This window comes from Uranotaenia lowii, chromosome 3, assembly GCF_029784155.1.
Source record: "Uranotaenia lowii strain MFRU-FL chromosome 3, ASM2978415v1, whole genome shotgun sequence".
Classification (NCBI taxonomy): domain Eukaryota; kingdom Metazoa; phylum Arthropoda; class Insecta; order Diptera; family Culicidae; genus Uranotaenia; species Uranotaenia lowii.
In genome coordinates this window covers 240,643,579-240,715,667 of record NC_073693.1, presented here as the reverse complement: position 1 = coordinate 240,715,667, position 72,089 = coordinate 240,643,579, and the positions used below count along the sequence as shown (strand labels likewise).

General features: G+C 35.9%; 2 protein-coding genes across 3 annotated transcripts; both read left to right on the top strand.

The window, feature by feature from the left end:
* Positions 1–30,238: 30,238 nt before the first annotated feature.
* Positions 30,239–31,454, top strand: LOC129755680 (homeobox protein Hox-B5-like). The gene has a single exon (XM_055752297.1). It carries the CDS (start codon positions 30,374–30,376, stop codon positions 31,292–31,294), a length of 921 nt encoding a protein of 306 aa, XP_055608272.1. The 5' UTR covers positions 30,239–30,373; the 3' UTR covers positions 31,295–31,454.
* An 11,586-nt stretch (positions 31,455–43,040) lies between these two features.
* LOC129757636 (prostaglandin E2 receptor EP4 subtype-like) lies at positions 43,041–70,378 on the top strand. 2 transcript variants are annotated; one of them, XM_055754911.1, is made up of 6 exons: positions 43,041–43,643; positions 55,523–55,739; positions 61,703–61,886; positions 69,256–69,530; positions 69,592–69,755; positions 70,014–70,378. In XM_055754911.1, exons 1-6 carry the CDS (start codon positions 43,396–43,398, stop codon positions 70,090–70,092), a joined length of 1,167 nt encoding a protein of 388 aa, XP_055610886.1. In that variant the 5' UTR covers positions 43,041–43,395; the 3' UTR covers positions 70,093–70,378. The 2 variants fall into 2 exon arrangements, with proteins under 2 accessions (XP_055610886.1, XP_055610885.1); XM_055754910.1 differs by having other exon boundaries at positions 69,592–70,378.
* The last annotated feature ends 1,711 nt before the right edge of the window (positions 70,379–72,089 follow it).

Genomic DNA, 72,089 nt, shown 5'->3' with positions numbered 1-72,089 from the left:
ATGGTCGGTCGAAATGAAGGGAAATTTGGTATCCGAGGGTTTTTTGGGTCAGAGATGGTTTGTATAATAGTTTCAAGAATCTCACTTTTTATGAAAGGGGGGTCCCCATATAAAATTATCTCTTCACATCTTCTTATGTATAAAAATGGAGGCGTTTTCTTTGTAAAAACATCACGTATGAATGGTCGGTCGAAATGAAGTTTGTATAATAGTTTCAAGAATCTCACTTTTTATGAAAGGGGCCCATACAAAATTATCTCTTCACATCTTATATACAGTGTATCAAAAAATTGTCCGTACAGCACGTTCCTTGAAGTCCAAACAATCAAAAAGTGCACTTTTTTAGTCAATAAAAATACTACAAAAACATCATTCGCTGCAGAAATTAGTCCTTTTTGTAGATCAGTATTAAAAACGTTTATAAATTAAACCTTAAAAATAATCTAATTCATTTTGTATAGAAAGTCCCAAAAACGACGTCAAAAAATTGTCCGTACACTGAGGCCTTTGTCAAATATTAGTCAAGTAAACAGTTTTGTGTCAGTCTGTCAAACGAAGAAACGTGAATTGAATCTCAGCAAAGACAATTTCCAGTGGTCTGAGTGATAAATACGGTAAAATGAACTTTATCTAGCATAAATCAGTAGATTTTCGTGTATCCGGATGTCAACGGGTATTTTTTTGTGAAAAGCAGACATTTTCCTGTTAATTAAATCCACAAAAATTAACATGAAAATGTCTGCTCCTCACAAAAAAATACTCGTTGACATCCGGAAACTGATTGCTGACCTGAAGGATGACGGTAAAAGCTTGTCCGAAATTGCAGGTATAGTAAAACGGCCACGATCGTCGGTTCAGTATGTCCTTCAGAACTTTAAAAAGACTAACTCCCTGGAGACCACTCCAGGAAGAGGCCGCAAACTGAAGCTTACGGATCGTCACCATCGCATCATTAGCAGGGAAATCAGTCAGATTCCTAAAATCAGAGCCCCGAAACTAGCAGACAGCCTGAAGAATTTTGAAAATATACAGGTTAATCCTCAAACGGTACGGAACATACTTCATGTGAAAAAAAAAACCAAGGTCGTGTTGCTCTGAAGAAGCCGTTTATATCTGCTAAAAAAGAGAAAAGGCGGCTGGAATACGCTCGAAAGTATGTCCTGGAACCGGAGGAGTTCTGGCAGAACGTCATATTCACTGACGAAAGCTAATTTAAAATTTTTGGGTCTGACGGACATGTAAGAGTATGGCGTAATCCAAATACTGAATTGGATCCGAAAAATTTGTGACCGACAGTTAAGCACGGTGGTGGCCATGTAATGGTGTGGTATGCTTTCAGCGCAAATTGCACCGGAAACTTGACATTCATTTACGGAGAAAAATAAAAAGATTTATCAGTCATATTACGCGTCTACAGGAATATAAATATGATTGTTTGGTTCTGACCCGAAAATACGATCAAACCAACCATCAGCTTATGCGATTAGTCCCCAGTGAGTTAGTCTTCTTAAAATTCTGAAGGACATACTGAACCGACGATCATGGCCGTTTTACTATTTTATGCGTAATTCGAAGACAAGTAAATAAATGAATTTCGGACAAGCTTTCACCGTCATTCTTCAGGTCAACAATCAGTTTCCCGATGTCAACGGTTTTTTTTTGTGAAGAGCAGACATTTTCCTGTTAATTTAATCCACAAATTGTTTAAATCTACTGATTTAAGCTAAATAAAGTTCATTTTACCGTATTTATCGCTCAGACCACTGGAAATTGTCTTTGCTGAGATTCAATTCACGTTTCTTCGTTTGACAGACTGACACAAAACTGTTTACTTGACTAGTATTTGACAAAGGCCTCAGTGTACGGACAATTTTTTGACGTCGTTTTTGGGACCTTCTATACAAAATGAATTAGATTATTTTTAAGGTTTAATTTATAAACATTTTTAATACTGATCTACAAAAAGGACTAATTTCTGCAGCAAATGATGTTATTGTAGTATTTTTATTGACTGAAAAAGTGCACTTTTTTATTGTTTGGACTTCAAGGTACGTGCTGTACGGACAATTTTTTGATACAGTGTATGTATATAAAAATGGAGGCGTTTTCTTTGTAACAACATCACGTATGAATGGTCGGTCGAAATGAAGGGAAATTTGGTATCCGAGGGTTTTTTGGGTCAGAGATGGTTTGTATAATAGTTTCAAGAATCTCACTTTTTATGAAAGGGGGGTCTCCATACAAAATTATTTCTTCACATCTTATATATAAAAATGGAGGCGTTTTCTTTGTAACAACATCACGTTTGAATGGTCGGTCGAATTGAAGCGAAATTTGGTATCCGAGGGTTTTTTGGGTCAGAGATGGTTTGTACACTCAGGAAAATTCTTATTATAATTTTCATAAGATGCATCTTATGAACCGCTTTTTAGAGTGTAAAATAATGTTTCATAAGAGTCTTATGAAATACTTTCAATTTTCATACAATGTTCTTATGAAAAATTGAAGAAACGGCATTGTGAAAAAATGATGAACACATTCATTCATAGCATCAGTTTTTTTTTCATCATCTAACAGTACGAAGCAATCGCCAGCTCATAGTTATTAGTTTTCATAGTTATTTATAGTTTTCCTTCAATGTTAAATGTTATTGTTATCTCCGGAATGGTAAGTTCGATTTGATGTTTTTGGTGTGAACGTTTAATATATTAGTAAACTAAAATACATTATTTGTTACTTTTCAGCAAGCTGATCGGCAAAAAATGAAAGGTCGAAGATTAAGATGCGGCGAAAAAAAACTTTGATGGAGCCGTCTGTCGATGCGCTGCTGATGGTGACCATGAAGGATTTAATTTTAAACAAATTTGGCAAACAATAAAGTGAATGTTTTCAGCATGAAATATCTAGAATTTTTCTTATTAGAAAGTGATTTACTGTTTCCATAAGAATCTCTTATGAAAAGCAACAACCTCTCATTGAAGTAGGCGTTCATCTTCAGAATTCATTCGCGTCATAAGACAATCTTATGAATTTCATTAATTTTTCTTATGGCGCCACTTCATAAGAGAATCTTATGGCATACATAATAGTATTTTTCTGAGTGTATAATAGTTCCAAGAATCTCACTTTTTATGGAAGGTGGTCCCAATACAAATTCAACTTTATTTGTTACGATTTCCATAAGAATCGATTCGCGAGCACGATGAATTTAAGAGCGTGTAGATGAAATCAAACATTTATTACGATTTATACATAAGAAGGTAAAACGAAGTTTACCGGGTCAGCTAGTAGGGGAGGAGCGGGCTATATGCGCCTATTAAGCAGAACACTGATTTTATCAAATATCCCATCAAATATGTGTACAAAAACTATATACACGTGTGCAGGCATCTGTTTTCTATACATTGGAGTATTTTTTTATGTAAAAATTTTCTTCTGATTCCAAGAAAACGATTTTATTATAAGTCTTGTCTAAAATGCCGCACCTCAAACCTTGCGGGCTAAATGCGCCTATTTATTTTTTGAACAAAATTTCTGTTTTTTGGGAAATATTTCCGTATAATTTCATCGTAACTGCTAGAAAGTAATAATTTCCGTACGACAAAGCTGAAGTTTTATTAAAATCTATGTATATTATAATTTTATGGAATAAAACAAAAGTTAGGGTTGCCATACTATGGAGGCAGTTCATCCATGAGAAAAACTTTATCAAATCTGTTTTTAAATTTTTCATTCTCTCTTAAGATGTGATTCAGAGCTTAGATTTGAAGGTTCAATGATAAAAATCATTTATTTATTCTATTTAACCTGTTATTTTAGGATGGAGGCATTTTACAAACATGATGGGGGCATACAAAAACACGCTATTATTCCACTATATAATCATTATTAAACCTCCACAAAAACTGAAATATGTTTTATTTCTTAAGTTCATTTGAGTAAGAAATAAAAACCATCCTAGTTTTTGTTTTAAGCTTCTTTACGTATGATTTTTAAAAGTCGAAATATTACATCAAAACGTATCAAAACCTTGTATGATTTTTTAAATTTTTTTGAGTTTGTAAATTCATAAAATTCTTTTTTGTCTTATGTTCTAAGCGTATCACCCTCAAAATGCATTGGTCAGATGAGTTGTCTAGTCAGACATTTCATCAAACAGCCGTAGGGTCATTTAACCCGATAGGCCCATTTAGGAAACCTTTCCCCTAACTGATAAACAGTCTTTTTTCTGAGGCATGTTTTTTCCATTTTTTTTTCTTTGAATAACTTTGAATAACGTTGATATAAATTATTGTAGCTCAATTGTATGAGAATCATAATTCATAATTCACGTTACAAGCTTTCCAAAACTATCAATTATGTAGAAATCGGATGAAAAACAAGAGCGTTACAGCAGAAAAGATGTTTGCCGTCATTTGACCGCTCGCGGTACAAATAGGTATACCACATGCGTTATTCGAAAACAACAAGCCTTAGAAAAATTATTAATATGGAACATATTTGCATTTGAAAATAAAAATAGTTCTGTAGTTAAATTGGCCAAAAAACTTGTTTTAGACGTAATCATCATTTGAAGTTCAAAAACCGTCATTTGACTGACAATAAAATCTTATCCGAAATTCTAATTCGCCAAACTTGGCCGAAAGCCTCGCTTTGGTGAATTATACAAATCCTGAAACTTTGAGAGTGACCCGGCCGGTCATTTTTTAACGATTTTTCAAAAGCCACCAAAAATTCACCAATACAGAACTTAGAAATTATAGAAAAATAACAAAGTAGTCGTTGTAAAGATTTTATCAAAATCCATTGATGGATATTGTTGATGTTTTAAAAAAAATGTCAATGCTTGAAACGTCAAAATATAGATCTAAATTAAAACCCCTACTTTTCTAAAGGAAAGTATAATTTTATTTACAATGTTATATTTTAATCGGGTTTTGATAAAATTTCCCCTCATGGACCAATCAAAATCTCAAAATAAGATTTCTCTAGTTCCCTAGATGTTAAAGCTTGAATATTTTTTCGCTGTTTTGGTCAATACTTAGGTCCTTCGAAGTAATTTTACTACTGTCCGTCTGAGCGAATTTGAAAATAAAATATCACGTACACCAGAACCAAAAACTTTGAATCAAGAATTGCTCCTTGACCTTACCAAAGTCCAAGTTCGTATGATATTTTGGCACCGTTTATTTTAGCAATGAATAATCAACAAACCACTATTTAGTCTCATGTGTGTATACGTGAATTATATTAAAATAATGGTATAATTATATAAAATTATAATAAAACATTAATAACATACATAAATATAATTGTAATATTCTAATAAAAATATAATTGACTCAACCAAGACATTCTTTGAAACATGTCCTTGAAAACCGCAAGATGATTCGAGACAAAAATGTACTTAAGCTTGAAAGAAAGGTAATTCCAGAGAAAATATCCAATAGTCTCGTAGAAATGCGTTCATTTTCGGTCTCTCAAGACTAATTTTCCAGTCAGACCTTCAGTCGAATAAAATATTTGTTTTCTTTGTAATTACAAACTAACTGTTCATTTTTTAAGCTTGAAATGCACTGAATTTTATTTTGAAAAAAAAAGTCTATTATTACAATTGATAAATTGCATTTGAGAGACTTGCAAAGGATTCAAATGTAATTACGTTTATAACTTAAGCGTTATTTATGTAGTTCAATGCAACAGAAACTTAATAAATCAAAGGTACCTAATAGGTAGTAATAGGTTTTCAAAAAACAGTTAAACATTTGCTAGAATTAGCTAACGAGTTCCGGGTTTTTTTTTTCAATCGCCCTTCATCCGGCTGATAAATTGACGCAATTTGTCAAATTAACGTTTAATTTCTGCTACCAACAAAAAAAACTTCAACAGCAAAACCACTCGCGTTAGTTACAAAAACGAATCGTCCTGTGCTCAAAGAAGATAATTTATTTATTATTCTGTAACAATACACTGTTTCCCTTCAGAATTCGTACCCTTCGTACAAATTCAAGTGACAGTACCTTCCGAAAGATCGTTAGAACTACAAACCTAGCAGTTTATGGATTCGGATTTTTCTATACGCTTGTTTGCCAACTTTAGCGAGAGGCTCGTTGCTCGACGCAGGGAATTTACCGAAGAGTCCCGGTGTGGATGAGCGAATTCGTTCCTCAGTGATTTTCGCCGCAGATAATGCTTACGGGATACTTTTCAAATTAAAATAATTGTCCGATGATATGCAATGCTAGCAGAATCGAGCAGGGGGAGGTATTTTTCCTTCTCTAAAAGGTGTCCCCGGAATGATTCGAAGGGGAAGTTGGAAAACTTTAGCAGCCGCTAATCGGCGCATATGTTCTCATATATATATTGTGGATGTGTACTAGGGTGTGTCTAATAGCCAAATTTATCGAATTCCAAAAACGCCAAACGTCCAAATGAATGGTTGATTCCTTTTTTTCAGTTCTATAAAATGAGATTAAGTTTGGTATGGAAACATAAAGAATTTTTTCGATGTAATTCGTTTTTTATGTTTTTCATAAACACATAACGGGTGTTAAATAAAAAATGAGAATTTTTTCAATCTCATATAAAAAAAAATGTTATTTTTTTTCATCGATTTCAGTATTTTTTATAAATATCATAATGTATTTTCTTCAAAAAAATTGTCAGTGAATGTTTGAGTAAGGGCCGTGGTCTGATGCTCGACGCAACTTTGTCGCGATGCTCTCACAAGAACGTTGTACGGCACTTACGTTCATTTTCCGGATACAATTCTGGATTCTTGTAGTCAGTTGCCTCGTGTCTTTGGCCCTCCAATTGTTTTTATACACTAGGGCACTGAGTGAGCCAAAGAAATCCTCTATTGGGCGGCACTGGGGCAAGTTTGTTGGGTTACGATCTTTCGGCACGAACGGTATTTTTTTCTCCTCAAGGTATGCCAGCCAGCGAACGAATGACAGCCAGCCAGAACGAATGACGTCCCGCGGTATTTTTTGGTCATCCCCCGACACTGTGATGTAATCGTCTCAATCTGCTCCTCCGTGTACTCCGGCGACCTCGTCTTCTTCCTGCAGACGATTCCTTCCATCTTGAGGGTACGATGGATCAATACGTGGGAGCAGCCATATTTCAAACCGGCGTCACGGAGACCGGTTGCGTCCTTGTTGTCAAACAGCTTCTTTAACGATGTCTTCCTCTGCTTCGTCATTATCATCGTCACCGGACGACCACTTCCGACCTTCCGCTCTACGTTCAGGGAACCCAGGATACGATATACCGTACTGACAGGTACATTTTCTTCCTTAAAATATGCCACCGTGAACTTTTTTCCTGGGTGGAAATGCGTTTCGTAGAGCACGTGCTGTTTCGACGCCATCTTTGCTTTGACTAAATTCAAACTAGCAAAACCAAACACGCCTACTGTTTTTAGGGAGCTGCAAACTGTTAAGTTTTTCATTGACGATTTGCAGTTAAAAATGACTCGCAGTGGGCACTGCGATTGAAATGATGATATTATGGATTCAAATGTCATAACGCACAGTATTTTTTCAAAACACAAGAGAAATTTGGAGAATTTCGTTATTTAAAGAAATATTAGCTGAGAATGGATTAGTGAACAAGGTAAGAAAAAGTGATTTACGTAATCGATCAATATTTTTAAGGCCAGTTTATTCTTCTATCTTTGATAATTTTGAGATTTTCGGAAATAAACTGCGCTGTGCCAATTTAAATAATCCGAAGTTCCCGTGCGATCAAGTTTCCAGTACCACCGGAATCAAGATTTGTTATGAATGGAGAATGTTTTTTGAAGGTCTAGAAACCGTTTATAACGAACTATTTCTAAGTATTTGAAAGATGGCAATTTTATTGCAAGTAAATTTTTCCATCATTTTCTACATTGATCGGCTCTCGGAAAATTTATCAATTTCTAGAACATAATATTTCAGATACTCAAAAGAAGAACAAATCAATTCGGTCAAGAAAAAAAACTGCCATCGCTAAAATTTCGGAACAGATTGTATAGAGAATGCTTGTTCGGAGAAAATTATTATTCTGAAAATCAAACACAAATGAGAGAATTGAAAGCAAGCTTGCAAAGTTGACATCGTCGATCTACCAGCTTCTTCAGGGTTTGTAGAAACCTATTTGGCGTACGTTATTTCAATAAACTTGAAATTTTCTCATTATTCTGTGTTTTACATCATGCTTGAGCAGCAACCGTCCCAGTCAAAATCTCTTCTGTGAAACCTTAAAAACAACTTTGTTTAGAAAACCATTCATTGATGGGCTCTAAGATCATCAAATCAAAACAAAATATTCAAAAATTGTGCTTAATGTTCCGAATTATTGAGATCCAGAATTCGATTAATAGCTGAGTACCTCCATCTTTATCGTTTTTCTATGGTAACCGGTACGGCAACATATTTTGCATCCGAGACTGAACTATTCTCGAATCTTCCAGATAGAATCACCAATGAAGCCTTGCACATTCATCAAACTTTATTCTAACGGAATGGCCTGTTCTTGATCGCAAAAAATCAAAAAAGAATTTGTTCAGATAAACGTTCAAAAATCGAATTTCCTCATACAAAAAGCATGTAAGCTACTAAATTGAAGATTTTCTAACTTGATTTAGCCATTTTTATTGCTTGTTATAAGACAGGTTCTGTAAAAAGCTTAATGTTCAAAACTATTTGTATACTCTCCCATGTTAGAAAACAGCTATCATCACCCTTTTGTTAGTACCGTAAGTGAAAATCAGTTGGCGCTGCATGTCAAAAAGTTTTGCTGCAAATCGCCAATAACGATTGACACCATGAATGGCTAAAAATACAAAGAAAACGACCTCCAAACGCGACCGTTTTTTTCTGCCAATAGCTTCAATAGGTCCCACAAAAGTTATAGCACAGAGAACAGACGTACAAGCTCGAACAAAAAATCTTCAAAAAAGTGTGTAAAATTTCAAATGCTGGCATCCAAAAAATACGTTGAAAATGACTTGAAACAGTGGGCCGTTCAAAAGTTCTTTGTTTTTGCTCTACTGAGGCAGTCAAAATAACTAACAGTTTTGGAATAAATTTTTGCACTTCTTGGACGTTTATCGTCAGAGGACGAGTCGGCTATATCCAGTCAATTAGGTACATTCTTTACGATCTGTCTTACCCATTAGAACCAATTCTAGACATCTCGAAGCGGGTTACTTTCGAGAATCACTTTTGCATCCCATTGTTCAAAATTTAGTACTTTCTAGTTTGAAGGAAAGAGGGATTAAGTTTTAAGATATTTTTCTATTATGCAACGTGACGAAAATTTTACGAAACATCAAAAACGATTTTCTTGAAACATGCCAAACAGTTGATACGACCTGTTCAAAACTGACAAAAATTTCTCAGTTTAGTTTTGACAGTTCCCTTTGGTGTGTTTGGAGACATCTGATGGTCCAGTCAAAAAACAAAAATTGGATCAAAACGGTCGTTGGATATTTTACACAAGTTTCGTGGGCTAGCTTGCACGTCGGTTTTTTGTGGCTATAGTCTGTTGAAGTTGGATCTAAAAATCGTGTTCGTAAAAACGGTGGTAAATATTTTGTATTTGTGCTGAAGGAGAACAATCGGCTGAGTTTGTTATAACTTCGACCACATTCAAAATTTTGAGTTATTTTGAAGCTCAAGCTTCAGGAAACAGAATACGTTATCAAAAATATCCTTGATTTGAAAAAAAGGGTGGTTCATAGTATGCATAATAGATGGCGTACGTGTTGCCCAAAAATTGAAGCCGAAATTTTTTTTGATTGGACGCTATCTCAAAAACGATTTGACATAACATCGTAAAAATTTGCATATATGAATATTACATTACTGGGTAACTTCGCTGAAAATTTCCATGCATTCAAAAGTTATTCACAATGCAATACACTCCTTAACACATTCGTTGCCACGCTCATTGTAACAGAGTAAGAGAGCGTCACACGTTTTTTGATGTGACGGTGCCTCCCTGGAAATACACCCGTCACCTGAATCTGGCTCCCATTGCGACGACCGTGTTAAAAAAGTCCTCTAGTTGTTATAAAATTCGTAGAGTTGGCTCTTCCATGCCACTGATTTTTTTTTGAACCTATTATTTTGCATTTTCATCATTGATATGTACGAACAAATAAGCGTTTATGTGAAGTGGATTTGAAAACAAGAAAGCAACGAAGACGTCCCGAAATCAGTAATATTACGTAAGTTACTTGACATTCTTTGAACATTCGAAGATTTTTAACAAATATTTTTATTCCTTGCAGAGCCATGGTGGCTGTTATACTTTCATCAGGAAGAGTTGGAATTTTATTCAACTTTTTTAGCAGCGCTAAATGGGTCCTCGAAAACTTCGCAGAGGAAACAGTAAAGTCTGTTTCACATAGAATCTGGTCGCATCTTTTCATTTACTGCAGCGCCCCTAGTTGTCACATTGCGAATCTATTGACAGTGTTTTGATCCAGATGGTTTGTTTACTTAGTGGTGAAAATTTCATCGAGATTTAAGCAGTCAGTCAAAAGTTATCGACGATGGAATGCGAAAGGCGAGAGAAAATTCTGCACACTCACGTAGAGAAACCGACTTGGTCCTGAAATATCCAAAATCGACTGTAAATTCCGTGCTGTAACGTTACCGGGAGACCCTTAAGGTGGATCGAGCAAAACAAACCATGCGTAAAAGTGGAACATATGACCGGATGCTGCGAGCAAAGGTAATTCGATCAGTTCACAATAATCCTGAAATCTCCTTACGTGATTTGGCGAAAAAGTTCAAGACGAACCACAGAACAGCTCGACGAATTTGTTTGCGAGAAGGCTTGCGGTCGTATCATGCAAGAAAATGCCCCAACAGGACGCTGAAACAAAACCTGGTTGCCGAAACCAGGGCATGGAAGTTGTACGAGAAAGTGTTGACCAAGTACAACGGATGCATTTGGATGGACGACGAAACTTACGTCAAAATGGATTTTGGACAAATACCCGATAACAAATTTTACCGTGCGAAGCGTAAAGGGAATGTTGCGGGTAGATTCAAGTTTGTTTTCGTAGATTAATTTGCTCGTAAGTTGATGATTGGGCAAGGGATCTGTAGTTGTGGGAAGAAGACTAAGATTTTCATCACTGGAAACACAAGAATGGAAATGTTTACAAAGAAGAATGTCTCCAGAAGAGGGTTTTGTCATTCATTCGGTCCCACAAAGGTCCGGTGAAGTTCTGACCGGACCTGGCAAGCTGCCACTACAGCCGGGATGTCGTTTAGTGGTATAAGGGAAACAAGATCGATTTTTTGAAAAAAGTATCAATCCATCATTCTGTCCAGATTTTAGTCCTATCGAGAAATATTGGGCAATAGTTAAAGGGGGGGGTAGGTTCTAACGGGTATCAAAAAACACCATTTTCACGATTTTTTTCTAGAGCTATCGTTCAAACAAATGTATTCAAATTTTTTGCATTATACAAAGCATTGTTAAAAGAACATTTAGTAATTTTTTCGTAGAAAAATATTAAAAAATGAGCCAGTGACGGAGCACTTTCGAGGATGCCTTTTAAAAAACAGGATTTGCGGTGGACACTGTATCTCAGCACAGAATCATCTGAAGTCAAAAAATCAGAGCAAAATATTTTTAATAGATGTTTTTCTGGACCCCAACGTTTTTATTTAACTTAAAAAAAATTTTATGAAATTTTTGTGGCTGTTTGAAGTAAAAACAACGATTTTTCACGAAAAATTCCGCCATTTTTCACCTGTAAAATCTCCCCAAAGTAAAAAAAACAAAAAAGAAAAACGTTGGGGCCTGGTATTTTATATGTAGAAAATATGTTCCAAATTTGAAAAGAATCGGATAAGTAGTTTTCAAATGACGATGTCCACGGACTTTAAAAATGTGCTTTCGAGAAAAACGCGTTTGAAGTTTCTGCTTTTGCTTTCTTGCAGTATTAGATAGGAGGAGATAAAGGCCTATAATTTCTACAGTTTTGCTTCAATTGACTTTAAAATTTGACACAACATTCTTGAAATGTTTTTCAATAAGAAAATAAAAAAATAAAAAAATCGATTTTTTGAAAGTGTTAGACCCTACCCCCCCCAAAGGGCAATCTGAAGAAATGTGGCAGAACCATGAAAAACCCGCTCAAATGGAAAAGTGGTGGAACAAGATGGCGAATGAGGTTACCAGCAGTACTGTGCAGAAAATTATGGGTGGTATCACAAAAAAAGTTCGAAAATTCATCCGAAAAGCTGACGAATGATTTTTATGTATTTTTTTCCTTAAAGTGCAATAAAAACCCTACAAAATGACATTTATACTTTTGTTGTACGTTATTTCTTTGTGGAGAAATGATTTATTTTATCAGACCAGATTCTATGTGAAACAGACTTTAGCAGCAATGCAATGTGTAACAAAAATAGTGCTAGTATCTATTGACAATAAATAAATGCATTTTTTAAATAAAAATAGAAATGTGTAAGAATGGTGTAGATTTTTATGCGGGCATTCACAAAATTGACAAAATAAACAAAATCTAAAGTAAAATATCACTTGTTTGATAACATTTTTACTAAATTAAACAACATGGCAAATCAAAAACGGGACAATTTCTCAGATTGATTTGTTCTAACTTTAAAAGAACATTTGGAACGTTATAACTTTTCTTCATTATTCCAATCGCTTTGCACTTTTCAACAAAGTTTGAGCCTAGGAATGAGGCAAACAAAACACTTTATTGGAATATAATTTGGATCACATTGGAAATTTTTTTTTCATGAAAACCAAAAAAAAAGTATCTTTTTCGAACAATACATAAATTTTCCTAACAAATTGGGACCTCAGTCGTTCCGAAATTTGAATAAAGTTGTAATTTGACACACCCTAAACTACTATATAAAAGTATCTATCGTTGAGACTATCCGCTGGGTCGCATTTGCACCGAGGGACTACAGACAGACAGAACATGGAAGATCGGAAGCGTCATCATAACAGAGTTTCAAAATGGGGTTGTCTGATCAAGCGGAACGTAACATCCTCCTGTTTCGACAAAACCGCCATGTTCATCCGAATTCATGTGCAGGAACATTCTTCTGCTCCTGCGTTTTTTTGTCTCTTCATTTCATCATTCGAACCCAACGCGAGGGGATGGATGATGATGAGTCTATAAATTTATTCAGTGGAAAACGAGTCGTCTCTTCCACCCCTTGCCTCGCAGCCAGCATCATCAACACCCATCAATGTCCTCTCGCCATTACATCGCCATCGGCAGGAAGGGCCATTAAAAAGGTACTTGAAAGTCGGTAGAGAGGCACTTGGAAATTAAATTTATTTTGCGTGATAGCCGCGCGGCTACGTTCGTCGATTCGAAACAGGATCTTACCAACCCCTGTCCCCGTTTTTCCGCTTTCCGCTCTTTGTGGAAATTCAAGCGCGTGAAATGGAAACGATGATAGTTCTGCTGTGTGTATTCTTCGTTAATTTTTTTTTTCCTACCCTCAACGATCTTTACCTTGCTGCTAGCTGCCTGCCTGTGGTTTATATTCAAATTTGGTTGTAATGTCGTAACAAGCTTGTTATATGCTTGTGACTACCGCAGGTCGTCCGTTTTATTTTACTTTTCTGGTGCTGTTGTTTGCCCTCTACAACACACTCACATTTCTATTTGACGTTTACATTAGCCATATTCTTGAGTTTTTGAAATGCTAATCTTGTTCCGATTTGAAGTCCCGGGGAGAGGAAACGGGATACGAAGATGGTCGTGAACCGAATTAGTCAAATTAAACTATTGGAAACGGGAAAGGAGATGCACAAACACGCGCTGCTGTGTCATGGTGAGGTACAGATAGACCGACAGGCACAGGAGCATCATCGAATATGGCGGTTAGGGAGTTAATTTAAAGTTGCATAGCAGTTCATTAATTTTGGTGAGGAATCCGTGGGAAATGAAAAAATGCATAAATTGATGATAGCACTTAATATGTAGGTACCGAGTTTTTTTACGTTGGCCGACCATGGCCGTTTTATAAAAATATCTGCGAACATGATAGCTAGAGATAACGATCTTCTGAGAATATTTGTTCAGTGGTTTTTTATAGCAATACATTAATTCCAACGTACTTATGACGGGACAAATCGTTAAAATAAAAAACCTATCATCTAAGTGTAGATCAACTTTTTATTTTCGTCTAAATTTCTAATCAAATATTTCAAATTTGTAAATGATTAACAGCATGATATTCTACAAAGAAAAACGAAGGTTTTGGGGTATATGCTTTTTCCTCAAGTATAGGTTGTCGTAATTAAATTACAAACATTATTCTTTTTTATTAATTCGTTTTATCTATCTATCTATACTTATAAAAGGCTTGTTATGACAGTATGTCCTCAATGGACGCGAAATATACTGAAAAGAATGACGTAAAAGTTGGCAAGAAAAAGTTTTTGGAACCGGGAATTGTTCCTACGAAGTTAAATGCCCCTCTTCGCATAGAAAGGGGGCACCATAGAAACTAAGAGAAAAATTGATAAGAACTCCGGTCATTAGTGGAAAAGTTTTAACCAATTTCGTTACATGTTCGTTTTAAAGAGCGAAATAATTTTGATTAACTAAGATGGTGCTGCCGACCGTGGCCTAGAGGTCGTGAGATCGAGTATCGGTCACAGCATACACAGTACTCTTTCTGTGGGCTGGTGCTGTCAGCATTAGTAAGATGCTAGCCATTGTATCCTTGAAAGATGTACGCTTTAGTCTTAAGTGGCATTTAGATTTCTTCAAAAAAACATGAATTTTCACCTGTGGTTTAACTGAGATCAAGTGTTCGTAAGATATTCATTTTAATTCATTTCACAAGATTTAACTGATGAAAAACCATTAAAATCAAACTAATTAACATAAATCTAGAGTTTGTTTTGATTAAGTCGTAAGAGCCACCTGACTTATTTAGAGAAAATCGCTGCTGAAGTTTTGTAACACATTTTTAATTCTGGTATTTCATTTTTGACTCAGAATTGTCTAAAAAATTCATATACGATACAGAAAAGGATGAGAAATGTGGCAGTGTACTTGATACATTTTGCAAATTTACATATTTTATCTTAGAACATGATTTGTTTTGTTCTAATCTTCGCTAATGTTTGCTAACATGCTTTTACTACAAAAATGATGACTAACATGATGTTCTTTGTCTGCCCCCTTGGGTGATATGCGCACTACAAAATTGGTGAGAGGGCCTAGTCCCAGTCTGTAACATTGGAGTGAAGTAATCTCCTCACCATACCATTGCAGCAGTTGGAACCTGTGCTGCGAGGGACTGTGTACCAGGTTTCTATACTACTGGACATGGCCGAAAAGGTACTTCCTGTGATTTTGGTAACCGCTCAAGTAGTCCGAAGCTTCTATGTTGACTGCTACTTGCTGCTACTTTATGGACAAAAAATAAGAGGCTGAGTATGAGTTAAGACATAGAAGTAACGTTTATTGAACTTACCCAGTTGAGACATTTGTTTCCCTACGATGCAGAACTACTCTTTTGAACGAATTTTTTTTTAAATAGCGTTTTCATCATCTGGCAATGAATTTTCTGCCAGAATACATTAGGTCGCAAAAACCATCACCATGAACTCTAGAGTTTGTTTTGATTAGGTCGCATGAACCAACATAAACAAAATTGAGTTATTCACTGCAAACGATTGAAAAACATGTATTTTACGTTAGGTTAAAACATGGTTTCATTTGATCAATAAAGAAATTTTAGAACATGATTAAAATTTAAGACGTATAATGACTTTTCATTTTCGAGTGTAGCTTGGTTTTAACTAAATTGCCGTGCAAGCAACAAGACGCAAAACAACAGTTCGTCGTAGTGGTTTTAGCGACCTTTTGCTTTTTTTCCAGGAAGTGCTTCGGGCAGTGTACAAAAGTTGATAAATTCAGTCGGAGCTCGTGATTAATAATGTTTTAGCTATTTTGGTTCAATAAGAATGTTAAGGTAAGTTCATTGAATGTTGATTTATGCTGGGAAAATTATGAGCCATATATTTTTTCAGAGGCAGCCAAAATAACTAGCGACTTTTAGGATAAATCTCCTTGAACGAGCATCAAAATTACTTCAACAAGCAGCAATGTTTAGTTGAATCGAACATTCCCGATGGACAGTCTCGAGCAGCACTGATTCCGATAATCACTTGGGTATCAATTCCGGTCATCATCTTTGTACTTCCAGATAACATTTCTTTTTTCTTTTAAGATAAATTTCAGTTTTCCATGTAATTTCGATGGAAATAACAAAAATTGAGAAAAATCTAATCAAGTTAAGAAAGAACAAATGAACGTTTTTTGCATAATGACGTATGCGCCAAGTAGCTAAAGCAAAATGTCGTAAGAACATGTTCACTGGATATAACTAAACTAATGGTCACAACGAATACACTAGCATGTTCTTCATAGATTTCCACATTGCATACCAAATTTACAGACAACTCTTAGAGTTATTTGAAATACTAGAATTAAAAACGTGTTTCAAAATTTCAACAGCGATTTTCTCGAAACACGCAATGTGGTTCATAAGACCTAATCAAAACAAACTCTAGAACTGTTGTTTATGCGTCGTTTTGCATCACGGCAATCCAGTGCTGCGCAAAACGTCGTTGAAACTAAATTGCACTCGAAAATGAGAAAATCATTATACGTCTTAAATTCCAATCATGTTTTACAATTTATTTATTGATAAAATGCAACCAAATTTTTACCTAAGGTAAAACACATGTTTTTCAACCGTTTGCAGTAAATATCTCAATTTTGTTTATGTTGATTCATACGACCTAATCAAAACAAACTCTAGAAATTATCGGTGTTGCGCGCGCACGCCTCTGACGTGACAACGCACCTTACTCAACTGCAGTATAGGTTTAGTTAGACTTCCCTCTGAGAATTAACCTTGTGTTAATCATTCTACATGTTTGCCAGTGGAAGACACAGATTCGGATATCTTTTCTAAAAGTCCTTTTTTTTATTCTAACTGTCTAATTTCAGTGCTCCTAGGAGTTCAAGCAGGCGTTGCCTTGTAAGGGCGTCAAAATTTTCGCTCCGTTAAAAATGTTTTCCTAGAAGTAAGAAAATAATATAGGGGAGAGTGGGGATACTTGATCCCATTTTCTTATTTTCACCATATCTTTTTGGAAAAATTTTGCAACTCGCACTCTTTTACATTTTCTGACAGCGTGTAACTTCAAGTTTCTATGCTCCTAAAATTAGAACGATACTTGAACCCGTAGATGAACTAGAAGCATTTTCGTGGGAGTAAAAAAAATGCGATATTTTTGAAGTTAGGGGATACTTGATCGTTTATTCAGGAAGCCCTAATCCATGGAAAAAATCAAACAAAACCCCAAGATAGAATGTAAATTGACTATTTTGGTCATATTTGTTCTCATTTCACAATCTATAATTGTCAGAAAAAAAATCTATAGCTTATTCTCAACCCTTATGACATTGCATACTTACGGGCGCAATTTTTTATAAACAAGAGAAAATCAATTATTTTAGCTCTTTTCTTCAGATAATTGATGGATGAATATTAGCTATTGGATAAATATTAGTAATCTCGTAATCAGCAATGACTACGATCCATTGAGAAGAAGAATATACCGGGATCATTTGTACCCATATATTAGGGATCAATTGTACTCATAATCAACATTTTAGAAAACTTTTTCTGAAAAAAGTTGGGAGTTTTCCATTGCTTTGAAAATATTGTATTTTGAAGTTCATTTTACACTCGAAAGATTGATGTATTGGAATAAATATTTTTGTTATAATATTTCCATGTTAGGAACATTTTAAAATGATGAAAAAAGATCTTCAAGTCACATTTTGTGAAATTTTTCAAATAAAGTTATATAACCCAAAAACTTATTATGTTAAAATTTTTTGAGCTTCAACCATTGCTGTTTTGTTCCATTTAGCACATTTTTCTAGAACATTTGATCTTTGTACGACATTCCAGTTTGGAGATATAGCTAAGGAATCAAGTATCCCCAGGGATCAAGTATCCTCATTCTCCCCTACGGACAAAAATTATAAAAACATCGAATCCAGGTGAATAAAACTACGAAGATAAACATAATTGTGAAGTGCGTTGTAGCTTATGGACAAATCTCGTGAATATTTCATACGCCGGAAAGGTGTGAGAAGAGGCCTCTTCGGGAAGTTCCGATGCCAAAGTTCTCAGTACTAAAAATGCAACAGCCCTGCTCCTACAAACGAGAACGCATGGATATGAATAATTGTCTCGATAAAAACATATTTGATGAGATCCAACCTTTTTACAGATTTATACTTTTACATTGCACTATTTTTATGAAAACCTATATAAAGCGATTGGCAGGGAACTCAACGTTTTATTCCTTTCTTTGTTCCGGTACCTTTTTGCGGTATTTACTACACGATTGGCCTGGCCGTAGTAATTTCTGCAATGCCTGTTAACAAAAACTGCATTAAACATAGCTATGTATCAGTGTGAATATGTTTCAAAATTTAGAAGAAATTAGTTGAAGTGTATAAAAACTAGTATCGAAAAAGTGCTGAGTCAAGTTCCTTAGCCCCTGTGCTTATGCAATTATTAAAAAAATGTCAAAAACAATTTCTTATCTATGCATTTTTAGAAGAAAAAAAAATGGTTTGTAATCATATAACTAAACTTCTGTGAACCGTCAGGGAAAAACAAATTCTCTAGGATTGAAATGTGATTTTAAATCTGTTGATGTGCTAAAAAAAATGTTTCAAGCGTATTCTTGTAGATTTATTATGAATGATTTCGTGGTTCGGACCAAATTTGCCGAATACTGACCGGATTTTGGATGGACTTTGGATTTGTTCTGGTTTTTAGCTAACAACGCCCGGATTTACCCGGTCAGGATACGTCCGGGAAAAATTACCTTATTCTAGATGTAGCATAATCGCGGCGAAGAATGTGTTAACATACAGAGTGACAAAAAAGTTACCGTATTTAACATGACTGATTACTGGGTAGCACTTTTAGCCTCTCGGAGAAAAATTTACTGGACATTTCAGCGATCTACACTCAGTTTTTCGCTTATTCATAATTAAAAATGCTGGTATGGGAGTAGGCTGTGACTAGAAAATGCAATGCACGCGTTTTTCAGCACTCTTAAAATTTTATAAATTTATTGTTTTTCAAGTGAAAATATAGACGGAATTTGAGGAAAACATTACCATAGGATAGCCGGGAGTGATCATCACAAGATGATGTTAAAGGATGCGGTCAAAAACGAGGATATTTCGTTTTATAGTGCTTTTGATTTTGCATAGATTCGGTCACGGCGGTTCAGTTTTGTGATTATTCATTAGACTGGCCCATAACAGAAAAAATCCTTATATTCCACGCGGCACCCCCTAGTTTGGTGCCTTTAGGTGAAAAAATGACTTTCTGAAAATTTCAGGTCATTCGGTAGAAGCACGAGCTGGCGCAAAGGACTTGAAATTTGTATGGAGATTTTCGGTAAAATGTATGAAAAATCGACATACTTTCACTCTTTGTGCTCTAAAATATGTTTCCAGTATGCTAGAAAGCTCAGAATTTCAGAAATTGTAGTTCAAACAATGACAAACAAGTTTGTAGAAGATTGTGACGCGATACGAGTTGACTGTAATGAGTTATTTGCAATTGAATGTGTGATTTTTTTTCCGCATTTCTTTGATACCGTCAACTGGGGCAACATGCAACAATTTTCAACTTCAATAGCTTCTAAAATCTTAATGCTTACAGATTATCATTCCTCTTGTACATCAAAAGTTTTAAGGTTCAGGGGACACCAAACTGACGTAGTCAGAAAAATTATTGCTTTTACCATTTTCTTCTAAATTTTCAAAAACATGCGATTTCCACCCTACTAAGAAAAAGGGGTAAGTTGCAACAAACTCTGTAATTAATGAAAAACCGAATGAAAACGTTTAAAAATTTATAGTCTTTGATACAGTTGTGATGTCATAACGCATAATGCACCATTTGCAGTAATGTTTGGTGTTGTTCAAATTAAATTTTCCATTTTTTTCTGTGAAAATTTTTTTAAGACAAAAGTGTTAATCTGCTGCATACATTTAGGGGTAAAAAATTCTACAAAATATTCTTTTAGCTTAAATCATGAAAATAATTCTTAAGATGGATGAAATTTTAATGTTAACACACGCATAATGCAAAACAATCACATCCCAGCATATGGAAACACGATTTATGAGATTTAGTTCTGATTTGCATTTTGTTGCATTTTGCCCCAGACAGCTAACTGAGTAATAAAAATATTTGTTTAAAAAAATTTAGTGATTATTCGAAAAATATTTATATACCAACAGTGTTGGTATAGGATAATGAAAGCAATATAAAGTTTGTAGGTGATATCATTAAGGGTAAAATGCTTTAAATATTTAGGAATCTACCTAGATGAAACTCTTTGTTGGAGTCGTCACACAGAATATCTAGAGAAAAAAGTTTCTCCTCTTTGTGGTATCCTATGGAAATTGAGAAATTTTGTGCCTCAACATGTTTTATTGAAATTTTACTTTGCGTTTATTCACTCTCATATTAACTATCTTATTATGATATGGGGAAGAGCTTCCTTGTCAAATTTACAAAAACTTCAAACTCTCCAGAATAGATGCTTAAAAAATATTTATAGACTACCGTTGCTCTTTCCTACCCAACAGCTCTACACCTTAAGAGCCCATAACATTCTTCCATTAAAAGATCTTTGCGATTTACAAACTGTAATATATGTCTACGACAATTTACACACAAGTTTCAGTAATCAAAACATCCATTTTACAACGGGATTGCGTACTCATAACACTCGCCAGTCAGATTTTTTACAACGAAGCCGATCCGTGACATCCTTAGGTCAAAAAAGAATATCATTTATTGGTCCAACTAAGTACAATGCCTTGCCTAATGAAATAAAAACCATCAACAACCGTTCCACGTTCAAAATCAAAGTAATACAGCTATTTAAAGAAAAATTGAGTCGTTAAAAACCGATCGATCAGTGACCAGTTTTCTTCTTTTATAATTAATTTTTGTAGCAATTTAGTTTCTTTGTGTGTTCTTTTTTTTTTTTTATTAATTATTTAAATTATAATGTCTTATTTGATTAAATGTTTGCTTAGTAGTATTAATATCAAATAGTGGATCTCTTTAAAGGAAATCTGTTTTCCATTGAGATCCATGTAGTATTTAATTTAGTATTATCATTACATTTCCTCGCACTAAATTTAAACATTTCAGTTCTCAGCATGAGTAAAATTTTGCCCGCGTTTTTTATTAATTTTTGTTGCTGCCAGACATGCTGAGAACAGTAGCGTCCATTACCAGGGGGCTCTAATGAGCTTTTTGGTGTGGGGGAGTGTGGTGGGCCGCTACAAAAAAAAAAAAAAAATCTGCCATTCTAGGCAAAGTTTATTACGACACCGAAAAATGTAAAATTTTGTACATTTATTGCTCGATTTTTTAAATTCTTTATGACCATCAAAACCTGAAAAAAACTTCTTCACGATGTTCAAAACTATGTCATCATCAATTTGTTATCATTGAATGATAACTTTAATACAGTATATTGAAATAAAAATTGAATGAGTGTTGTGGTATACAAATGTTGCATCTAACCCTGCTTTTGCATGTTGCCCCGTTTGACGGTATATCGTGAACGGTGTATGGGCTAATAATCGCACTAACTTGATCGCATCTTCACACAATGAGAATAACAAATGGAAAGTTTGTGTCCTCGGCAAAGTTGCGAAAAAAGCTCTGACAAACATTATTGTGGGGCATTTGTCACTTCTTGCATTCACAAACTTTCTATCTGTTATTCTCATTGTGTGACAATGCGATCACGTTTGTACTAATAATCCACCTATATCCCGTTCACGATATATCGATGAAATGCGAAAAAAATCACACATTCAATTGCAAATAATTCATCACAGTCAACTCGTATCGCGTCACAATCTTCTACAAACTTGTTTGTCATTGTTTGAACTACAATTTCTGAAATTCTGAGCTTTCTAGCATACTGGAAACATATTTTAGAGCACAAAGAGTGAAAGTATGTCGATTTTTCATACATTTTACCGAAAATCTCCATACAAATTTCAAGTCCTTTGCGCCAGCTCGTGCTTCTGCCAAATGACCTTAAACTTTCAGAAAGTCATTTTTTCACCTAAATGCACCAATCTAGGGGGTGCCGCGTTGAAAAAAATGTTGTAAAAATCATCTGAATCAAAGCAATCGAAAGATTCCTTTTAATTCAACCACGGTAAATGAAAAGTTCATATACCAGTATTTCGATAGCAACTTACTACCTTCTTCAGTGAACGTTTTCGATTGATCGAAAACGTTCACTGAAGAAGGTAGTAAGTTGCTATCGAAATACTGGTATATGAACTTTTCATTTACCGTGGTTGAATTAAAAGGAATCTTTCGATTGCTTTGATTCAGTCGAATCATTCAACCAAGTAGGCTCATACCACAACAGAGTAAAAATCATCCCATACAAATTTGGGCCAGTCTATTATTCATCGATGGCTTTAGTTTCTCCAGCTAGATGCTAATTTGTTTCGTTCTGAAGGCTAATAGTTTACTCCAAGTTAGGTGTAAGAAAATAAGTGTCGATCTAGGAGATTTTGGGAAGTTAACGATCAGAAAATAATTGAACAAGGTGTTCTACAATTGTGAACGAAGCCAAATGATGGGAAACTATAGGAAAATGAAAATTGCTCGTTTTGTTTTGTCCCTACGTGTTTTGCATTTGAATGGCGGGGGACTACTTTGATTGTAAGTGGATGAATGTGATTTTGAAATGAAAGTTTGGAATACTTAATACAGCGAATTCTTAACAGAAGTAGATTCCAACTGGTTCAAACCTGTGTACGGTTAGACAGGAAGAAACGCGCCGCAATGGATTCGTAAATGACCGGAATTAAAATAATGGTTTCCATGTATTCCAAGATTATCGGTACAAGTGCAGATTGCTGTTGACATCGTTGAATGATCCACTACAAGTGGAAACACACTTCCTACTTCTACAATTGGTGAGTTCGTTCCATGATATTTCTTATTAATAATGAAACTGAACTGATGTTAAAATCCGGGAATTTCTACCTTAGAATTCTAAAGTCGAAAAAATCAGGAGTTTCTTCAACTAATGGTGCTCCTCGGAACCTGACAGTTTGTGAATGTGCTAAATCATGTGCCAAATTCTGTGTAAGTTAAGGATGTATGGCTACAATCGCCAACTTTTAATTTTTCTCTCGATATTGAAACTTACACATTTATTGCGCAAAATCTTTTGGAAGAGTTCATTTCAAAAGATTTTGTGGTAGTTGTAGAGGATAGATGAAATAAAAGAAAAAAGAGGATAGATGAAATAAAAGAAAAAATTAGCGATCAAAGAAAACACATTTATGTTCAAACAGTTTATAATATAACATCTAGTAAGGTTTGCTAATTTATCGTGTAGACAGAAAGCGTGCAAGAAATTTCAGAGTGTGCAAAGAAGAGCCAGTTGTTTCGCGACTATTGGAAAGTACAGATGCTTGTGCTTTATAAAGACGAAATTACCGGCGGATTCGACAATGGCGCAGTCGAGCCTCCCTCCGCCAGGTAAGTAAGGTTAAGGAGCAGAATAAAAAATAAAATTTGTGAGTTTTCTCAAAGTAAATAATATGTACAGTGAAGTGAATGCGTGATATAAGTGGAAAACGGGGGAAAGCTAAGTTTTTCCTCCTTTGCTGAAAGTGAAGCTGTTTTGGGGATGGGACAGAGCCCTGACGCAAGGGCAGAGCTCTGGTTTGGAGTACAAAACAAAAAGGTCGATGAATGGTTAGCCGATAAGAAGAGGCTCTGACGCAAGGGCAGAGCTCTAGTATAAAATAAATGAAAGGAAACAGAAAGATTTTGGATGAGAAACAGTAAAACGATAAAAGGTGTAGCTCTGACGCATGGGTAGAGCTGTTTTTATGAAGAAAGAATAGTTGTTTGATGGCTGTCCACAATGCAGGAACCCTGACGCAAGGGCAGAGTTCCAATGTTAGGACAGAGCACTGACGAATGGGCAGAGTTCTCGTAGGCAATAAAAAAAAAATTGAGAAAACAATTAAATAGATCAACAAAAATGAAGGATTGATGCAAAAGCAAGGCTGAATATCTTTAAAGGAAACATAATGTTAAGTGTCGAAAATGGCATGATTTGGATGGAGAAGCAATCATTTAAAAAAAGAAAGTATAGAAATAATCAACATAAGTTTCAGTGGCTTTATTAAGGATAATAGTCCTATTTGCCTCAGGTAGTGTTCGTGATATTATGCTGGTTGTTTTACCAACACTTTTCAGTTTTGGACAATCAGCCTCAAAAACGACCATGTTAGTCGACCGGCTACCCGATTTTTGTATCGAGAGTTTTGAGGTTAATTGTCCCGTCTCATCTGTTCACGCTCAGCAAGTGTGCGTAACAAATGTCAAAAACAACTCTATAATAAGTGAAATGAAAGAGGAAAAAGTACTGATGCCGAACGAACGAAAACGAAAACAATTTCAAAGGACTAAAAATTGAAAGTGGTAGAGAAGGGAAACAAAATGAACGGAAAAGTAATTGGATACAATGGCAGAACACAAAAAAAAATGAAAATGTCTGAAAAAGGAAACAAGTCAAAAAAGGAAAATTGGCGTAATCAAGAAGTAACAAAAATAATAAAATTTTAGAGTTAAAGTGCACCTACAGAGTTCTCGTATGCAATAGCGGATTTGTGAAGAAATTGAGATGAATGAACAAAAAATAGATAGATGCAAAAGCAAGGCTGAATATTTTTAAAGGAAATATTGTGTAATGTCAAAAATAACATGATTTGGATGGATCATTAAAAGAAAGAAGGTATAGAAAAAATAAAGAAATATCCAATATCAGTCCCAGTGTCTTTATTTAGGGCAATAATAAGTGAAATGAAAGAAAAAAAAATAGATTGTGAAAAACAATCAAGGTACTAGCTAAAAATGAAAACAATTTCAAAGGACCAAAAAATTAAAGGTTGTAGAGAAGGAAAGCAAAATGAACGGAAAAGTAATTGGGTGCAATGGCAGAACAGAAAATTAAATTAGTCTGAAAAAGGAAACAAGACAAAAAAAGGAAAATTTACAAAATTAAGAAGTAAGAGAAAAAAAAATTGTAGAGTTTAAGTGCACCTACAGAATCTTAACATACAGAATCGACAAATGGTAAAAAAAGGCATAATTTAAAATCATCAGAAATAAGTCAAAAGAAACGGATAAATTCTGGAGCAAGGGCGAATTACCATGTTAAAAAATTTCTCATGGCCAGACGCGTGACTTGGGTCTTTAAAAAAGCAGACAATGAAGAGAATAATGGGTTTTATAAATATGAAGTAGCGATAAAGCTAATCACAAAAAAAAAATAAGTTCTAGATGAATTTGTCAAATATATAAGATTCTTAAACATACTTGAGATTTTGAATTTGACTTCAGAATTTTCTTTCAAATTTTTTATCAATATTCCGAATAGCTGTAGATGACAAGTATTGTTTTTTTTTTTTTGCAAAATTAGTTAATTGCAATTTATTATCAAAGAATGGAATTCTATTCAGCTGTATTTCAACGTAAAGAATCTGCTGCCTGGTAGAGAGTAGAGGAGGAGATGAATGTAGAGGATAGATGAAATAAAAGAAAAAAGAGGATAGATGAAATAAAAGAAAAAATTAGCGATCAAAGAAAACACATTTATGTTCAAACAGTTTATAATATAACATCTAATAAGGTTTGCTAATTTATCGTGTAGACAGAAAGCGTGCAAGAAATTTCAGAGTGTGCAAAGAAGAGCCAGTTGTTTCGCGACTATTGGAAAGTACAGATGCTTGTGCTTTATAAAGACGAAATTACCGGCGGATTCGACAGTAGTACTAATTTTTTTCTCTGTTCTTTTTTTATTTATTTTCAAGAGCGAGTATCGGCGCTATATCCAAGGTCTATGACCAGAGATGGTGGCGCACAAAAATTTTAAACATGTGGTTTAACTAAATTAACGTTCAGTATAAGATATAATACATTTACGAAGTACCAATTGATTCAATTTATACCGCAATGTTTTGGATTTCTTTGCGGAAAAACCAATTCCAAAGAAGAATGAACTCACAAGAATCACCATCAAGGAGCACAGTAAAGTTTAGCAAATGTGCTTCCAACGTTAACCTTTTCAACACTTAATAAACATGGAAACGTATGGTACTGTTGTTCACGTTTCTTCCTCCCTTGGTTCCAGTTGTCTCTGCGTCCAATACTGCACAGTGGGCCCGGCCGAGTTAAGATGGGTAGTAAATGTACTTTTACTACTCACTGGGATGCTGACAAGATCTGGCTGTGTATGTATCATAAGCATAAGCATAAGCATAATTTAAAATGCTGGTATAAGCTTTGACTTCCCTGATGATCTTTAATCGTAGTAACTTAGTGGACAATTTTGACAGTCTTTTTTAACTTTTTAACTACTTACGCATAGGAATTATCGGAATAAACAACGGATTTAGCAGCTCTCGATTGTATAATGATGGATTTAGCAGGAAACTGTACAAAACTATTTTTGTCTTCTTCTCTTGCATCTTAAATATCTCCCGGAATGCGTTTCTTTTAAATGAAAAAAAAAAAAAAATAGATAGAACAGTATTTCTTACAGGCAACCGAATGCTGTCAAAATTTTGCAAGTCCGATCACTAGAAACTTAGCTATCGTCATGTCTCCAATGTACTATTTCACTCTCGCTAAAACTGCTTAAAATTGTGTGAACATTGCATCGATTTTCGGATCAATCCTTATAATTATTCTTAAAAAAAGTTGAAACTAATAAAAACAAAAAGAAGCCCTTTATCGACTGATCAGAGGTCTAGTCTATACGCTATTTCCGTAAAGGACCGCTTATCAATCCTAAATAACTGAGATGCCATGAATATAAAAATCTCCTATCAAACACCTGGTGTCCAGCCTAATCCACCGTAAAATTCGACACCCATAAACCATCAGTCTATGTTTTTTCAGCTCCTGAATCGGTACCGAATAATTACCAAAAGAATGCTCAAACGATCGTCGCCACTGCGTCTAGCAGTCGGCTAGAAAACTATTCGATCGCTCTGAATACCTTCCACAACCCAAAATCAACTTACCTACTGCTCATTCAAATAAAAAAAATATATAAAACAGAATCCTCAAGAATAGGTGAGCAGGAAAACATGGAAAATAGGCGGAGTTGAATTGTTCACAGCTAAAGCATATGAATGAAGTTCCCCTCAATTTCAAGCCTTGAGGCTGTCAGCACAGGATTAGGGGAAAAAGACAGGAGGGTGAGAGAGATCCTTCCGAAGATATAGGGACATACATTTAGGTATCCTAATTGTTGCTAAACTGTGGCTAAAGTGCGTTAAAAGGTAATGAAAATTAATAACATGCAAGGGTGGCCAGACCGCCAGGCTGAGATCCTTTTTTTTAAATGAGAGGAAAATTCATCACAAAATGAGTATGGACCGTTTTGAGCTTCGTATAAAAAATTTCAAATTTATATATTTTCACATCTCCCATAACTTTTTCGGTTGTTTTAGAGCAAATCTCTGTAAAAAACAGAAATGATCCATTTAGTCCTGATTTAGGGCAACGATTAAAAAATTAGCATGGAAAAACAAAATTTTTCATTCAAAAAATCAGGGACCTCCAACCTCAGAAAAGATATCTGAAGTTGTACAAAAAAAAATCGATATATTCTGTTTCTGTTTTTTACCGCCTTTGACTGCTGAAATCTGGTTATCTGGGTATATGATTTGTCCAGGAAATCAAGTTTCATCTTTTATTCGCCGAATATAAACATAAGAATGGACAAAACACTATTGACACATTCCACCGTGACGTGAAATCGCTTTTCCGGACTTTTCTGAACTGTTGTCATTTTTTTTTACTTCTAAATAAAGAACTTATTAAAAAATCAACTAAATTATGTTCGATTTGTAAAAATCCGACCATCTGGAGGGTCTAAACAGCTTTCAGAGCATATTACCCTTATGAAATTTCACCAAAAAAAAACAAATTTTGTGACGTTAATTCACTCATTCGCGCTGTTGTAACTCAGCTAGATTCCAAACGTTATCGAAAAATTTAGTGTTTTAGAACCGTCTTATCATTTTCAAAGAAGATCTCATTTTTTTATGTCAGAAAATGTCGAAGTTTTCTCGTAAAACTAAAAAGTTCACTTTTTATTGACAAGAATTCACTCAATTGCGACTGTTTTTGTTCGCATTTCAGAACAACCACATTGGATAAAGGTAAAAAAAATCTTTTTTCTACTAGCTGGGTTTTTTGGTTTCAAAACGTATTAAAAAAATCCAATACAAATCAAACCATATTTTTTCAATTAATTATTTTAGAAAAGTTGTCGAAATAACCACTTTTTCCAACAAAAAAATTGATTTTCTAAATCATATAAAATATGTTTAAAAAATTTTTCTCTTTTTTCCGTTCGTTTTGTGTGATTTGAATTATCAAAATTATAGACAAGTTTGAGATGTTTTGATACGCGAACGTATAAAAATCACTTTTGAGCGGTACAAGCGCGTGGAATGTGTCTATTTAAAAAAATATATATATTTAAACTTTCCTGAATTTCCTGGATGAATCAATATTCAGCTTTCATTCCATACAAATTCCCTTACAAAATCAAAACACGAATTAAGTAAACATGATGTTTGTTGACTCAAAAGGTATCGGAAAAAGATATGGGAGCCACATTTTCTGCTTCTTCTTCTATGACAAACTTCGTCGAACATGAAAGCATCTTAGAAAATGAAAAGACTTGTATCTGGTTCATGTAAACAATAACTTGTATGCATTGCAGATAATACTACGGCCAGGGCAACTCTTTTTTCCTTTTTTTGCACAAGACTATGAGTATGAACAATTTGAGACGTTCATCGTAGTTCGAAGTCAACGCCTACTGGAAAAAAACATGTGGGAAGCATATATCATTTTTTTAGTGGTTTTAAGTTTATTCAACTTCGGACTAAGGTTGCCGAAATCACAGAAAAATCTGTATTATCACAGAACTTTTAGCAAAATTTCGTCAAAGAATCTGTGTCAAGGATCGCAGAATTTTTAAAATTTTTCAAAGATTTCACAGATTTTCTAATTTTTTTTACAGATTTCCAAAATTATAATCTTTTATGTCACTTCGTCTTTTTATTTCTAAATCAATTCATGAAAACATGGAAACAATTTAATGTACGATTTGTTGATGATTCACATGGATTTCCAATGAACTTCATAGAAATAGCGTCAAAGAAAACCGTCACAGAATTTTAGGTTCAAATCACAAAATTCGAGATTTTTTTGTCAAAAACACAGAATATGTTTTCAGTAACCTTGTTTGGACTCATATGTTTCTCTCAATGCAGATTTTTGGCAATCATTTGATATCAATGATTTTACTTTAAATTTGAACTTAAGAACATCTTGTATTTTAATTTTTTTTCATATACGGCCAACTTCAAGTTATAAGCGAGGTTTACTTTGCATCATATGCAACAGAAAATTTGAAAATGGTTTTGATAACTAATTATACAACGGAACGATCCCGATAAATAAAATATCATTTATATGATAGAATTGATCCGTATATTCACTTTCCTAAATATTTGCGGAGTTATTATTATTTATTTTCTTATTTGTAGAATATTAGAATTTTCTTTGATTTAGCCTTGGTTCAGGAGCTTACATTTATGTTGAATATTCTACACTTTTTAAGGAAAGGTATTTTCAGACCACAAATCAACTTTCAATCGTTAGATTCGATCCTGAAAAATTCCATTCACAAAAAAAAAAACAATACGTACAACACTGCCCTTTGTTGCCGCCTTTCTCGAACCTTTCCCTCACCTTGCCGTTCGCCGTCAGTCCATTCAGAAGGGCGAACGCGTGGTGGGTAAAAGGGATCTGTTTCACCGAGCGAGTCCTTGCTTTGACCCAGCCTTTCCTTCGAAGGTGGGAAAAAGGATACACGAAGGGATGAATGAAATGCCAAAAACCAAGAAAAAAGGTGGAGGGGACGAGATCTTTTCGGATCCTTCGGGTCACCTATAAAAGCGTTCCCTCATCCTCCAGGAAGCATAGTTCTCGTTTGGTTCTCAAGCAAACAACTTCGAGCTGGTTTTGGTGCCTTTTTTGGTTATCCGTTTCCATTTGTGTACGTTCTGGAAGAACGAAAGGAAAACCGTGATCTTGTATCATTTGTTGAGAGTGATAAGTGTTTCAAAAGACTATCGAAAATGTCTCGATCATTCCTAGTGGATTCGTTAATCAGTGATAAGCCGACTCCGGCTAAGAATACCATGTACAACTACAGTCAGTTTACTCAACTTCCGGTGACGCCACCAGCCACTTTGCCGTATTCGGCCTGTTACGTTGGAAGTTACCTGTTCTCACTTGGATTACAACAACAGCAGCAACAACAACAACAACTAGCTGCCGCCCAGCAACTTCAGTTTTCACCGCATCACGTGCCGATTCCTCAGCCTCAGAGCCTTGGACTTGACCTTTCCCCGAAGATGCTGTACCAGCCGACGGATGTGCAACCGCTGAAATTCTCCCCCAAAGAGGATTACTACCGGAAGTTGTACCGTTGCGAAAAAACTCCGGAACGTTACGCCCCCTACAGTTCACCATCGACCACGGTCGCAAAAACCGCAACCGCACCCGTCAGTAAGTCTTCAACGCCATCGCCCACACCCCTCGATGGACAGAGCTACTTGATCGACGATGAGCTATCGAGCAAGCGTATCCGCACGGCCTTCACCAGCACCCAACTGCTAGAACTGGAGCGCGAATTCGCCTCCAACATGTACCTCACCCGATTGCGACGGATTGAAATCGCCAACCGGCTGCGTTTGTCCGAGAAGCAGGTCAAGATTTGGTTCCAGAATCGTCGCGTCAAGCGCAAGAAGGGAGACGCCCCGATCTGCGCCGGAAGTCCGGCAGCATCCCCTAGTAGTTCTGCCAACACTTCTTCACCATGTCGATCACAACATCAACAACAACCGCAATCGTGCTGCACCGGTGGCCACAGTTCCGATGGTGAAGAGTCGCACGCCATGCGTCAGGAGCAACCGGAACTGAAGCCGAAGATCGAAGGAATCTCGCTGCTACAACAACAGCACCATCCGTGGGATTTTAGCAAAAGTTTTCACTAAATAGACTGTTGTTGATTGCGAGTGTCCTCCTCGGTCATGTTAAGGTGCTTAATAGATTTAAGTGAAAATGTATATGATAGTTTAAGATGTTACGAAAGTTAAAATATTGATACATATAGTTTTATGAAACATAAAATATAAAATCCAATTTACTACAAAACTTGAAGATTTCTTACTTATATTGAAAGAAATATTATTCCATACATTTAACTCCACACGAATTTCTTCACAAAGTTTTAAAACAAAAAAATTAAAAAAAAATGTATGAGATGGCTTCATCCCTTTTTTTTTGCATAACTCGAGAGCTAATTAAGCTAATGATAATTTTTTTTTGCCTGGCTCGAGAACTAATCTCGCAAAAAGAACCAAATTTGGGAAAGAATGGTATTTGAGTACGAGAAATATTTTATATTATGCTTCTAAGAGTAGCACATTCGCGGCAAGTGAAAAAACGAGAATTCTCGTATTTGGTCCGCAATGTATTAAGTAAGTTAAATATTGAAAATTCCAAATGTCAAACGTTCATGAACGGTAGTATTCAACAATTCCATTCTTCAGTGGTTTTTTAGTTTGGAAATCCAACCAACCTTTTTTTTCTGGAGGACGATAAACTTGAAAACTTTGGAAAAGGTACAATGATTTTTTTTTAAATTGGACCATAAAATTGACTCAATCAATGTCCATTCTAATTACGGAAATTTAATGTTTAATTGTATTGTACCTTGGCACGCTCATTTATACAATTTTGCCCGCTTGTTAAAAATATTAGCCATCCATGCTTTTAAATGATAATTTTCGCGATCGAATGAAAATAATAAATTATAATGGATTTTCAGAATGTCTAATGTTAGTTACACTTTCTCTGCGTATTCTATTACCATTAAAACAAAAAAAACTACAGCTTGGAATAATATTCTAGTGATCTTTGAATCAAAATCTTATTTCTTGGATTTAAAAACTTTTCCTGTCGAAAGAAAAGAAAATTATTTTAAGTCAATGAGAAAAAAAAATCGATTTTATGTACATAGGACCGAGGTAAAAGACCTCCACTGTTGACGATCCGGGGCCAGCGTCTTCACTTGGTCCCAGTCAAGACTCTCGTCGAAAGTTCGTATTTCGGCGGCTAGGCTTCGCCGCCACGAGTTTCTGGGTCTGCCTCTTCCTCAATATCCCTCTGGATTCCTCTGGATTCAAGCGCCTCTCCGCAAATCTCGTTCTCATCCCTTCGCAGCGTGTGCCCAATCCATCTCCACTTACGTTCCCGAATCTCGGTTTCTAGCGCCCTTTGATAACACCGATGATGTAGTTCATTTGAGATCCAGTTACAAGGCCACCGAGCGCCGATGATATTCCGCAGGCAGCGCACTATGGGGCAGTTCCATACAATGCGCAATGAGACGGCAAAAAGTATGATTAGGTGTTTTGGACTATTTTGTTATTTTTGAAAATTTTGTATGAAAATTACTTTTTAAACTAAATTAAAGTAAATTTTGACAAAAATTTTGTATATATAACTTTTAAAGTACGATGCTTGGTGTTATTTTTGACCCTTATTTTTAATTCTTTTGAAAACCGGGGTTTGGACTTATTGATCATTAAATGATAAATAACATCAAGATATTTCATGAAACTCAAGAGAAAAATGTGTGAAATGATTGATCAATCATGAGAAACATTATTTTTTACAAACCAACATCAACTTTGTTGAATTTATACTCATTAATGGGTAAAAATTACCCATTTGCATGATATGTTCAGCTTTATTTGACTATAACTCAAAAAACGGTGCTTTAAGGTACCTGGAATCTCTTTCATTGTATTTTTAGGACTTTGAAATAGATCTTGATAGTGAAAAGAGTATGGGGAAATGCGGGGATTTTTTTTTTGGCAAGGCTTTAAAGTTTTTGACTTTTGATAAAAATCATTCTCTACTCATTTTTATCATAGATCAATTTAGTGTGTAAAAATTTTGAATGGTTCAATTTATAGCTTTTAATATAAGCTTTCATATGGTGTACTTTGAATTTAAGAAAAAAATGTTTTCCATAGAAATATATGTGATTTTAATTTTTTTCTTCATCATATAAAATTTTCAATTGTAGTTGCGGCCAAGGTTACCATGACATCGAGCATATTGTTTGGTCGTGTGAGGTCCATTTTGTCGCCAGAACGAATTTAATAGACTCCCTTTGGGCCCGAGGAAAACCACCTAATGTTCCAGTGAGAGATGTACTAGCTGTTCTAGATTTGGACTACATGTTCGGAATCTACCTTTTTCTAAAAGCTATCGATCTTCGTCTATAATTCTTTTTTAGTTTCATATTTCCCTTTCTATCTTCTTTTATTCTCTCACAATGTGTTAAGTTAAGCAAACAATTGTAAACAAGCAAAATCGATTTTGGCTCCTTGAAGCCTAAAGGTATGAGCCGTTTCAAATAAAGAAATTGTTGAAAAAAAAATATATTTTTTTCAATTTTTCAAAGTCTGATGTCTGTGGTGCGTTCAGTATTCAAGATAATGAGTTGAAAAACTGGGAATATCTTAGTTAAATGTCAAGTTATTAACTAGTAAAAATAAAAAAGCGATCCGATAAAGTTAAGTTTTTGACTTTTTGCCGCCTCAAACCCCATAGTGCAGCGGTTTACAAATACTTGCAGAGACTTCTTACGTGAGCCAGATGTTCCGGAGATTCGCAAATGCAAATCGGGCCTTACTGATCCGGGTTTCAATATATTTCTTGGTACCACCATCACGCGTTATCTGGCTACCAAGATACTGGAAGCGCCCCACTTTCTCGAACTTTTGTCCGTTTCTCGTCTACCGTAACATCCATCGGCTCCATATCTCTTTATCCCGTTCACAATAGTAGAATAATGTTAAGAGTAAATTCTGGCTAGTTGAATTTTTGAGCATCCCATATAATAATAATTGTATAAGCATTGCATAACAGTATTAGCACTTGCATGCTTATGTAATACTTCATTCCGGATAAAAGCCATAATTTCTGAAGAAAACAACTAATGAATATGTAGAAAAACCGTTTTAAAATAAATTATTTACCGTAAGAGCGATGGATATCTTAACTCGCCGGCGGTCGGAGAACGACAGAGAACGAGAAATGGTGAACATGCAATAACTCACCGATAACCGACGAATGAGAATTTCCATTTCTTTATGCGTAAAACAAGCCTTTCTCCATTTACATTGAATGGAGATAATGAATGAAATGAAACTGGTAAATACGAAAATCTGTGTTCATTTCCTCGGCGCGCTCGTAATTATAGCTTAGTGCATTTAGAAATGGGACAGTTACGAATGCGTGTATCTCAAAACTCATTCGTTTGATCGAAATACTTTCAATGAAGGAAATTAAGGTAATCTTATAATTCATAAAAAAAAATTAATTAAAAAAAATTATCGTTTTTTGTGAGAAAAACTTCCACTTTATTCTTGGTATTTCCCATCGGTCGGCGCACACTTTTTTCAGTCGTGCGATTGATCAGCTTTTCCAACTTATACTTCGTCTAATCTGTATTTGAGGTGGCTGCATCCTCATTCTTCAATTTCTGCTAGTTTTCGGTCCAATAGTTCTCTAAGGACCGTAACGTAATTTATGAATACAACTTTAAGCCTCTCTGTGAAAAAGACTATGAAGTGTTTTGACAGCTGTTCAGTGATTGCGTGTTATAAACATAGTAAATAGAAATAGAATATCTCGAAAAAAGTTGAGTTTTGAATCCCGGCGCAGTAATGAAGGGACTTTCGGAAGAAAAACGGAAAAAAATTGTGACCGAATACTGTTCGGAGCCCGGCTTGTCGATAAGAAAATTGGCGAAACACGAAAGATTCAGCATCTGTGCAGTTCAAAATGCTATTGCCTGATTTGGTATGCACAACACTTTCAGGGATCTACCTGGTCGTGGCCGAAAAGTTGGTGCATCCAAGCCGGCTTTGGACAAAAAGATATGCCAGCAGTTTGAAAGAAAACGGAATATGTCAGTTCGGGATTGCGCAAGAAAGTGTGGGACATCTATCGGAATGGTGCAACGTGCCAAGGCACGTAACTCGTTGAAGACCTACAAGAAGCAGAAATGTCCGAAACGCAGCAAAATTCAGGCGAAATCCGTGAAAACTCGAGCTCGAAAGTTATACGATGAGGATTTGAGCAAGAAGAATTTGTGCAATATTATGGATGATGAAACATATGTGAAAATGAACTACAAAACTCTTCCAGGTGCACAATTCTACACTGTGCCTCAAGGAACGGATGTCTCAAACTCGGAGAAGTCATTTTTTTGTGAAAAATTTGGCAAGAAGGTGCTGGTTTGGCAAGAAATTTGTCAATGTGGTATGAAGTCAACACCTTTTTTCACTTTCGGGAACATGAATGACGAAATATATCGGACTGAATGTCTTCAAAAGCGTATTTTGCCACTCATTCAGAAGCATAAAGGTAAGACACTATTTTGGTCAGATCTTGCATCATGCCACCACGCGCGTTCAGTCTTGGAGTGGTATCGAGAGATGGAATCCAATTTCGTGGCAAAAGCGATGAATCCTCCAAATTGCTCAGAGATCCGGCTTATCGAAAGGTATTGGGCCCTGATGAAAGGGAAACTGCGGAAGAAGGACCATGGAGCTGTTGACATCAACCAGTTCAAGAAGGACTGGATAAATGTAAGCAAAACAATCGATCGTTGTGCAAAACTTAATGCGAGGAATCAACGGAGAAGTGCGTGAACTGAGCAGATCCAAGGATAATTAGATGATCCTTGCTGTTATCTCATTCTTTGAAGTCTAATAAACATGTACAAACAACCAGAATTGAAAAATAAAAGAGAAATAAATAAATAGAAGACTTATAGCGTGTATTCATAATTTACGATACGGTCCTTATTTAAATAAACTAAGGGCAATTAAGTGGATACAGCTGTTTTGAAATTTAAAAAAACTTGATTATTTTTTAACCATTCATAAGCGTTTTTAATGAAATTTTTGCTGGAAAAATCTGTCAATAACGAAGTAAAACCATCATGAGATTGAACTTAAAGTATAATCAGTTAGTATAGATCGTAGGTTGCGAAGGATACATACAAGATTACCCCTTTTTTGGGTTCTAAAAACAGCGAAAACAAAAGCTTTCGTTTCAAAATTTTATATGCTAGGGACCTCGCCACAAGCAGACATATAATAAGATTCAAATGCTGGAATATGTTTGAAATATGTTTTTTTTTATAAATTTTGTCTTCCATCAGAAATCATCTGTCTCATTGCCTCGGTACCGGCTATACAGCTTAAGAGCTTTGGAACTAGTAAAAACTTGTTGTTTGAGGTTTAATTTGAATGACTCATAACTAGGCAACACTTTCGGGTTACCCGAGTAATTTTTTTTTTTACATTTCTACGATCTACACTTAGCATTTCATAAGCATAAAAACTTTGCAGAATAGAAGTCCTTGAGTAACATTACTTCCATTCATAGTCTGAATATTTTTTAAATTTGTGGGAATATTTAATTTAAATGACAATTTTCCCGGATTTCTGCTAAAATTCCCAGTTTTTCGGTTTCCTGGTGAAGGAATGATATCTCAATTTTTTTCCCGTAATTAGATAAGCACACAATGCTTTCCAATATCTTGAAATTTGTCTCAACTTTAAAATCAAGTCCAAAATTCAGTGTATTCTGGCATTTTGGCGATGTTTTGCTTTTTTTCCAAGCTTTGTTAATTTGTTAAAATAATTGAAATTTAGGCAGCATCTCAAACCAAAATTCACCATAATCTACCACCATTTCAAACTCGTTTGAAAGAGAGTTGCAGCTAGAGTTTCGAATTTCAGTACAAAGATGATTCAATAATACTTTCTTAAAACTGATCTCTAAATTTGTTTTTCATGATCTGAAACTTTTACTCTGTTTTAATAAGCTTCAAAGAGTTTATATTGATGTCAAAATGTATGTTTGATTTGACTTTCAGCCCCTTCCCTTTTCCAATGCAAGTCCTCACGAACTACTATTAAATCATTTTTAGTATCTAATTGAGGCAACATTTCTCTTTGTATGTCTGAGCAGTTTTGACATTATACCAAATTTAATATGAATAAAGACTTACGAAACGAACACACACATATAGGATCTCAGTGAAACTTTATGTTTCTTTGAAGAGATCTAAATTCTACTTAAGACTAAGCGTACATCTTTCAAGGATATAATGGCTAGCATTTTACTAATGCTAACACCACCAACCCGCAGAAAGTGTACTATGTTTGCCGTGACCAAGACTTGATCTCATGACCTCTGGTTTAGAAGACTTGAACGCTATCCTCTAGGCCACGGTCGGCGGCAATAACTTGCCTTCTTCTTGCCAACTTCAACCAGAAAAAAAGGGAGGGTCTCAAATTGGTTAATAAGTTTTCAAGCTATACAACGCAATTTACTCACTGTAATGCACAAAGTTCTGTAACAATCATTAAAAAATATCTCGTACCCATATACCGTCCTATGTTAAAATCATATTCATATTTTTTTTTGCAATATACTAAACTTGTAAACATGACACATTATAACTTGAAGTGATGCCAAACAGCACTTGTCATATTATGAAATCTGACGAATTTTTATACTGCAAGTTTCTATATTTTTATTTGTTTAAGCCAAAAGTGCACATTAAATTCATATGGATAAGCTGTAACCCAATGATTTGAGGAAAAGAATTGTTTTTAAAGGAGAATTTTTTTTAAATTTTGTTACTTGACTGAATCACAGCAATTTTTTCTCTTTTTAATGCAGGATCATCTGTAGACCAGAGTTTTCAAGATTCAAACTTACTGACCTTATCTGTTCACTAACAATCGTTTGAAGAGCAGATTTTCAAAAATGGAATGGATTGTAAAAAATCTGTTCATGCTTCCACGGTGGTATGAATATTTTTCAAAAATGTTCATGTAAACACCACACAAAACCTTAAAATGATGTTTTTTGTGCCGAGAAGGGAACAGTTATCAAAGTTTATTTTGCTTCTATTTTTTTATCTTTAATCTTAATTTTATTTCAGATACACCGGGGTTAGTGCAAACGGATATTATCATAGTTGAACTTTTATAAATCTAAGAAAAATATGTAAATCTTTTAAACAATTCAACTTTTGTTTGTTGTTTAACTAAATCAGTTCTTAACAAACTCTTGTTGAAAGTAAAATGTGCAAAAATGGTGACATTTTTCGCGTTCATTTAGGCCAGTGAAAACACAGTGCATTTTCTTAACTTATTCATTCATATATCTGCAATTTTTCTGTAGTATTAATAAATGTTTGGTACTTCACTTTTAATCAATGTGGTTTCAGGCAAAAAACCTTCATCCACAAAGACATTTAAGTATTTTGAATATCCACTTTAGATTCAACACACGGGATACCCCTTTCTGACCTTTCTTACATCATGCTGAATCATTGTGGAGAGGAATTTCATTAAAGTTAGATGATTCATGGCTAAAAGGCGCGTTTTAACTTGTTTCATCATTTGAAATGACAGGAGTTTATATTATTTTTAACACTTTTAGGGCATATTAAAATTTATCAAAACAAATTCTGCTTCCACTGGATTATCAATAAAAAAAAAACTTTAAAAAAGCGGGTCAAAAGTCTCTTCTATGTAGCCAAAATATGTAAATCAAAAACACAATTTTCATATTTAGTACGTACTTGACTTGTGTGTAAACAAAGAATACAGTGTTATTCAGTGAACGATAAAAATAATTTGAGTTTATTTAGTCAGATTGTTTATTTGGACCTTACAATTTATAGATGAAGAAATAATTTACATATTTTTTGTAAATGCTGAACGTTTGCACTTGCTCTAGTCTACCTTCTCAACTGTAAATTCTTCAGGAGAATGCATATCCTCACTTTTTGTTATGAAAAAGTGTTTTTTTTATAACCCAAAATCAAAACGTTATCTGAATTCGGCCTCTAAATACATTATACCTCTATTTCGAAAGACAGGCTCTGGCTCAGTTCAGTGTTAGTTCATTTTCATCTGATTTTGTTGCTTCAGCTTCAGTTAATTACATGTTCAAAAAAATGTTTTCGATCTATTTCTGTAGAAAACATCTTATTCATTTTTTTTTGTTTTCGAAATGAATCAAAACTAACCTTCTAAGCATATTGGATTATAAAATTGTATATGAATCTTCTCACTTTCTTTTTTCAAACTTCCACAAAGAGTCACACCAATATTTCATATGCATCAGTAATAAATTCATATTTTTAGACAACAATTTCTGCTTTATTTAACACGAAATCAAAAAAGTTTTAATTTTGAAAACCGTTTATTTGGTTGTGATTCGATCGGCAAAAAATTAATCCGGATCACATCTAGGCGTCATTCATTACCATGTGATGTACAAATGAGCTAGGAATCAAGAAACAAAACTCATCTAGGCTTCATAGCGCCACCACGTGCATTGAAAATTTGCTTGGTTGAGAAATACGCGCCCAAATGTATGCTATGCCATGGCTACTATCTTCTAACGACGTCTGCTCGCGACGCCTCGACCTTGGAGACGAAAAACAAACCGCCCAATGGAAAAAAAATCTCGAAAAATGGAAGCCATGACTTTTATTTCATTCAAATTATTACAAATTTAATTATTACGGATAATTAATGCGACTTTTTGTTATTGTTATTTGATATAAACCGATTCGCATGCCTACAGAATATTCTAAAAATAATCTCATTCGAATCGTTTGGGTCATTCCGGAGGAATAGTACTACAAACACCGTTACTAGAGAATTTTATATAATAGATATGTTATCTAGTTTGCACGGATTTGAAAGTCCAATGAAGCGACTATTTACTGCCTCCAAAGCTACGAATAGTTATTTAATTTAAATTCAAAAAAGCGAAAGTTAATAAAAGATACTTTTTTTTTATTTTCAATTTACAAGAATTTTACAAATAATGTTTTGTTAGTATAATTCTTTTTTCACAAAACATTGAAGCTTATAAAACCTCCGTGGGCCACAAATTGACGTTCGTGGGCAATATGTGGCCCGCGGGCTACGTTTTGGCCACCCATGCCCTAAAGGTTCCTTTAATAGTTTTTGGATTATTAACGAACGATTGAACAAATCGTTTTTTCATGAAATGGAATCGTTTCGCCACAAATAACGATACAGGGAACGGTTGACGATTCTTTTTTTTTGCTTTTTTCTAGATTTAAAAAGCACCTGATGTTATTGTTGTATTATCATTTTTTTTTTTTGGGTCTTGCTGACCTAAAAAACAACAGCTTACCTTCAAAATATCCTTTTCCATCAAGAATTAAAAAGGATAGGAATCTTTTTATAATCTCTTCGAGATGTAATTATTGATTCAACTATTATATTCAATATTCAGGCTTCAAGCTTAAAACCTAAAGAGTCCTTTTATAATCACAAACTTTGTAAGGGCACACACAAAACTTTCGAGGCCGGAATTTAGCAAAATTTTGCTCAAATTTGACCAGCTAGAGATCAAGCAATCAATTTAGCTTTTTTTTTCAGCTCAAATTATAGCAAATATGAGACAAATGAGCCTCCGGCAGGTTTAACTAAAATTTAAGCAAAAAACAGGGAAAAAAAATCCACTGAATCTGAAATTTCATTTTTTTTTTGTTTTTATTTAAAAAATTCGAGGGAATGTTTGATTATTAAATAGAATGCGCGGATAATATCACTTTGAATTTGTTTATCATAATTTTTAAAACAGTTTTCACGTACACTTTTCGTGAAATGCAAAGTAATTAGTTTGGATTCTGGGAACGCGCCTTCCGGCTAATGACCGATCGTCATGCATGGATGATTGTGTCGGATGTAGCGCGTTGAAACTTCAGTTGTCCACTTTCGGACTATTGCGGAAAACCCGTCAGTATCTCCGGAAATTGCAAAATAGTAGAAAAATAAAAACAAACAATTTTAGAATGCGAAAATCGGAAAATCTGTTCATTTCATGATCGGCCTTTACCTGTACGCATCCGGTTTTGATCTGGCTACCATTTTGCCACTACAAGAACCACCAGCATCGCGCTTTCAGAACCGCACTTAATCACGTCAGTTTTTTTTCTCTCCCAACTGGCGGCGGCTGCTGTCTGTAAACAAAGCGGCTATAAAACCTTCGTTTTACTAAAATCAAGTAAAATTTCCTTTTTAATTACTAAAATGAAGATAAATTTGCTTTTCGCTATCGTGTTAGTAAATTAACTCTTTTTGCTAATCAAAAGAAGCAGCGAAATTTTGCTAAGTAGAGCCTCGAAAATTTTGTGTGCATGTTTTATGAGTGATAGCAACGAGATCATTTGCGAATCACTGACTTAACTGGCGTCATTTATCAACACTTTTAATCACTCTTATTTAATGCAGCTTGACGGTACAGTTAAAAAAATCTACAGTAAACTCGAACAATCTGTGAAACCTCGTTGGATATTTGCAGTGTGTGGGGAGAGATGGCTTGCTGGTCAACTGGTGGCTCCAGAGAGTTGTGTTGTGACTGATACATACTGGCCGGCCAGGCAACGGGTCTGTTCTGTCACATTCCCGTTAGCAACGAAGGTTGATCGCCGTGGACCGGCGCAAAGCCGAAGATTTTCCTATTCGAAGAATCCTTCGATTGGTTTCAAATTTTCGCTGTGATCAAATAAAAATTATCTTCAAAAAAATAAAAACAATTAATTATGTTAACCAATACATTTATGCATATGTTAACTATTCTCCAATTTAAGTGTAGGTGAAGAAAAATCTGTATTGGACAGCACTGGCAAAATATGGTATACATAGTTTATATCATAAGATAGAAGTTAAGGCGATTGAAATGAAGTTTGAACGGACTCAGTAACTAAAAGTACGCCTCACATGTTTTTGGTTTGACAGATGCAACTTATGATCAATGAAAGGGTGAATCTCTTAAATGGTGTTAGATGTCACGCTCAGCAGGGGTTGCGAAATTTCTTCAAGTCACTTTGCAGAATTTGGCTAAATGCAAATAGGGTGAGAATCTCAACAATTACCTAGAACCGGACTTTGTGTAAATGCATAAAATATTGACATTATAAAATAAAAATGGAAATATGTATGTTACAGTTACATCCCTGTGGAACTAATGATGTTCGTCCAAGGGGTTCAAGGTGTTTGTAGTCCACTGTTAGGATGAATTTTGTTCAAACTTCAACGAATTTGGAACAAAATTAAACAAAAATTATCTATCCCGATAAAACGAAATCTGATAGATATTTCATTCCCAACAACACCCTCCATACCAGGATCACCCAATCAGATATCGTATCGTGTTTCAATCCGATTTGAATACAAACGATCAATAAAACAATTAAATCGTTTCCTTTGCATCCAACCAATTTGGCCAGCACTTTGTCTGCCGTAAAACGCCATGGATCCACATTGTCCACCCAATTATTGGCCGTCATCATCAATCGGCAAACCTTCCCCAAACTGAGAAAGGCAGGAGGCGTCCCAAATCATCGCCACATCGCATCATCATCGTCATCATCGAAAATTAACTGCAACAAAACACAAACGTTGGAGCCGATCTTTCTCCATCAACTAACTCTAGGCTTGGCTTCTCCAGCCAGGGGGAAAATCCATCGTAAACGACCTCACAATAGGGGGGATAGGGGGAGGCAAATCTTTGATGGAATTGCGCGTGGGTGGATAAAGTTCTTTCGCTTTCCCGCGTTTCGGTTTAGTTTGATTTCGGAAGCGCGCGTGGTCGGTTCGGGTGTGGGTGTCCGTTCTCTTGAGTCGATCCGGGTTAGGGGATCTTACAGCTTAGTGGAGGCACGGGGAGGCCCATTACAAGCCCCTTCAGTTGCAGTCCTTAAAGTATTCTCTTCCGAAAATAACACGCGAGAGATGATCGGTGGAGCAGAAGATGATCAATGGAGCATAACGCTAGATTATTGGTGAGGGAAAGTGCTGCAGTGGTTAATTTCAACCAAGTGATGAGCAATTGAGAGCGTTTTATAACTAAGTGCCGAAGCTCTAGTGGATCAGATTGTTTGTATATTCCAAACTAGTGAAAAATATATTTAAAAAATCAAATTGTTTGGAGAAAAATGGCAGATCAATCGCCATTAAACGATTCATTCAGCAAATTTACGGCTGCTGCAAACGCCAGTGTGGAGATGCTTGTGCAAGCCAATTCAACAACCAGCACTCCTTCTGTATCGCACTCCTTTGCGAAACCGTGTCACATCCTGATCGGATTATCGTACCTGTTTGGCTGTGTCGGAAACCTGATTGCCCTCATCTACCTCCTGAACCGGAAAAACGTACGGAATACCAAGCATTCGTTAATGTTAAAGTAAGTGGTTGATCGATAAATTCGTTACATCTCCTCAAGAAAAGTTTAGTTGAATTTGTTGTATCGAAAAACTCAAAAGTTGAATCAAAACAGAAGTTGATTCCTTTTCATATTTAAACCACCTTAAACATAATATTTATATATGGCTCTTTTATTGTCCAATTGTCAAAAGGGTGTTTAAAATTTGGTCACAAATTTCACCGAAGCTAACACAGTAACCGGGAAACTATGGGTTTTATAGTTCAGTTGACTTCCACAGTTTGTGCGGTTAACACAATTTTCGTTTTTTACGGTCGGCGCGATTCTTCTTGTTTTTCTTTCGTAGAGATTTCATTAACTTAACACTAAGAGCAAGTTCACTCGTGTTGGGAAAAAGTGGTAGAAATTTTGACACTTTTAGCTCATTTTGAAAATTTGAACCATGAAAAAACATTTTCAAGATTTGCGGCATTCAAGTTTTTATACAACACGTGTTTATTTTCGCATTCTGTGATACAAAAATAACAATATTTCTATCACAAACGGCTGAAATAAAAACAGTGCTGTAAAAAATACCACGCCCAAAGATCTTGAAAACATTTTTACATGGTAAAATTTTCAAAATGTGCTTAAAGTGTCAAAATATCTACCACTTTTTCCCAACACGAGTGAACTTGCTCTAAGCATACTTATATCTTTCAAGGATACAATGGCTAACATCTTAAAAATGCTAAAATTACCAAACCACATAAAGAGACCACTAAAACCACGACTTGAACGCTATCATCTACAAATTTTTGGAGGGTGAAATATGACGCTTAAGTGAGCTTTGTGCAAATTTACTTCATTCAAATTGAATACCATATACATAGAATCGCATTTTTCGCCTAACACTGTTTATTAAATTTTGTATTCATTTTGCTGCAGCTTATAAAGTTTATAAAGTATTTGAAAAACCCAAATACATGTATTTCACTAGCTACTTGCTAGCATCCTCAATGGGTTATCGACTCATCATCGACTCGATAACCCATTGAGGATGCTAGAAGGTATTGAAATACTAGTATTTGGGGTTTTCAAATACTGTTGCTGAATGCTGCAGCTTATTCTTTACAGAAATCAACCTTTTCTTTATTTCTTCTCAGTATTTTTCGTTGGTAGTTCCGGTACATTGAGAGGATTCATGTCCTTAGGTACAAAAGTGACCACCTTGGGTCCAGATATCTCCAAGGCATTATTTGAATAGTGGAACGATCGCGAATAGATCAAAACTAAGCGGAAGTCTGCTCTCTAGCTTAGATGGGCATTTTAAGTTTTTAAGTGACCCACAAATGCAAATACCGATACGAAGAGCTTCAGTACAAAATTTTTACGGTAGTTTCAGGCATTGTTCAGAACAACGATTTTCATCGATCAATATTGTGTTTATCTGCTTTTATCGACGCCAATAAAACAATAAAAATTTAACAAAAACATCAAATCGAGGCAAATCGATGATTTGGTCCAAAAAAAAAAGAATAAATCACAGGTCATTGGATGTATTTCAAACTAGAAAAATCATATTCAAGTTATATTTTATTGTATAATAAATGAAATATCATTAAAAATTGGAATACTATGGAAAAATTCCATTGTGTGGAGAATTACCCCATTGTGCCGTGATCATTTAAAACTATCTTTATGAAAATTTACATGAAAAAAATATTCGACGAGTCAATGTCTAAAGCTTTCCTGTGAAGCAATTTGAGTTGGGACAGTTGAGTCGATTTGGGGTCATTTTTTAATTTCTCAAACCCTGGAGTGTCTCATCCTTGATTTTTTGCAGAATTTTGAAGCAATGTTTACATGAGTAAATTTGAACTTTTAGGTTTGTATGGGAAAATTAAACATTTTATACTGAAAAACTTACAAAATTTTTATTTCTTCTGTGGAACCGAGCTGGCTAATGGTTTCTGTGCCAATTTATAAATTCTCCAAAGGAAGTTTTCCGCTGAACAACTTTGTTGAAGACCGTAACTTCTTATCTAACTAGGTAAAAAAGTTATGAACTGTTTAAGAGGGGTATGTCTGTTGGCATCGATGAACAATAAATTCAATTGACATCACTGCTGGGTGCCTAACGAGGTAATGCATGGATAGTATTCGCTAGTACCTCGATGGGTGCCCAGTAGTGATGTCAATTGAATTTATCGTTTTTCAATGCCAAAAACATGCCCCCATTCAACACCTTATAACTTGTTTGTCTAATATTACAGACTCCGTCAAAGAGATTCCTTTTTCTTAACTCTAAGCGTACGTCTTACGAGGATATGATGGCTAGCGTCTTACAAATGCTAAAACCACCAACCCACATAAAGTGTACTATGTTTGCCGTGACCGGGATTCGATCTCATGCTCGCTGGCTTAGAAGACTTGAAGGCTATCCTCTACGCCACGGGCTGCGGCAGTATAAGCAGTATCGATTCCACCGAAGAAATAAAAAATATGTTGATTTGTCATTACTATTACCTGGGAAATTCCGGCTTGCAGTCTATTTTAGAGCAAAAAATACTTTTGTTTTATGTATCCAACGTTTCAATCCGTTTTGGATCTTCTTCAGGGACTAAAGAGTGTCGTTTTCTTGTTTTTGTCGAACGACACTTTTTAGTCCTGAAGAAAGTCCAAAACGGATCGAAACGTTGGATACATAAAACAAAAGCCGTTTTTGCTCTAAAATAGACTGCAAGCCGAAATTTCCCAGGAAAAACACAAAAATCAGTCAATCCCCAAACATTAAAAAAAGATTTGTCATTACAAAATTTTTCAATTTTCCCATACGAACCTAAAAGTAGTAAAAGTTCACATTTACTCATGTAAACGTTAGTTAAAAATTCTGCAAAAAATCATGGATGAGTTTTGAACCAAAACTAAGCTTTTTAGACCTCAGTGTTTGAGAAATTAAAAAATGACCCCAAATCGACTCAGTGTATCGGGACAAGCGTTACCAAAAGTTCCTTATCTACTTAAAGGAGTGCCACAAAAGATAGAATTTCGCTGAACAAAGGTTCCAAAGGGGATTGGTATCGAATTTTCTCGAATGCGAGCATGACAGTTTCAAAATATTCCTTAAATAGGCTTTTTGTGACACGTCAATCGCATCACTCAGTATTAAAGTTACAAATACGGCCATTAAAAGCCTTCTATGGACTCGAAGTTTCAAAAAGTTCCTCAAATAGCCTTTTTTGTGACATGTCAATCGCATCCATTCAGTGTAAAAGTTACAAATTGGGTCTCAAATAGCCTTCTACGAACTTGAAGTTCCAAAAAGTTCCTCAAAGAGCCTTTTTTGAGACATGTCAATCGCATCCATTCAGTATAAAAGTTACAAATTGGGTCTAAAATAGCCTTCTATGGACTTGAAGCTCCAAAAAGTTCCTCAAATAGCCTTTTTGTGACATATCCGCCATTTTATGAATATGAAATGGATCGAACATCACAAAAGGGCATAATTAATCATTCTTGCATTTTGGAAATTGTTGAAATGTATAATTTATATTGAAATTTTAACTCAGAACAGCTTAAAGTCATGGGTGGCCAAACCATGGCCCGCGGGCCACATGTGGCCCGCGACAAACTTTTTGTGGCCCGCGAAGCTCTTTTTGGAAAAAATGTGCTTTAAGAGTTGAACGTTTTTCTTGGTTTGTAAAGATCATTTCAACAAATATATCTGAATCTTCACTAACTAAATTCAAATCAAAGATCTGAGAATTCTCTTTGAATTGATATAAGCCAAAGGAGTAAAAGTGTAAGAAAACTATTTTCGAGAAAACACGCTTTTCAATTGTCGTGTTTGGCCATATTCCAAACTTTTTCGAACATTTGCAATTTTCTTTGAACGTGAAACTATGCTAATATAATTTAAAAAATCTGAAAAATCACCAAATATAATTTGAAACATGAAGAGTCAATTGGCATCATTTACTCAAAATTGAGCATTTTTCCACTTATATTACTTCGACTCTGAAGGCCTCATATAATTTTACAAAAAAAAAAAATAACCGTCACTGAATACAAAAACAATTACAATTTTTAAATTATCAAAGCTGTACGGCATTTGACACATTATCTGTAAATTCCATACCACAGTTATCAATGTTCTTCGATTAAGTTGGGTGACTACATATCATAAGTATGGAGAGTAATTAGTAACTAACTAGTAATATTGAGAAATTTGGACAGCGTTAGTACGATCGTATCGAAATTGAATGATAATCGTAAAAAATCACCAAATTATATCAACATCATAATTAAATTATACATTAACAACAACTTCAATCATTCCAAACTTTAATTCTATTTCAACAACTTCGTTCATCCATCATAATTTAAAAACTTTTGCAAACTATGTAAAATGTAGGAAGTTTGTTCTGTATTTTTTTTCCGATTTGCAATTTTTTTGTTAAGTTTTAGCAGAAAAAGTTATAGTTATGAAAATTAAAGCAAATGCAAATAATTTTCAATTGGAAACGTGCTCTGTATTTATGTACATCAATTATGAAAAACTAAATAGAATAAACAGTTAGGTAGTAGAATTCAACTAGAACCGGTTTAATACTGATAAATCTCTCAGAAGAACGATTATTTGAAGCAAAGTTTTTAATTTAAAAGAAGCAATGATCACAAAATAATGAAATTCGTATTCATGCTGTTAAAAGTTGGCTTTCCTAATACACTTGTCAAATCGATAAACTGGAAAAATTTAAAAGAGTTGGATTGAGTTGAGGTGGGGGTTCAATATATCAAAAGTTCGTTGAAAAAAAAATCATTTTAATGTCAAAAGCTTGTAAACTTTACATTTTTTTCAACAATTCCGTACTGCGTTTTTTTTTTTATTTTTCTATCAATGAATTCTATGTATGAAGAACGTCGAAAATGAAAACTTTGGAAAACGTGCAGACATTTTTTTATATTTGGAGACCATAAAATTGAATTAATGACCATTGAAGAACCGAAGAGGTTTTAAATTCCTTGAAAAGGTTAACGTACATAATTCGTGGATAAAATATTTCTAATGGCGTAATATTTCTACAATTTTCCAAACGGAGCCAAATTTGTAAAAATATGCAAGTAACAATAATGATTTATTTAGATGAATCTATTCTTGATGTGATCTAGGCAAATGTTTTATATGGCTTTTTCAAAAATCTGTTGTTAATTTTTTTTTCAATACTTCAGAACAATTATTTTTTTTGTGGCCCGCCAGGCAATCACATTTCTAAAATTTGGCCCGTCTGTTGAAAATGTTGGCCACCCATGGCTTAAAGCTAACTCGCTAAAGATTGTTTTTGAAAAGAGTAATTTTTTTCACTATTAAAATTTTCGTCCAACTGTATTTACCACAAAATTACCACACATTGAAGGTCAGTTGAAGCGAAATATTTAGATAATCTCAAGTAGCTGTATAACTTTTTGTTTAAAAGTAATAAACATTCAAATTTTTTTAAACCGATATTATTTTAACACATTCGACGCCACGCTCATTTTGGTGTTTAACTAACCGGGCCCAAAGAATTTCTGGGAGCGAGAAAGTAAAGAAGGAGAACTCCAAGCTTTGCAATGTGTGGCTTAACTGAGCGGCTAAAGGCGCCCGCACAATAGCCCGCCGGACGTCGCGTCGCGTCAGCGTCACGTTGACATTTCATTTTGGGGATATGATTTTTCTTTGGAATCACCACAATAATGCGTCGCGTCAGTTTGCGCATTGTACTAAGACGCAAAACATGTTCTAAACAGCATCGTTCTCCAGCGTCGAGGTTTTGGTTTTGAAAAAAAATTAAAATTCTAGCGCGTCAGCAGAGTTTAAAATTTTCCTTTTTTAGGGGTTTTGTCATAGTTTGACAAAAATAGACTAAAAAATCAAATGTTCTTCCAATTTTTTCCCAAAATATTTTACAACCATACCAAATCCATATTCATATGATGATATGGACGGATTTTCGGATTTTTAGTTTTTCTTTCAAAAATCCTTTAAAACCAATACATTTATAACTATATTTACATTAAAATTAACATTATTCTTCTAAAATTAATGCCAAACTTTCATGCTTCCTCTTCTTTTTCTGTTTTTTCGTCAACACCGTGCAGTTGAGTAGTTAAACTGATCTGGTGCGTTCCACAGCTTCAACTGTCGATCGATTTTTTTTTTCCGGTTTCAAATCCTGTTTATTTATCCATTTCTTACGACTAGCAAAATACATATGTACATAAATTTCCTACTCTGATCTACTACATATTATAAACTAACAGATGTTCAAAAAACTCTTGAAATGCTTTTCAAATATAGATTAATTATTCCAACGAACTTCGCGTATTTGTCTCTTGAAATCATTTAACCGATTGATGTTGGTTTTTCCATGATGGTTTAAGTTGTAAGCCATAGCTTCAACTGTTAACCATAGCCCTGCTTTAAGTTTGCAACTGTTCTCACCAATTACTACTGAAATCAATTCTTCTGGATCATTAATATAAATTTTAATTCTATCTCGAATAATGTCTTTTATAAAATTCCAAATAATTTTAGAATTCTCGCAAAGTTTGATTCTGTGTTTAATTGAATCTAGCTCTCCGCACACACATCTAGGTGAAGATATCCCTCCTATTTTATGATTGAAAAGTTTACTATTAGTTGGAACCACATCGTTGAACACCGTGAAAAGTGCAGTTTTGCTATCACTTGAAAGGAAATTTTTTGAAAAATTATCAAACATTGTATCCCACTTCATGTACGGAAATTCGATAACAGCTTTTGGAACTATGTTCATTTCATTTAAGAGATAATCATATATTAATTTAGAAGTACACAGATGAGTAAATGGTTTTAAGTTTAATGCAATTGATATCCATTCTCGAGCGTTTCTTGTAAGGTTGGTATTATTTAATTGATTCAACATGAAGTTATCACCATCTGGCTCAGAATGCTTGTTTTTAAATAATATATTTTTAACAAAAAGACTTTTAGCTTTAGTTTCAATATCTTGCAAAGATAGGCCGCCTTTAAATGTAGGAAGGTACAATTGTTGTTTCGAAACTTTGTATATGAATCCTTTCCATATAAAATTACTACACATTTGTCTGATTTTAGCTATGTACTTATTCTCTGGTGGAAAAACTTGAGCAATATACCAAATTTTGGACAGTATATAAGTATTTAAAATAAATACTTTTTGGATAACGTTAAGGTGACGTCTATTGTGAACAGAAATAGTAAAGCAAAGTTGTTTAAGATCGTTCTCGCAACCGATTAGCTTCCGAAGATGCGGCAAATTAACTGGTGGCCGATTCATACGATGTAGCATACCATGAAACAGAAAAGAAATCATTACTAAGAAATCGGTTTTAATGTTTCAATATTATTTCAAATCTCTTACCTGCTGTATCATTTGATGTTGACCAAATTTTCCTAGGCGAAATTTCCTTCTGTAAGCAGCCGTCCTCCAAGCAGTGTAAATTCCAGAGAAATTAAACTGGGTTTCGTTTCGACAACAAATTATTACAAAACAACGGAACGAAATAAGCGAATCAAAACAAACCTTTTGTTGCTATGATTCTTGACGCTGCATTGTGATGCAAAAATTGTCGGGTGCGTCGCGTCAGCGTTTTAGTGCACAACGACGGCGTTGACAGCTGACGCGACGCGACGTCTGACGCGGTATTGTGTTTCTGCCTTAACTTCAGTAAGAGAGCGTCACACGATTTTGATGTAACGGGGCCTACCAGGAAATACACCCGTCATCCGAATATGAGTCTCATGGCGACGAACGTGTTAAAGGATGCCGTATTTATATGCCGTTTCGTAATGTTTCTCAGTAACAGTGTTCGGCATCGCTAACTGAAAAATTAGCGCCGCTATTTAAATCGCTAACTCATTCAAAGTTAGCGATCGCTAATTCAGTACGCTAAATGTTATGAAAAAGTTATCGCTTCCCAGCAAACATAACATCGCATTAGAAATGTCAGTTCAACTCGTAAACAATGTTAATGCGAATCTTAATTCCTACCAAACCAAGTAAATGATCGTAAAAATGGTTGGTTAAAGTCTACCGACTCGGATATGACAAAATTGCGCCATGTTTGCAAATTCGTCTCCCGCGTGCGGGATTCAAGTGAGAAAACAACCTTGTTGTTCTCTCTGCGATTAGCAGTGTAACCAGATTTCTAAAAATCAGAGGGTCCATTTGGTTAAAATGTCCAATGAGAGAAGCAGCAAATATTGTCGCTGGCAACGGTTTGCATGCATTGAGAGCAGAACTTGCGCTCTCTCGCATACTGTCAGGATGTACGGTAAAAGGTGTTGTATATTGTTCAATTTTTACAACACTTATCGCATAAGCCAGAAGTTAAAAATATGTATGTATATTGACTCCACTTTAGTACGTAAATGCTGTTTTTTCGAGTTATATAAGATGATTTTATAATGTATATGAAACGTATAGCAAAGTTTGTTGAGAAATATACCTACAAAAATGTTTGCTGGGTTTAAGCGTAAAGCGCTAATCGCTAATCGCTACCCGTTGACCAACATTAAGGCCGAAGCAAATATTAAATTCATCTTTTGTCACGCCCTTTCCCTTTCAACTTTTACAACTCTCCAAGGGAGGATAAATAAAGTTTCAAGTATTTTATTCTATAAATTGATCGAGTTTTCACACAATTATATGACCAAACTGTCAAAGATGGGAAAAAACAATGCTCTACAAATAAAAAAAATGTTCGAACAAGTACAAGAGCAAAAAACAGAAAGTGGAAGATGGGAGCTATACCTTTTTTTATATCTTGGTTAAAAATTTTCTCGATTTATCGGTTTTGTGCAAAGAAGATACTATCCAATTTCGTTGCAAACAATTTTTTGTACCATTTATTTAATTTTATTGTTTTTGCATTATTTTACAATATCCTCATTTCAAATCTTTAACCTGTTTTCCATCTTTTCTAAAAGAGTGTTAAAATCTTTAACCTGTTTCTCCCCAATTCAACGTGAATGTTTATACAATTTCTTTTTGAACTTAAAACCGAGGCTACAGTGAATTATTAACAACTTAACAATATCAATTTACCCTATGGTACGAAAGAGATGAACCAGCTGAAAGCTGAAAATCTCTGTAATAAAGACATTAAATAACAAAAAGTCTATGGTAATTTCATCTTATTTCCATATGAACTGATTTGTAAAATCTCTAAAAAACTATTGTAGAAAGTAAATATCTCGACCACTTGAAAACAATAGCTGATTAAGGGATGTTCAAAATAGTTTTATACCTTTCATTGTTATATTCGTTTGTAAATGTTGCCAAAAAAGTACTAAAAGTGCGAAAAATGATACAAAATAGATCTTTCCTCTAACTCAAGTACGCATTCCTCCAATGACTCCAATCAACTTGAATAATGACAAAAAGCTTTTTCCATCACTAATAAGTAATTCAAGAGATTCATACAAATATACGGAAGTTAGCGGTCTTCAATGAGCGGAAACAAAAAATAGCGGAACTATTTATTTCGCTAGACCAAACAAAACTTAGCGGCAAAATTAAACCGCTAACGGAAAGATAGCGGACTAACTAGCGATTAGCGGATTAGCGCTTTTGTGCCGAACACTGCTCAGTAATAATTACCTGACTGGCCGCTGGCTGTCCTTACAGGTATTCTAGGAAAGCTTATTACCACTTCGAATTTCAGCTGCTTGTAAGGCAACATCTAGGCTTGGCCTCGTGGCAGCGTGTTTGGCTATCATCTCGAAGGGTCGCGGTTCAAATCTGGTATCAGGACAATTTTTTTTTATTAAGTTTTTTGATTGCTTGAGTAAGCAAATCAATCAAATGTGTAGCAGAACTGGCGTGCGTGCCGGTATGTATCGAACAAAGTTTAAAATAAAGCAATTAAGTAGGATGAGATGATGGGAGATGATAAGAGAGGAGAAGAGAGATTTTTTTGTTTTTGCTGATTAAACGATTATCTGTAAGCTGAACAGAAGGCCGTTCCAATCCGTAATGGAACTTTAAAGTTTCAATAAATACTAAAATTTTGGGCTAAATAAAACGAACTTCAGTACCTACTTTGATTATGCTGATTAAGCTATGTTTGACCTTTTTAACGAGACTTTTGGTTGCTTGGGTAGTTCCGGAGACCAGGTTCAAAGATTCGTGTTCTGTGATCTTGATGCTGATACCACCGAATGTGGTTTGTTTCAGTAGTTTTGTTGCTCGAGGTCGATCGACGGTTTTCAGAAGAAGGTTGCCATTCCTCGTGCGGGAGATTTGAACGCTTGATGTGATAGCATCCATCGCCTTCTTAATGAAGAACGGACTCTCGGTGGCCATTGTTTTTTTTTCTTTATACAAGCGTGTTAGCACCAAGAAACGTGGTTCATTGTTGCAGTCGATTTTAAACTATTTGTTAAACTCTGGTGAACTGCGTCATTTTCTGTCCATTTTTATTTTTGGATTTAATGCGATTTCTGCGTGTTCCCGGTCAATGGCTCATAAAAAAGCCAAATGCCCTAGAACCCCTTCCGGGGTCGTTAATTATGTCTTCTAACACTCAGCCCAAATTCACTTATAAAAATAGTCTTCATTTGTGACCTTGAAACTGAAGTAAACTTAACAGAGCGAATATAAACACGTCTTGATCACTCAACGTCTAAGTACGAAATGAAATAGATCTTTTTTATTGTCTAAACACGAAACAATGAAGTAACTCATATATTATAGCTGTTTTCTATGGTTCAATAAGCGTCCTTCTTAAGGTTGCCATTATGCCCTGATCTCCCCTAGTTTGGAAAACCGTTGGCTCTATATGGAATATTTCATAGCTGCCTTATGAAAATGTGTATCACAAATCGCTCCATGTCGAACATTGGAATGTTTGTGAGGCATCTTAAATTAAACATTATTTTTAAGTGGAGAACGGTCTAGCCGTTCATCAATAGGGTGGACCTGAAAGTAATTCCGAAATCCGGAAAGATGGATCAAACCTCAATTTCAATGACATTTTTTTTTAATATTAACATATTTTCGGAAATACAAACGAAATTGTGTTAATCGTCTTATTGAAGCTAAAGAAGAGTTTAGGAAGCTATTGGAAACTTTGAAGCTTCAAAATTGGTTGGCGTTTCGGGAATGTTTGCAAAAAATATTCTATTGAGCCCATCATTCGCAACCGGACGTGACATCATATGTTGGCCGATCCCGCTGTCGAAGAGTAAACAATAAACAGTCATAATTACTCCTGTCACGTACCAACAGCGCCATTAGACTACGAAGCTCCATCCCAGAAATTATCATAACTAAAAAATAAGATTCCTTTTTATTTGTTCTGGAATGTGAACTGGTTATAGATTCTATCGGGTGCATGCCATCCGTTCGGTTAGTATCTACAGAAGTAAGTGTACTTAGTTGCAAGATACCGATTGATCCGATCGGTTTAGGTATTGGGGGGTGATATGAATATCAATTAGCTGAATCCGTTGAAGTCGTATGGGTGATTGACGATAAAAAAAAAGATGCAACCGAAAAAGGTTCTGCAAGTAGCATTCAACATAGCCGACGTCCGTAAATGGGTAAAATTGTTGATTGGTCTAACAAAAGCTGATTGTTAACGTATCGAATGTGAGTTAAATAAAGCTGTTTTATTCAATTTTCCATAATCACTTCCTTATTTTTGTCAGATTGTTTACTCAAAGAGCATCCTCAAGTTCTATAGAACTATTGTAATACGAAATTGAAAATCGATGAAAAGTTCCCAACTAATTATGCGCATCGAACGATTATTCGCCTCAATGAAACCGTTATTTTTGAACCGAATTTCTCATGGCGCTTAACGTTTTTTTTTTACTTCCATTCTCCCACCGATTCCGCTGTCCATTCTAGATGTTTGCTGACAAACGACCTAATTGGATTAACCGGCATGTTTGCCCAGATGTACTTGCAAACCTTTCTGCCGAAGGAGATCATCGAGGAGAATATGCATCATTTCTGCATCTTCCGGGTGATTTGGCGCGTGTTTGGCATCAGCTCCGGGTGCGTCGCATTCGTCATGGCCCTCGAGCGCTACATTGCGCTGACCAAGCCGTTCTTCTATCACAAGGTGAGTTAGTTGGTTAGTTAGAATCCAGTGCTTTGTCATCAGTAAAATGGTAAAATCACCCTTCATCTGCTTTCTTTGTAAGAACATAATAGTTAATGTTTAAATTCTGGAAAAAATCAGAGATAGGTACGAGGATAGTAGGCGATGCCTAGATGAAATCGCAGGTGTTTGTTTCTCGTCTCGTCACTTTTTCAAAATTCACAAAATTTTAGAAAATTTGTTCTTACATGGTATCGAATGAAGCTGGATTGGTACAGCTAAAATGTCCGCTTGAAGTTTTGGTGGAAGTGTGATAGGAATTGAAAACTAACCAAAAATAAGACCGCAAAAGACGCGTTTTCCTTTCGGTCGAAAAAACAATTGTTATAAATCCACCGAACTTTGGATGGAAAAGTCGTGGTTTGCTAGTTATAATGATTTATTCCTATGAGAAAAAAATCAATGAACGTAAAAACGGAGAAGAAAAGTTATGCAGATTACAGAAATATTACACAAAAAGAAAGTTGTGTTCTGGGAAGTATGCTGTGAGGAAATTGACCCCTAGTGATTTGCCCCCCAGATCTGTCGCAGTTTCTTTGCAAAAAACCGTCAGTGGTTGGTCAAAGAAATGCGTTTTTAATGTGAAGGAACAACAGCACCGTGTAGTGATGTCTGATTTGTGCTTTTTATAATTATTCTACGGAAAAACAAGTTATTTTATGAAATTGGAAGTTATTTTTTCGTTTCTTCAATACGCAATCCCGCATACGAAAATACTCTACCTCAAACAATCAAAACGATATTCGAACCTCTCCTGCAAGTGTGACTGTTTATGTAAGCATAGCTTTTGAGTAAAACTATTTAAAACGAATTAATCAATTTCAAATAAAACGATTCAAACCAATCCTCCACGTTTATGTGAAAAGTCACGATACAGATTAGTTCAGCTTAACGGTTTGAACTATTAACGAACATTTTTTATTAACCGTTAAAATCATCTCGAACGATTACTTCTAACGTCCACACAATTTGACACTTCTTAAATTTCTGGATGAAAACCAGGGGTGCTAGGTGGTTTCGTCAAAAATCAGGACAGCGCGAAGCTAATAATCAGGATTTTTCAGGACACCTTTTGATTCATAAAAATAATGCGCAGTACTGCTTAGATTGCATAAATAAAGGGACAATACAGGTGCTGTAAAAGCCTTAATTTATGCAACAGCAGTACACAGTTTCTTCGCTGGCCTGCAGTTAATATCGAAAAACACCATCGTCATATCAACTGAACAGAAAATCAGGACAAATCCTGATGAATCAGGACAGCTGGCACCTCTGGACAACTGTTATGACGGTTATGACTGGCTAGCAAAAGAAGAAAAAAAATAATAATAAATTTATAAGTTGCTTCTGGTGATGAAAATGCTGTTCACAGCAATTTCGCCAGAAAATTTTCATAGTTTAGCCATTTATGCTGCCGCAATGGACAAGATAGTCGGCGCACCGAGAGCTGGAGTCAGCACAGCACAATGGCAGGCTAAAAGATTTAAGTATTCCAGGTGAGTGGATCTGTATTTCTTTTTTTCACTTGCTGCTTAAGGAGTATCCCAATTTTTCACATTTCCAATTTCCAATGTGTGTCTTACTGTTTTGTTCTATATTTCTTTCTAGTGTCGGCGAATGCTGCTTTTTTATGCACTCGGGGGACTTCCCTGGCCCTGCAATGGAATTTCGGACCTCATTTGAAAATGTAGCCCACTTCATTTACCATTGCATGTTTCGCAAGCTGGATCAGAGGGAGGAGTATTTAAAAAACAATTCCCTAATGCACAAAATGTAAGTTAAAAAATAAAAATGAAATATATAGTGAAATTAAAATTCAATGACTTTATGTGAAATCCGAAAATTCCCAAAAATATCCCCTTTTGGTGCGTCCGCCATTAATGCGTACGGTTCCCATAACCTTAAGTATATCGTTGGAAGAACATTTAGTGAAATCGTATCATGACTTTTACTGTAAATGTTCAGTTAAAAGCGTACTTCAAGAATAACTATTATGATTACTGTTCGAAGTTCTTAATATGTTTCCATAAGCGGTTTTGGGATGTTATGTTAACTGTTTGTATTGAGGTTCTTCCATATAAATGTTTTAACAGTTTTTAACAGTTACATAACCTAACAACATATTTAAAATAAAGTCAATTTGGAATTCACGATTCAAGTAATGTATTTTACAATTCCAATAATCGTCTGCTTAACTTTTATTTATGCCTCGCCAAATCGTCGTTAGACTATTTCAGAAATCGTTCGGTTACAATTCTCATTTATGCGGGATGTTACTGACCTGCGAATATGCTCTTTTGGCTTGCTATGATGTTTTTACATTATAGATTATTTCGTAAAAATGTTGTCTGTGGAATGCCGACTACAACATGGTGATCGGTGAATTGCTCTTTTCCCATCGACCAGCACATAAGGTTACTTGGGTATCCCGAGATGGCCGAACAAAAAATCAAATTGACCACATCTGCATCAGCCAAAAATGGAGAAGGAGCCTTCTCGATGTCCGCAACAAACGAAGCGCAGAAATTGCATCTGACCATCGACTCGTCCTTGGCGAGATACGACTGAGAGTTGCTCGAGTTCAACGGCGCGAGGAGAAAGTCGGGTGTTGTTACGACGTCCGCCGGTTAGAGAATCCTTTTCACCTCTGGCATACGTTTAACAGCTAGAATCCCGAGCCTCGGAGCTGCAGACAGACGGAACAGTCGAAGAACAGTGGTGTGGAATCAAGAATGCCTTTATCACGACGAGCTATGGTACTCTCGGTAAAGTTTGTGGAAGAAAAAGTCAATGGGTGTCGGATGAAACTTGGAGGATGATCGGAGAAAAGCGAAAGTCGGAATTGAGCAGGCATGTACCGAGTCAGCCAAAGCAGCCGCCCGCTTACGATATTCGGAGCTGGTAAAGGCAGTTAAACGAGCTTGTAGAGGAGACAAGAGAGTCTGGACAAACTCCCTAGCCGAAGAGGGAGAAAGAGCCGCCGCCAATGGAGATATCCGATACTTTTGACATTTTTGGCCGCCTTAGTGGTGCAAGGACTAATGCTAGAATGCCGCTAAAAGACCGCTTAATAGAAGCGGCAATCAAAAACATGAAATTCAACAAAGCACCTGGGATCGATTGCATCCCTGCTGAAATGCTGAAGGCCGACTCTGCCTTGTCAGCACAAGTGTTGCACCGTCTTTTCGCTGACACTTGGGATACTGCAACATTCCCGGTCGACTGGATGCAGGGTTTCCTCGCAAAAGTCCCGAAGAAAGGAGACCTGACAGAGTGCGGTAACTGGCGAGGCATAACGTTGATCTGTACAACCCTTAGAGTTGTCTGCAAAGAGATCCTGAACAGGATCCAGGAGAAAATCGACGCTACTCTCCGACGGCAACAAGCTGGATTTCGATCCGGGCGATCATGTGTGGACCACATTACAACGGTACGAATCCTACTGGTGGAACAAATCAACTAATTCCAGGATTCTCTTCAGCTGGTGTTCGTTGATTTGGAAAAGCATTTGACCAGCTTAACCATGAAAACATCTGGACGGCACTAAGGCGACGAGGAGTCCCAGAGAAACCAGTCCTTCTCATCGAAGCACAGTACTAGGCATTTTCGTGCGAGGTCTTGCACGACGGTGTCCGATCCAATCTCGGTAACTACTGGAGTGAGACAGGGATGTATCTTATCACCACAACTTTTTCTAATCGTTATGGATTAGTTTCTGCCTGGATCGATCGACTGTGCACCGAACCGAGGATTGCATTGGAATCCTTCAACAAAGGAGTAACTGTACGACTTTGACCTGGTCGACGATATTTTTTTTCTCGCTCAAACACAACCGGATATGCAGAGCATACTCGACGACCTCACCGGAAGCCCCAAGGCAGCAGGTTTCAAAGTCAATGTCGGAAAGAGCAAGTCGATGGAGAGCAACATAGTAAATCCCTCCAGTTTCATGGTAGCTTGGTAACAGGTTGAGAAAGTGGATTGCTTCCAGTATCTTTGCAGCCAGATAACGCCTGATGGTGGTACCAAGAAAGACATCGAAACCCGGATCAGAAAAGCCCGTTTGCATCTGCGAGTTTCCGGAACATCTGGCGCTCACGTCAAATATCTCTTCGAACGAAAATTCAAATCTTCAACTCAAACGTCAAATCCGTATTAATGTACGGGTGCGAAACTTGGTGCACATATGCGGCAACGACGAGAAAACTGCAAGTATTTGTAAACCGCTACCTGCGGAATATCATCCGCGCTTGGTGGCCTGGTAACTGGATCTCAAATGAGGGACTACATCGCCGGTATTATCAAAGGGCGCTAGAAATCGAGATTCGGGAACGTAAGTAAAGATGGATTGGGCACTGGGCACACGTTGCGAAAAAATGAGAGCGAGATTTACAGAGAGGCGCTTTAATGGAATCCAAATGGGCATCGAAGAAGAGGCAGGCCCAAAAGCTCGTGGCGGCGTATTCTAGCCGCTGAAATCCGCACAGTTGACGATAACCTTGGCTGGCACCAAGTGAAGACGCTGGCTCCGGATCGCCAGCAGTGGAGATCTTTTATCTGAGCCCTATGCGTCGGTCAATCGGCGCCGGACCCTTAGGCAGGTAGGTAGAGCTCTAAATGTTTCCATACTGAATGAGTGAACCAGATTGGTTTGAAATCTCATTAAAACGGCACTTTGATAAGGGTCCTCTGAGGCTTGTGATATAGCTCAGTTGGCAAGTCTGTTGTCTCCTGAGCCGATGTCCGCGAGTTCGAGCCCAAGAGTAAACATCGAACACAGTTGTACCGGATAAGTTTTTTCAATAACGATCTGCCAACTGCAACGTTGATATAGTCGCGAATGCCATAAAGATGGTAAAACGACTAAAATCGAAACAAAAAAAAATAAGGGTCCTCTCTGTGAAATGAAGACCTCCAAAGATGCCTCACTCCTCGGTATGATAAAGTTAAATAAAAACGGTTGTATGAGATTTTCCACACTAAATTGGGGTCGGATCTCATCCCTGCTTAATACACCAACGTTATAACATTGTATTGTTGAGTTGGTTTTTCGACCAAATTAGATTTTTTTAAGTTGATGTCCATTCAAATGTGGTTTAAAGAAAAAAAAATGTATAAAAACAGACGATTCCCGGAAAAATAAAATTTATACGCTCCCGATAGTCGATTAAAAAGATGATTGTGGGCAGGTGTCCACAATGCTTGAAACTCTATTCACAAAAAAGTTTTACTTTTGCCATTTGTGGACGATGAAATGCGCATTTTTACATTCAAACTCAAGCGCGTTCAAACATCTTAAACAGGGGCTCTGACGCGCCTTTGCACAAATGCTTCCAGGAGTGGCCATATTTTCGTCAGTGCAAAGTAAATCATGGAGTCTTTTACATCAACATCAATTAAATCTATGACGTTCAAATTTTAGCAGTCTAGCCATAAGATAGCGTTATAGGCCCCAACTGTGCTAGAGTGGTTCACTCTATTGAAGTAAGACTAATATTTTATGAGATCAAGAATAATTTGAGAGAAAAATTTAAATAGAGGCAGCTTTAAAATATTTGTTATGTGGTATACATTCAGGCGTTTTCTTACAATGATCAAAGATGAATCTCTCACTTTGTAAATCTCTAATTAGTAAATAATTGATTAATAATCGTCATATAGATTTCAATTACTTCAAGCTCACTTTTATGCGACGTATCTATTACAATAAAATACCTTGAATGTTCATTGATGTTTAAATTAAAAGTAGTTGAACTATTCTACAGCAGCGGAACAAGGATGATTTATGAAGCACCATTTCCCGTTCCGGCCTTTGTTCCTTAAATAAGGTTTTTCGTTTCGTTATTTTTCTTTCTTCCATGAAACCGTTGCAATAACGCTGCTGGTGGCGATGATGATTCGGACGCCCTCTCCCCACTTCGCAGCATGTGTCCGATAAGATGATACGAAGATCGATTTTCCTGCTCTGGGCAGTTGGGGCGTTCTTCACCTTTCTGCCGCTGTTCGGCTTCGGGATCTACTACGATGAGACGAAGCAGACCTGCATCAGGTACCGGGACGCCACGGAACCCACCGATGTCGCCTACGCCTATCTGTTTTTTGCGGTCGGTAAGTGTTACCAGAGTAGGGGTGTTTGTGTGCCCGGGTTTGTGTTTTTGCATGTTTGTATCCCTTTTAAACGATTTCCTCCTTTAATGCGTTATCCAACCCTATAGTTAGTTAGTTCATTAGACAGTGGATCTTGATTAAGTAAACACTGGCCCCTGACATCGGCAAATCGTCGAAGGGCAATCAATTATGGACAGAGTGAAAACGGATATCGGAGACGTTGGTCTTCGTCTGAAATAGGTTGAATGAACGGGTTGCAGCAACAATGAGAGACCAAGGATCCGAAAGGCAAACTTGATTAATGAACTGACCCGTTTTTATTGCGGAAGGAGTGGTGGAATGACGTTTTTCTCTATTGCGTTGTTTTTCAAAGTGGCTATGACTACGACGATTAAAAAATTACACGAATGAATACATGAATACATATAGCGTTTTCGTTTTCTCCACTGGCACGGGGGGCAAACTTTTTTCTGAATAAACAAATAAAATCGTCACCCGGGACGAAGCAAATATATGGTTGTTGGCGCTACACTCACTTTTTTTAAAATAAGTCTTTATTAGCGTTTTAATCATAACATTCAAGTTATATTATTACAGTATATAAAGTGTACAGATCAATTATGATCAGTTCAACTCTTTAATTAAGTAAATATCAAACATTGTTTATTTGATTTAAATTTGCTAGAGCAATAAATTATTTGATTTATAGGAGAATATCTTGTATAGAAAAAAATATATTTATATATAAACTTAAGCCTAAACTATATCCTAAAAACTAACTTAATTGTAAAGAGAACGAATCTCTGCGATGGAAGACTGCATCGATTTGCCTCTGAAGTTGGAGATGATTTTGTTGGCCATCTCTTCGATAGATTCCATGCCCGCAATCCGATGAAGATCTTCGGTGCTGTGCCAAGGTGGAAGCCGCAAAATCATTTTCAGAACCTTGTTCTGAATCCTCTGGATGGCTTTCTTCCTCGTCGCGCAGCAGCTAGACCAAATCGGAACTGCATACATTATCGCTGGTCGGAAATAAGCATCTTATTCTTCAGGCAAAGTCGGGATTTCCTGTTGATGAGAGAATAAAGAGATTTAGTGTATTTATTACATTTAGATTGAATATCTTCAATGTGATTTTTGAAAGTAAGATTGCGATCAAGTGTAAGTCCTAAGTACTTCACGTGATCAGATCATTCTAATGAAACCCCATTAAAAGTTATGGAATGATTTTCATTAGGTTTTAAAAATTTAGCTCTTGGCTTATGGGGAAATAAAATAAGTTGAGTTTTGGAAGCGTTAGGAGAAATTTTCCACATTTTCAAGTAATTCAAAAAAGAATTTAAATTTTGTTGCAATCTACTGCGTACCACCCGTAAATTTCGACCTTTGGCTGAAAGCAAAGTATCATCAGCAAACAATCTTCTACCCTTTCCTTCTGGTACATCAGGAAGATCAGAAGTAAAAATATTGTATAAAATTGGCCCAAGTATACTACCCTGAGGGACACCAGCTCAAATGGGTGTCCTTTCAGAGCATGAATTTTGATAGCTTACTTGTAAGGTTCGGCTAGTCAAATAATTTTGAATAATTTTGGTGAGATATACAGGAAAATCAAATCGAGCTAATTTAGCTACTAAACCTTTGTGCCAAACACTGTCAAAAGCTTTTTCAATATCAAAAAGAGCAACACCAGTTGAATAACCTTCAGATTTGCTAGCGTTAATCATATTAGTTACACTCAAAAGTTGATGTATAGTAGAATGTCCATGACGAAAACCAAATTGTTCATTAGGGAAAATAGAATTCTAATTAATGTGAATCATCATTCTATTCAAAATAACTCTCTCAAATAGTTTACTTAAAAAAGGGAGCAAACTAATTGGTCAATAACTTGAAGGCTCTGAAGCACTTTTTCCAGGTTTTAAAATTGGAGTTACTGTGGCATTTTTCCATTTATTGGGAAAATAAGCCAAGTGAAAACATTTATTGAAGATTCTAACTAAAAAATTTAAAGTGCTTTCAGGCAACTTTTTAATAAGAATATAGAAAATCCCATCTTCCTCCGGGGCTTTCATATTTTTAAATTGTTTGAAAATCAATTTAAGTTCATCAATATTTGTCTCACAAGAACTTTCAAATTCATTTTGTTTAGAAAGAATATCATCAAATTCAAGGGAAATTTGAGCATCAATTGGAATTACAACGTTTAAATTAAAATCATGAGCAGACTCAAATTGTTGGGCCAATTTTTGAGCTTTTTCTGCATTAGTTAAAAGAAGTTTATCCCCGTCTTTCAAAGTAGGAATTGGCTTCTGGGGCTTTTTCAGAATTTCAGTTACTTTCCAAAATGGCTTTGAGTAGGGTTGTTCGCGGAGGCAATGAAAAGACACAGTTCTTTAGCAGTCCAATCTATATTGTTCGTGACGTTGCTTTTAAGCTAAAATTGAACGTAGGATTTAGGTTTCAACTTGGATTGATTTAGTCATTAGTACTTACAATAATAGTGACTTCTCTGCACTTAACCTCTCGCAGAACACTTAGAATTCAGGTCAGATACAAATTGCTGTAAGGTTTCGTAATGTTTGATAAATAATAATATTTTTGTTTGAGCATCAGAGGTCACTTACGCGTTGAGGAATCGAGAAAACACTAATTGATTCCTTCGAAATATTGCATGAGATTTTAGCCTATAACCTATACCATAAAGTGTTTTCGTTAATAAAGCAAGAGTTTTGAGAAAACAATAAACTACCTGTAGTGCTTACTGCTAGCTTCAATACGAAACTCCTAAACACACTAGGTTAAAATATTTTTAGTTTCCTTTTCGAAATAAACAAGTTTTCTTTCCTCCTGTAAACCTATCCACAACGTGATACAATTTTTGTTCATGACAGTTCACTTCCGTTCTCCTTTTGCCTGTCCCAAATTGTCATTTTTGTGTCATTCACACTGGAGCTTCGCTGTCAGCAGGGTCTCATCAGATGTCTTACGTTGAGTCGTAACCGTCCCGTCACCCGCGGCAACAAGGGTTTTATGTCCTCTACTGCTTTGGCAAAATTTTCATTACGAATGAAATTTAAACGACCTTTGATCTCTTTTTGAAGGTCGCAATAAATAAATTTCAAATAAGGATCCCTAGTACGTATATTGGCGTCGACGAATGATTTTCAGTCGTATCAAAAACTGAAGATCATCATCAATTAAAGGTTGATTAAAATATGTTTAACTTTGGGTATTGAAGCGCCTTTAGCATTGACTAGTAAAGTTGTCAAATTTTCTACAGCCAAATCAATATCTTCTATTGAATTCAGTGGAACGTTTTCATCCAAATTACGTTCAATAAAATTCCTATACCGCTCCCAGTCAGCTTTTTGAAAGTTAAGTGTTGATTTTAAAGGGTTTTCAAAGGAACTTTGGGATAAAGAAAAGTCACTGGAAGGTGGTCTGAATCGAGGTCCGCATGAGTAACTAATTTACTACAATGCTCGCCTAAATTCGTAAGAATCAAATCAATTGTGGAAGGATTTCTAATTAAAGAGAAACAAGTATGCGCATTAGGATATTCAACAGTATAATAACCTGCAGAGCAGTCATTAAAAAAAATATTCCCATTTGAATTTGATGAAATAAAGGGTGTCCACAATGGCAATGCCACACTATGATATTGCTCTAAATTTTTAACCGTTGGGTGGAATTTAATGATAATTTGGGTGGATTTATTTCATAGTGCATTGTTTATATCCTGCAAGTTTTAAAGTACTGCGACCAAAACTCGCGGAAATCGAGTCAAAAGAACATCTCGTGTGTGATAAAACCTTTCGCTTTCATCATTAGAACAAGGATGTCTCGCATCGTTCCATCGCTAACATGTTAAAAATCGTGAATCGTACGGTGTCGTGAGTAATTAAACGGTTCGAGGAACGATTGACCACCGATCGGAAACCTAGAAGTTAAGGAAAAAGTATTCCGTACAACAGCAGAAATCCCAACCGCGTAGTTGGGACCTTAAACCGAAACCCGATCGCCTCCGTTCGGGATGTGGCTAAGAGCAGCACCTAAGCCGAAGTTTTATTCAAAGGCCAAAACTAAGGATGGCCTTCGAACGTTCAAGGTACAAATGGCCCCTGACCTCAACGAGAAGCAGAACAAGTCCGCCAAAACCCGTCCCAGGAAGTTGTACCTCAACATGCTAACGAAAGTTGAATGCCGACGACGACGACGACGAAACATATCTGAAGGCCGACTTAAACAGATCCCCGGAAACCTGTTTTTACGACTAAGTATAAATTCAGCGATCCGGAGCATGTCCGCACTCAGAAGATGTCCAAATTTGCGAATAAATTCTTGGTTCGGCAAGCCATCTGCACGTGCGGGAAGCGGAGTGCACCTTTCGTGACCCAGGACACGATGAACATGAAAGAGTGCCTCCAGAAGCGGCTGCTTCCTCTCCTGAAGGCCCAAAACATCCCAACAATCTTCTGGCCGGATTTGGCCTCATGCCACTACTAAAAGGACGTGCTGAAGGGGTATGCGGACAAAAAGGCCAATGTCGTGCCGAAAATGTTCAACCCTCCCAACACTCCGGAGCTCCACCCCATCGAGAAGTACTGAGCAATTATGAAGCAGCAGCTTCTTAAACGACCTAACCCAAGCAACCAAAAGTTCGGATAACATTCCTCTATCAGGTTTGATCAGCTTAATCGAGTATGATAATACAACTTCTTTTCAGCTCAGTTTTTAAGTAGTTAAACGAAATTTAAAGTTGACAAAAAGTTCGCATAAATCGCCAAACAACTTCTAACCAGCTTCAAAATCCACATTATAAGCAGCATAAAAAATCTAAAAAATTACTCTTTCGCTCCTTCAATAGCCTTTCTCAAGTCCGCTAATTTGATTCATATTAATCAACCATATGCGTTACTAACTCATTTTACATTTAAAAAACATGTTCTTACCAAGCCTTGAACCCGAGCTCACTGCTTGAAAGTCGAGATCCATACTTGCTGCTCTATATGAACATCATGAGTAGGCAACGATTTTACTCGATGTGATGATTTTCTTTAAAACGCCTTTCAGGTTCTTAATTTCTACTTAATTCCCACTTTCAAGTTGTTAAAAAGTTCCTCCCGGAACTAAATGTGTACTTCACATTGTTGTTTCCCAAGTAACGATGTGTTTATTTATGCAAACACGTGTTGAAGTTCGAAAAAAGTAGATTTAAGCCTTTAAATCTACTTCAAAGTTTCTATAATGCGAAGTTGCTTTTGAACGCCCGTTGGAACTAATTAAAAACTTTCAAGTTCACAAAATAGTACAACAGAGATTTTTTACGAACTATTGAGCTGTACGAAAAGACTTGCAATCCTTTGATAGCTACTTGATTTTGAAAAAAGAGAAGTACGTAACAAGTAGACTGTTGATTTCAAAGTAGTCGAAGATTCCTTTGAATTCAGCTACAGTATTTGAAAGACCCAAATACTGGTATTTCACTAGCTACTTGCTAGCATCCTCAGTGGGTTATCGATAACCCACTGAGGATGCTAGCAAGTAGCTAGTGAAATACTAGTATTTGGGTCTTTCAAATACTGTAGCTGAATTCAAAGGAATCTTCGACTACTTTGAAATCATAGTTTCATTCAGCTAAGAGGTTCTTCAAACCTTTGATTATAAGTAGATTGTTTTTCTTCATACAAACTTTAAAGTTCCCAAATAGTAGAAACATAAACCAAAACAGTACTTTAAAGCTTTTTTTTTGAGTATTGGCTGAACTTGCTAAAGACTGAAGTTCCATGGACCTCGAAAAAGCATTTTGAACAGCAAAAAAGTTCCACAGAACTTTTGTACAGCTATATATGAACTTATTAGTTCGTTCCTTAAGTGATATTCGAACTTTTGGTTGCTTGGGAAGGTAGTGAAGACAGTCGAATAATTGAAGAAAGTATGGGTTTACATGCAAAACACGGTATATTCACAGGTTGTGCAGAATCTTATAGCCGGCGTTGAGGCCAAGGTGCGGAATTTGTTTATGGACTGCATATAAAATACGAGTAAAATGGTAAAATGAAGTTTAATAGTTATTTTCCAATCCCTGAAAATTTGATGGCAATCGGATGAAAACTCGAATTTTGCGAATCAATTTTGTGTGTGACAATTTTATCGTGGACACCCTTTATTATTCCAATATCGGTGTTTTGCATTAAAGTCATCAATAATAAAAAAACAAAACTTTTTCCTGTTCACCGCTACATTGAAAAGGCGGCAACAATTATTACTTTCCCCGTAGAAGTTCCTAATTCAATTCCAATTGTTTCTAAGACTTTTGTATTGAAAGAAGGAAGAAGTCTAAATTTGAGACGACTATTGATGGCAATAGCTACACCCCTACCTTGTCGATCAAGTCGATCATTTCGCAAAATTTTAAAGAAAGCATTGCTTTTCAAGTTATTGTCTGGCTTAAAAAAAGTTTCAGTGATGGAAGGAATATGTATGTTTTGAGTTTTCAAAAATAAAATGAATTCATCTTGGCTAGCCAGCAAAGATCTAGCGTTCCAATTCATAGTATTTAAACATCGGGGAAGGGAGTCGTAAAGTCATAATTATTTGTTAGCATAATTAAAAGAACTTTGGAAAGCTTCAAACATTGAATTGGCTTTCAACATAAGTTGCATCATTTCCATTGAATTTTGATGCAAAAATTTTAATTTTTCCTCAGTAATCTCACCCAAATCAACAAAATTGTTAGGTCAGAAAAGGAAGGAGAGGAGAATTTTCTCAGGCCTTCGCATGTACGTTGAGACTTGGTTTTTCCCATTAGTTATACCTGAAGAGGGCAACCCATTTTCAACCACCTCTGAGAACGTTAAACAACGATTCGGTGGCGCTTAATCAGCACAGGTTACATTAAAATCACTTCGAGCATTACCAAGACGTGATTCTAAAGAAGGCCAAGGCTGACCGCGAACAGGCAGATTGTTTGCCGGCCCGACGTGCGGTGACGAAAAAGAGGAAGGAGGAGAAGAAGAAAGTTTTCTGACGACTTAGGGATTATTCCTAGAAGCAATAATTTTTGCCCTAACGGGAAAGTCTATGGAATTGGAGGAATGATTACCTGCACAATTCACACACTTGAAAAATTCTGTTTGTGGTTTATCACCACCAAAAAGGCATTTATATTTTTCATGATCGAATGAGCCGCAAAGCAAAGAGAGAGATTCACAACTGATGAAGAAGTCTTCTAGTGGTGTGATAGGTATAGCAAAAAATGTCAGTGTCGTCGTCTGTACTGCCAAAGCTTTTGAACTTGAAAAAAAATTATATGAAAGTTCACTAATCTGAGAATTTTTACATCTGATTATTTTCCCATCCTCAGGAATAATCCTGTGCACCGGTATTGTCATTTGCAATCTCAGCGTTCGGAAGGTCCTGTACCGGTCTCATCACAAAATGAGCCGCCAGTTTCGGTCGATTCAACCGGTCCCGATGCTGGAACGTTCAACCAGTCGGACGCTTCCCGCAAAGTCGGCCAGCTTTGCCGACTCTTCCATCTTCCGAATGATCGGGGAACCCACCACCGAGGAAATTCGATTCGCCAAGCTAATGACGTTCCTGAGCATTAGTTTTCTGGCCTGTTGGCTGCCTCAAATGGTAATTTGTGATGCAAGAGGAAATTAAAATTTTAAACAATTTTTGTTTTTTTCTATTCCAGATCTCAATTCTCCTGATACAGTTGCTGAGACCAGAATTGAAGGCCCGATTCAGCTGGTTCTTCCGTTTGTCAGACATTTTGATCCTGCTGCACTTCATGCTCGATCCGTACATCTACGTGCTGCTGCGCAAAAGTGGCCGAAGCGATCTGCGAACCATGATCCGGTATGTGTTCAGTCGGAATCAGTTCAACCTTGTGGAAACGGCTGTAGCACCCATTCACAAAACGATCAACTCGTCGCCACTTCCCTAAAAAAAAACAAAAAAAAATCTCAGCACCGAAGCTAACCTCAAAGACATTTTCGCTGTACTTAACAAACAAAAAAAAAACAGGATGTGGGAATCCCATTCCAACCATGTTCCGAAATCGAACCAAAGCTTTATCACACTCAAGAATCTCTGTATCCCCTTGTATTACCGTAGGTTGGTGTGGCCATCACGAAAACCTGCCGGCGGGGAAAGAGGACGAGACACATGCACTACTACGGATACCAGCGATTGAAGGTTGTTCGAGAAGATTTCGAAAGATGTGAATCATCAATTCATTGATACTGACACATCAGGTTAAAACTCATATTCCGGACGAGATGGAATCTGTCCAGAGGGATATTTATTTTTTGATATACAATTCTCTGCACAGATATTAACATATACAAATATTTGTAAAATCACTTTTGGAGCGATTTGAAAAAGAAAGATTCAAATCGAGCCTAAGTAGCATAGTAAGTTCTGAATGTGATGAAACATGTTGTCCAACAACACAACTCTGCAACTCAGTTACCGAATAAAATTCAGTGTATTAGATATGAAAGATGTTTTTTTTTAGATTGTGAAATCCTCCGTTGTCTGCTCTAGTGCTATTTGGCACACCGAATATTGCAAATACTTTCGAAAGCTCGTAAATAGTATCTGATGCGGTAGTTAGTTTCATTTCACGTACTTCAACCGAGTGCCTAAAATAGTCTACAACGACCAATTAAGTTTCACCATAAAGGTAATGGACCTAAAAAATCTATCGTGATAGCGTTTGAAAGCTCTTTCCGGATCATCGGTTCAGGAAGATCTGGTTTTGATACAAGAATGCATCCCCGACACTTTTCACAAATGATTCTACATTTGCAACCATTTTAGGCCACCATACACGGAAGTTCGAAGATGTTGTTTCATCATCCAAATACCGATATGACCTTCATATGCTATTCTCAGCATTCGTTCTTGAAGGGCAGATGGTATAACAATTTTATCTGACCGTAACAACAGTTTATTCAATCTGTATAGTCCGTTAGCAATAACTTTGAATGAAATAGGCAATAAGTATTTCAAGGATTTCAGGATCTCCTAGAGAAGCCTTTTCGATTTCGTCTCATTTAAAAGCTACAGATGTTGTTGAAGAAAGTGCGATTTGATTCATGAATAGTCCTTCTGCAGGGTTGAATGGTATTGGCTTCATTGTAGCTAAACGTGATAAAACATCTGCTACGTTTTTCTCACCGGAATATGAATTACTTGGTAATCAAAAGCTTGCTAACGGAGAACCCAACATTCTATCCTGGCGGGATCTGACAGTAAATATGTACTTCAAAGCTTTACAATCTGTTAGTATATCAAAACTTATGCCTCGCAGTTAAATTTGAAATTTTCGACAGCCCAAAGCTAATGCTTCTTTCTCAATTTGACAATAACGTTTTTCGATATCCGTGAAGTTTTTTATTTATTTATTTTTTTTTATTTGGTTGGTTTTTAACTTCTTCAAGTCATTCGTCCTTTTTCTTAATCTACAATTTTCCTTATAACTTTGTTGATTTTAGAAACATTATTATCTTGGCTTCTGCAATTGGGTCGTTAGGTAGTGAAACTCGTAGCCTGTGATTGATTTTGTTAGATGATCGGGCCTCGTCGTAGCAGGGACAATCGATGATGATATGTTTAACTGTGATGGCGACATCGCCGGATGGGCACATTGGAGGTTCCGTGTTTTCCATGAGAAAGCCGTAAGTGAGTCGAGTGTGTCCGATTCGGAGGCGTGTTAATGCTCTTCGTTTTTGGAAAGGTTTCCGGTTGATCCAGGGCTGAGTTGAGTTTTTAATTTCCCGAATCTTGGATGAAATGTTATCAATTCACGAAGACGTTCATCCATGGTTGCCGAATTAGGGATAAATTTATTGAGGTAGTTGGCTAAGCCAAGAAAACTGCGAACTTCACTCTCGTTTTGTGGCTGTCTAAAAGACTAAAGACTAAAAGACTAAAAGACTTCCAACTTTAGAAAGAGACGGAGAAATCCATTGAGGATGTGATGTCCAAGGAAATCAATTTCAGATACGCCGAAAATACATTGATCCCAATTTAATTCGACATTCTGCTGTTTGATACGACCTAGAACCTAATGATAAGAAGGAAACCCGTTGCAAGAAAACAAAATTTTATTATTTATTTATAAATTCACCTTATTTATTCGTTCATCACGTTGTTTTTTATTTTCATCTTCAACGATGACGTCGT

Coding starts and splice junctions, on each gene's coding strand:
- LOC129755680 (XM_055752297.1), top strand. CDS start 30,374: ATGTCTCGATCATTCCTAGTGGATTCGTTAATCAGTGATAAGCCGACT.
- LOC129757636 (XM_055754910.1), top strand. CDS start 43,396: ATGGCAGATCAATCGCCATTAAACGATTCATTCAGCAAATTTACGGCT. Junction 55,740..61,702: donor AGCCGTTCTTCTATCACAAG/GTGAGTTAGTTG, acceptor CCCACTTCGCAG/CATGTGTCCGATAAGATGAT. Junction 69,531..69,591: donor CCTGTTGGCTGCCTCAAATG/GTAATTTGTGAT, acceptor TTTCTATTCCAG/ATCTCAATTCTCCTGATACA.